We start from the raw sequence: 72,089 nt of genomic DNA on the forward strand, positions 1-72,089 counted from the left end.
CAACAAGCCCGTTGACACGCGGAGATTTACGTCATCTTTCGCGCTCCCAAGATCTGTCATACTGACATTTGAGTCACGCTGACGGGCGGAAATACCCGAGTGGTTATCTGTATAAACATTTTTTTGCTGTCTGTAAGACAAAAAGCCTGATAGCATGCAGAGACTAACGTCGTCTTCTGCACCCTTCGTCAATCGCGGCCCAACAAGCCCGTTGACACGCGGAGATTTACGTCATCTTCCGCGCTCACAAGATCTGTCATACTGACATTTGAGTTACGCTGACGGGCGGAAATACCCGAGTGGTTATCCGTATAAACATTCTTTTTCTATCTATAAGACAGAAAGCCTGATAGCATGCAGAGACTAACGTCGTCTTCTGCACCCTTCGTCAATCGCGGCCCAACAAGCTCGTTGACACGCAGAGATTTACGTCATCTTCCGCGCTCACAAGATCTGTCATACTGACATTTGAGTCACGCTGACAGGCGGAGATACCCGAGTGGTTGTCCGTATAAACTTTCTTTTGCTATCTCTAAGACTCAAAGCATGATAGCACGGAGAGACTAACTTCGTCTTCTGCACCCTTTGTCAATCGCAGCCAACAAGCCCGTTGACACACGGAGATTTACGTCATCTTCCGCGCAGACAAATTCTGTCATACTGACACTGGAGTCACGTTACAGGCGAAGATACCCGAGTGGTTATCCGTATTAACTTTCTATTGCAATCTCTAAGACTCAAAGCATGATGGCAAGCTGAGTGGGTAAACGCGCAGATACGTATTCTGCGCCCTTTATCATTCAGGAACAGACAAGCTGAGTGGGTAAATGCACAGATACATATTTTGTGCCCTTTATCATTCAGGAACAACAAGCTGAGTGGGTAAACGCGTAGAAATAGATTCTGCACCCTTTATCATTCAGATTTTGCAAGTTGGTGATAAACGCGCAGAGACAAATTCTGCGCCCTTTGCCATTCCGCACACCTTTTCGCCACCCAGAGGGTATCGTGTCTGGTGGCACATAGAGACAAATTATGGTCATTCTGTGTCTTGCCGCCCAGGCTCGATCGTGTCCAACAAAACGCAGAGACAAATTATGGTCATTCTACGTCTTGTATCAACCGAGAGGAACAAGTTCGACAGTATCGAGATGATGTGTTGGTACTGATCATTTTCAAATGTTTGTAGGTTTCGCTGGCAGGAAGGTTCACTGGCCGAAAGGTGTTTCGCTCGAACGAAATTAGTGTCTTATCTTTACTTTCCTTTTATCTCCAATAAAAGACAAGTATAGAGGGGCAACTGTCATACCCTAATTTCGTTCGGGGACCTTTGCTTGGTGGCATGCAACTTTCATTTGACCATTTTGAGGTACTTGGCACCCATCGTTAGACAATTCGTGAAGTTCCGTGACATGCCGGAACTCAAAAGGAAGCATCGTTGCACAATTCGTGAGGTTCCGTAACATTCCGTAAGTCAAAAAGAGGATGATTATGTAATCCGCAAGGTTCCATAACATTACGAAAAGAAAACAAGTATCGTTACGAAATTCGTAAGTTTCCGTAACTTTACGAAAAAAGAATCACCAAAAAAAAGTAGGGGTGTGTTCAGTAAAAATGGGGGTGCAAATAGCAACCCGGCCCACTTGGGCCCTCCAGAAGATTCCTCCAAAAGGCGGTTGCTTCTGGAGGAAGCCACCTTGCTTGCCTTGGCGAGCTGGGTGGCAAGCATCTCCCCCATTTTCCTATAAATAGGGGGAGAAGTGAAGGGGAATTTCGTTCAGCCCTCCGGGTAATTCAAGAATCACTTGAAATTAGTGAAAAAAATTGGTTCCGTGAAGAAAATCCGAGCCGAGGCGCTTCCGTAACGTTTCCGTGGGGATTTTCGCGAAGATTTTCAGCCGTTCTTCGACGTTCTTCGTTCGTTCTTCATCGTTCTTCGGTTTTCAACCGGTAAGTTCCCGAAACCGAACTTTTCAATTCATTCTATGTACCCTTAGTGGTCCTCATTTGTTTTTACGTACTTTTTATTTTCATTTCATTTACTTTCCGTACCCCCTTTTGACGTGCTTTAGTCATTTGCTTAAGTCATTTTCTCTCCTAAATCAAAAATAAAATAAATTTCCACCGATCGTTTGAATTGTAATATCCGTTAATTTCGTTTAAAATGAAATCCGACCATTCGGTCATGCCGTAACAACGTTGGAAACCAAAAAGAGGTAGAAATAATAATATAATAATAAAAAATATCTTTTAGTAAAATGAAACAAAAAAATCAATCGGACGTTTCTCTTTGGGATTTTCCTTTCTTAATCAAATCAACTAATAACCAAAGTGCAACTAAAGGCTAAAATCAATTCATAAACCAAACTTTTATCATTGCCTAAAAAAGGCCATTTTCAAAGGTCCAACTCCTTGAAATGGTCTTTTCCGCTTTTATTAGTTAAGTGTAGATTTCTAAAGGCCTAAAATCAACATGTAATTTTATTACCTCTTTCAAAAAATAAAAAGAACATTAAATGGTCCAATGCCTTAATGTCTTCTCTCTTTTCAAAAGAATCGAAAGTTTGTTTAACGGTCCAACGCCTTAAATAACCTTTCATTCAACAAAAACTAATCTTGCAAAAAGGATAAAAACAACTTAACCAAACATTTTGTTCACAAAGAACTACGTAGGTCTGATTTCCTTATCTCAATTAAGGAATACGTAGGAGCAAGGGAAATACCCTCGTCGACCGCAAAAAGATAAAAAAATATATAAGGGAATAAAGACGTAAAAGGGAACCTAAAAATTGAAGTCATGTTTGCACATTTAATTAAAGGTTGTCGTCTCTTGTGACGGACGCGTGGGGTGCTAATACCTTCGTCGTGCGTAAATACAACTCCCAAACCTTTCACTTAAAGTTCGTAGATCATGTCTTTTTCAGTTTTTCCGACGTTTTCCTCAAATAAACGTTGGTGGCGACTCCGCGTGTATTCCTTTCTTGGAACATGCCCCCGCGAGTCACGCGTCACCCTCCCGCCGAAGGGTAGGTTGCGACACTGTTGAATTTGAACTATAGGTGGTGCTTGAGGAGGAATATCAGTGTTGTCTTGTCCTTGAGTGATGTTAAAACTATTTCTTGAACAATGGTAAGTACAAAGACTTATCTATTGTCAATAACAGGTTATTCTTGAAAGACAACACTTTTACGTTTTTTGTAATGCTCCTGATTGTCGAATTTTTGGCAGCTTGCACTCTACAATACTTCACACGATGACACTTCACTCAACACTCTTGTTGGTCAGAACCCTCCACCGGCCAAAATCCTCTTTAAGTGGCCTTTTTTGAGACCTTGATAATTTGTTTTGACTTATTTTAGGATCAATGACTATCCCTACAAACTAACACAAGACTTTTCAACGTACTTTGTCCTCACTCACACACTTTTTGAGAAACTTGCCAAAAGGTCACCCATCCCATAACTACTCCAAGCCAAGCACGCTTAACTGTGGAGTTCTTAAGTGATAGGCTACTAAAAAGTAGATGAATCTTGTTGGTATAGGTATTACCAATTAATTCCTTTAAGTCATCCTCAACTACACATTCCCAACATAGGGGGTTTAGTCTTTCATGGCTAGGAGAGGCTAAACCCCCTATGTTGGGAGCCTAGCAGCCAACACCCGTGTAATGTAACTGCTCTTATTATCTATTAAATGCAATTTTTGTTTCTATTGTCTCTTTTTTGCTCTTCATCTTTATTGTATGGTCTGATCATCCATGCATTAGTTTTAGGGGTTATAGATTGGGAAATGGTAATTTCTAAAGAACCGGGAAATGACATCTAAACAATTTATTGCTAAGGATAGAGTGACTTTGTTTTGCCTCTGCACAAATTTTCATGCTTCATGCAATTTACTATTCAGTCTTTGCAAAGAGATTTGAAAAAGAGAATAGATAAATTAGGTTCTTCATCATGAGAGATCAGGGTTGAGTGTTGTTCGGTCGCGGCAAGTGCACCGGATCACGCAAGTAGTATAAAACGGTAAGAACCGAGTATCAAACTCTCAGGGAACTTGTGTTACTTGGTAAAGCTACTTTAGTGAATAGGTGTCTAGTATAAAAAGAGATGTGTTTACTATGAACAGGTGTGTAAACTAACTATTAAAAGGGAAAATCACGTGAGTAATGATGCGTAAAGACAAGTAGGTAACACGTTGGTCTTCCTAATAGGTGTCTGATGTTAAAAGGATATTCTCTACTTAACAATGCTCATGTGTTCTATGGTGTCTCCTGAAATGCTAAACCCCAATTCCTCATGATAGTCTAGCCTAATCCTAATTAGGCATCGTTTGCAGATTCCTTTTGTTGGACTAAACATGACCACAACCGCATTAAGACAAGCATACAACAACTAGGTTACCGTACCCCGATCCCTCGTGATAATATGATAAACTAGCCCCGTCCTATCAAGTTCTAAGAATCAGACCAGTTTCCACTGATGAATGATCCTAAAAACACATGCATCTACGTGATCAAGGCAAAAGCATGGTAGAATGAAGTTTTGATAGCACAGTGAACACACAAAACATCATTAAATAGATATACAGGTATTTACACCAAGTACCTACAAGGAAGAACCAACAAAGGATTTAGCTCTCCATAACTGGGAAACTTCCTTTACAACAAAGAGAAGAGAAACATGAAGGATTGAAGAAATACAAGTGGTAAGGATGTCTCCTCCACCTTTAGAACCTCACAATCACTCACAAACTCATCTCAAGCTCTCAGGACAGCTTCCTCTTCAAGCTCGGTTCTCTGCAGGTCTTCACACAGCAAAATCTTTCAAACTCTCTGGAACATGGACCTTTCTCTCTCTAGAAAACCCTAGACATGTAGAAGCTTCAAGAAAAGGCCCAAATTCCTGTCCAAAATCTGATTTCTGGCTTAAATAGGTGGCTTTGTTCGTGCTTGTGCGCTTAGCGCAACTTTGGACCGCCCAGCGCGCATTAGTGGATTTTGTCTTAGCACGTACTTTTCTCGCTCAGTGGATGGACTGAAGCGGTGCGTTTTGCTGGATGACCCTTCGCTTAGCACAAATGCACAACTCATCCTTCTTCCAGATTCTTCCTCACGCTCATCCGAGGAGTGTTGCGCTCAGCGGATGACTCGCTAAGCCAGAAGATTGGCTTAGCGAGAAGGTGAAAATCAACACTTCACAAACTTGCCTAATTAACCTAAAATTGAGAGAAAATGATTATTAAACACACAAAATGGGCATACTAAGTATTTATTACCTATCTTTAACAAAAAGTAATTACAATACTACAAAACAACCATAAATTGGAGGAGTTTGATACAATTTACACAAGTTTTATACACAAAAGTTAGTCATATTCATCGACTAACAACTCCCCTAAATTTACAGTTTTGCTTGTCCTCAAGAAAATATAGAACAAATCACTGGTCCCCAAGTGACAATAACATGCAGTGACTATGTACAAAGGTGTATGCACAAAAGTTATTGAATGCATGATAAGAGAATGAAGTTAGGTGCCCTCATCACTTGTCTTTCACAAAGCATGCAATTATTCAAAGAGAAGAATAAAATGTAACCTGTACAATTAGATGAAGTTAGGCATAAGACAAATATCAAGGAAAGTAGCTTAAACCACAGTCTCACGGCTTATGTTTCACTCAAGCACATGTGTTTAAGCTATTCATTAATAACAACTAGCAAGAGATCCAATCTTTGAATTTCATCTCATGTCATCAAGTCAGAAATGCATAAATAGAATCAGAAGGACTTTTATAGGCTTGTAGTAAGATTTGGCTACAAAAATAATTGGTTTTTCTAGGATTCAAAGGCTTAGATTCTAAGAGAGCACAAATCCTAGACTTATCCAAATATTTTTTCCAATACAATTAGCTTACTCACTAGCCTTTCACTTTAATTTTGCTTTTGACCTTATTACAACAACACACATTTTCTTTTATTGCTTTTTTTTTAACACAACTTATTTGTTATGTGTGTGTTGATGCTTTACCTTTTTCTTTAAATCCCACTCAGCTCCACTCCCCCGAATTTGGGGTAAGTTTGCCTTGAACCATATGCTCTCCTAGAATCTAAACAAGGTATCTGGAGGTACTCATTCAAGTTCAAGGTTCAATTTTGAAAATGTAATTTAGCTCACAAAGGGAGCAAAGGATACAATTATAATTCAAGGTAAGCTCTTTGGTCAATTGGCTTGTATATACAATTATGGCCTTCACCATGTCCTCATTCATACATTTCATTCTAGATTTCAGAGATTGATGAAAAGACCATTACTCAAAGCTAGTCATTCACTCGCAGTTTAAGGTCACACTCTCACCGGTTATGGTTCAAGCTTTTCTTTCTCAATCAATCTGTCTATTGACTAACCATTCTAATTGCAGACTTACATACTTGTTATTTCTTTGTCTAATATACCTACTGATGTGTCATTATTTTCTCCTATTTCTTAACCCTTTTTGCACCATTTTAAGCACTGATTAGTCTTAATTGTCAAATTAATTAGGCAGTTTTATTATTTGGATCCATTCAGTTAATTTGATGTTTTTAATCTAATTTCAGGAATTAATGAAGCATTGGGCTTGAATCCAGAATTGGGCATGGGCTTGAATCCAAAATTGGGCTTGGACTTGAAGAGGGCAAACTATTTTATTCTACAAAATTAAATCTTATCTTATCTTATCTAGATATTATTTAGATTTGATCTCATCTAGATATTATTTCATCTAGATCTTATCTTATCTTATCTAGATTTGATTTTATTTTATTTATTGGCTTGGATTTAAAATAGATTTGTAAGCTTTGGGGCTGGAAAAAAAACTATATAACAACACTAAGGTTCTAGTTTAGGCCCTCTCTCTCCTCTCTCTCTTTTATTTTTCATTTTTAGTTTTAGTCTCTCTTCTCTTTCTCTTTTATTTTCGTTTTTTACAATTCCAGTTCAAACTTTTAGTTTTATCAATAAAATTTTGTTCTCTATTTGATTAATGGAAGGCTAAGTCCACAGCGTTGGTTTCTCTTGAGGATCAAGCACAGTTCTCTTTGAGGTTCTATTATTACTGTTAAATTCTGTTCAGTTTTTCCTCTTCACTAATTACTCTGAATTTGTTGCTATTAATTCATGCATGCTTAGTGCTTGATTAATTGTCTCTGCGCTTAATTTACGTTCATGCTTAATGATCGTTTATGAGTAATTGGTGTGTGTGATGCTTAATCACATAATGAATGCTTTATGTTAAATTTCGCTTAGTAATTTAATTTAGGGTTGGATTAAGTGGTTGAACTGATAAAGGATAAATTCTCGCAACCTAGGATAAGAGACTTGCTTGTGAATCAAGGGGAAGCAACGTATTTTAATTCTGATAATTTCTAATTCAATTTTACTCGTTGTTCAATTTACAAAAGCAAACACCCCCCCCCCCAATTTGTTACTATTTCCTACTATTTGTTATGAACATTTGGTGTATCATTGCTCATTGGGAAACGACCTAGGATCACTTCCTAGTTACTACATTTTAATATTTATTTGATTCGAGTATGGCCTCGATCACCTACTTGCTCAAACTCATGAAAGGAAACACAAACTCCATCATAATCATGCATTCAAACCAAAATCAGTTCATACACCAATTTTCACAAAAGGATAAAAGTGTTTCACTGCATAATCATCAAAATCAAGTCAAACTGTTCTATATGCTTCAAAATAAGGATACCAACTAACCATAAATAAAACAGCAGCGTATATAAACATTACCCAAAATCATTAAAAACCAATATACTGAAACTATAATCAAAATAATAACAATCCAAAAAGCATCATCAGGAATTTAGAATTCCTGTGACTGGTCATGTGTGTCTTGTGTCTGAACATCCTCCTTATCTGTCAAATGAAGTACTGGAATAGCTGGAGGAGAAGTGTTCAGAGTCAGGACTGGAGTGGTTGGGTCCTCTGGTATCTCGAGTATAGGAGTGGAGGGGTCTGCTGCATGCTGAGGTGAAGATAGGTCCACCACTGGTGTGGGTGGATCTGATGTGACCTCTCGCAATCTGAGCCAGGATAGAAGAGAAGGTTGGGTCCCAGGCCAGGCTACCCTCTCTAGAAATTTCTCAATGGAATGAATAGATCCTGGAGGTGCCACCACCTGTAAACTCTCAAGTAAAATAATCTGTCATTGATGAATGCTCTGAAGCATGGCTTCAAAGCACTGAGAATCACTCTGAGCTGGGACTGAAGGGGCTGCTGAAGTGGATGCTGGAGTAGGAGTTGCAGATGTGGAAGGGAACTCAGCTGGCCTCGCCTTCACCCTCGTAGCCCTTCGGATAGAAACTGTTAGATCCTTAGGATTCCAACAGTTCTTCCTGATGTAGGCCAAGTTAATGACCGGGCTCAAGTGCTCAAAAGTAAGGCTGTTAGAGACAACCCCTCTAGCTCTACATAGGGCGATGATCAGAGCAGGAAACCCAAGTCTAGAAGTGTTAGACTAGGCTATAGAAGTTATCTGGCCAGAAATAAGAGCTCCTATGTTCATGTCCATGCGAGAGACTAGGCCAAAGATCAGCCTAGCTCTGTCCACTATCAGATTAGAGGTATGTGATGTGGGGGCCAGGTTGGAGTATGAGAGAACACTCCACACCTAGGCTAAAGTAGTCAAATATTTCTTAAGAATCCTCTCAGGATGGCCCTCAGCGTTCAAAATGAACCCTCGACCTGGTATGCATAAGGCAGCCTCAATCTCTCTGTAATCTGTGGGCAGCCTGCAGTATCTGGAGTATGTGGGTAAAGTCTCACCCTCTGCCAACACCACAGGTGTCTCTAAGAATGTGTTGAGGCTGTCAGCGCCGATCTTCACTAGGTGGCCTCTGACCCTGGCTTGCTTTGGTGAAGGACCATCAAAGCTGTGTAGGTTTACATAGAATTCCTTCACCAAAGCCAAATCTGCTCCCATCAACCAAATTGGTGAGGTGTTTATGGAAATTACGCCTCTCCAACTCAGTCTTAAAATCATCCAACTCGGTGTGGTAGAGCTCCACCTTCCTCTCAGGCGAGATGTTTCTCCCAGGACATTATCCGTGTACCGGTTCCAAGCATCTAAGGAGTGAAATCTCCTTGTATCATATTGTGTTGTGGGTCTTGAACCGATACTCTTACATTTCCTAGACGCCATCTGCAAATAAAAGGACCAAAAAATTAATCAGGACACAAGTTATTCAAATTGAAAAATTGAAAAATAAAATTGAAAAAGGCACTGGTGGCTTAGTGAGACATGGTCCACTTAGCTGGCCTTCACAAAATACACACTACCGCTTAGTGACATGTGGGGCCACTTAGTGGATGTTGCAGAATTTCAACTTCTGCATAATTGGCTTAGCCAGCAACTGCCCGCTAAGCCTAACTATTGCCGCAAGGATTTGTGCTAAGCTCCTCAAGGTTCACGCTTAGCGGCACCATACACCTCAGAAAATACACTAAGTATCGGATTTTCCGCAATGAAATGCGCTTAGCTCAAGTACACTTGGCTTAGCGCGCGGCTTCCAACAAAATATTTGACTAAGTTACCTGGGCTTAGCGATTCAACCTTGCTTAGCCACCTACATCTCAGCAAGAGGATGAGTGTTCATCCTTAAAAGATGAACTTACTTAGCAAGGTAGGCTCGCTTAACGAGTTCTTTCGGAAACGCATGTATTCAATGAGTACTGATGAACTCGCTTAGCGCAACATGCTCGCTTAGCGAGTTCATCGCATTTTCCAGAAAAAACGCAGAAAACACAAATCATTTTCTTGCACTTTTTTGAGCCTCTAAAAGGTATATCAAACATGCAAACCAACCAAAATGACTTATACAATACAAACATATATAAAGTCCTAATCTTTAACTACTTCTAAAAACATTCAAAGCTTAAGAATCTAAAGCCGAACTTAAGGTTTTCTAACCTAAGGTTTAACAGAATAAAAGAGAAAAAAGGAAATGGGAAACTTACTTGAATCTTTAACAGTAGTCGAAGATGCGTGAAGATGCAGAAAAAGCAAGAATGCACGAAGTTGGGTGTGAGAGAGAATTCAGACAATGTTTAGTAAATTTGGGCAAATGTGAGTGTAACTAACGTTACACTCCCTTAAGCAAATTTCGACCCTCTCGCTTAGCGGATTGCCTCGCTAAGCGAGCTAGAGAGACGTTTGGTTTTTTAAAGAGGCTCGCTTAGCGGATCTGCGTGCTTAGCGGATTTTCGCGCTTAGGCCACATTTGAAATTAAAAATTAATATTTTTTTTAACACAAAAAAAGATTGGCTTAGCGTGAAGATATGGCCGCTGAGAGAGTTCTGCAGAACAAAATACCTGCAACTCTCGCTAAGCCGGGCTCTAGGCCAGCTTAGCTAAAATGATGCATCTTGATTACATAGGGGTATGCACTTAGCGGATGATGGATCGCTTAGCGCTGACATTACTGCAAGGATTTGGGATTAGCTGGCATGAGTTTCGCTTAGCTCGATGAAACCTAGTTTAAGCCGCAAAGAATTGAGCTTAGCTACCATGAGTGACGCTTAGCCAAAATCAGATCGAGTTGAAATCGGCTTAGCTTAGCCTTGCCCAGCTTAGCGGATCAAATCAGCCTGAGATTCAAGGGTTGAGCGCTAAGTGCTAGAGACTCTTGGCTTAGTGCATGACCAAGGATGCGCTTAGCACGAGGCTTGCGCTTAGCGAAAGGACTGTTTTTCAAAAGAAAAAAAATTCTAAGTTATTTTTCAGTCCCTTCCTTAAGAAAATGAAACCCTTATATCTATCATTCAAAAACAAGCTGATATATCCCAATGTAATGAATATGAAGCTAGTTCCACATGATGCAATGCATAAAAAACACAAATAACAAAAATTAAAACTGGGTTACCTCCTAGGAAGCGCTTGTTTAACGACATTAGCTTAATGCTTTTACCTCAATGGGCGAAATCATGTTTTGGTTCTTACTTCCAGAACCTCCTTACCCACTTCCATTACCTGTAAGCAAACATTTTGTTCTGGAGCAGGCTTGTCTTCAACAAATAAATCAAAATCAATTTTCTGATCTTCAAAGCCCAGCTCCAGCTTTTTTCTTCCCATATCCACTATACAGCTTGCAGTTAGCATGAATGGCCTTCCTAATATTACAAGAATGTCATTATCTTTATAGATATCCATTACCACAAAGTCTGCCGGGAAGATAAAATGTTTTACTCTGACTAGCACATCTTCAATTACTCCATATGGTCTGGTAATGGAGCGGTCAACAAGTTGTAAAGTCATCCTAGTGAGCATGATCTCCAACTCTCCCAACCTTCTGCACACGGAGAGTGGCATTAAGTTAATACTGGCTCCCAGGTCAATAAAAGCCTTTCCCACAGTGACTTCTCCAATTGAACAAGGAATGGTTACACTCCCAGGGTCTTCATGCTTCGGTGGAAGGATCTTTTGAATCACAACACTACAATTTCCTTCCACAACAATCTTTTCCTGGTGAATATACTTGTGTTTCCTTGTCAGCATATCCTTCAAAAACTTGGAGAAGAGTGGCATCTACTGTAAAGCTTCTCCAAAGGGCATGGTTATTTCTAGTTTCCTAAAAATATCTAAAAATCTCACCAAATAACGGTCCTTCTCCTTCTTGGATGGTACCACAAGATATGGTACTTCCGCACCTTCATTCACAGCTTTTTCTCTCTTTTTCTCTCTAGCTTGTTCACTTCTACTCCTCTCTTCACTCTTATTTTTTTCATCTTTTTCATTTTTTTTCATTTTATTTTACTTTTTCTTGGTCATTTAATTTCTTTTTCTTGACCATTATTCGTTTTTCTTTTTCCTAATTTCCTTAACCTTTCACATCATCTTTCTTATCATCAGTACCTTTCTTTTCAGCAGCTTTCTTCTTGGGCACGACAACACTGTCCTCATCCTCCGCCTCCACAAACCTTTTACTCCTTGTCTTCACAGCTTTGCATTCCTCCTTGGGATTCTTTTCTATATTCGCCACAAAACTGTTGGATGACTTGTCAGCTATCTGCTTGGCCAGTTGTCCCACCTGGACCTCAAGGTTTTTCAGTGATGACTTAGTGCTTTTATGATTTGACATTGTTACCTACATAAACTGAGTCAAAGTCGCCTCCAGCTTAGTAGTCCTCTGAAAGATATTAGACCCTTGTTGGATTCGCCTGTTAGAAGGTCCACCCTGGTCATTGTTGAATTGATTGCCAGGGTGTGATATCCACTGTCCTTGTTGGTTATAAGGACCCTGCTAGAAGCCTGAAAATCCTCCTTGAGTATATCCTTGTCTCTGTTGATTTCCCATATAGTGAACTTCTTGAGTGTGTTCTTCACTGGGAATACATTTTCCTGTTTCATGACCTTCACCACAGATGGTACAACTTGCAACCTGCAACCTGCAAAACAGAAGAATGTGTAGGTTGACCAATAGACAGTTTTGTTGGCAACTTACCAAGTGTTTTTGTTAAGATCTCAAGTTGCTTAGAAAACAACTTATTCTATGCCAGTAAAGGATCATGTGATGATAGTTCTAACAAGCTTTTCTTTGTGGATTGATGAACTCTGTCGCGCAGAATGGCATGATCGTTGACTGACATATTCTCAATTAGCTCAGTTGCCTCTTCAGGGGTCTTCAACTTTATTTTTCCCCTTGCTAAAGCATCTAGTAGTTTCTTGGTTTGTGGTCTCAGCCCATCTATAAACATATTCTCAAGGACTCGTTAAGGAACTGGAAATGAAGAGATTGCAACTTTCCCTTCCGCAGTCTTTGACTCTGGGAAATATTTCTTTAGAAACATTTCAACAACTTCTTCCCAAGTTTTCAGACTGTTACCCTTAAATGAGTGGAGCCACCTTTTGGTTTCTCATGCCAAGGAAAATTAAAATATACTGAGTCTAATGGCTTCATCTGGCACACCTGTAATATTTACGGTGTTACAAATTTCAATGAATGTTGCCAAATGTGCATAGGGGTCCTCATTTGGTAATCCTTGGAATAAGTTCCCTTGTATTAAATGAATCATAGAATGAGGGTAGTTTATGTTGTGATCTTGCACTTCAGCATGTGCAATGCTAGTAAAGAATTGCGGCACTGAACTGCTTGAATAGTCATCAAGAGTAACCCTTTGCTAGTGCTCATCTGCCATGGAAACGACTTTTGGCAAATAGGTCACAAATTCCCCTGATGATGGTGAATCAGGTGATGAAGAATCAAAAAATTGAGTTTCTTCCTCAAGAATGGACGCTACTATCCTGTCTTGCAATAATGTTCTTCTCCTCTCGGCTCTGTTCCTTCTCAACATAGCTTCAATCTCCAAGTCCAGAGGAACTAAATTGCCTATGGGAGATCTATGCATATAAAACACTAACAGAGAAAACGGTTATCCAGTTCAAGAGGAAAACAAATATGAATCGAAAGTAAATATCCACAGTTTATCAAAGAATAAAGAATAGACACCTAGGACTAAACTAATTTTCCAAATAGAAAGAAGTTACCCAGCAACGGCGCCAAAAACTTGTTCGGTCGTGGCAAGTGCATCAGATCGCGCAAGTAGTGTAAAACGGTAAGAACCGAGTATCGAACTCTCGGGAAACTTGTGTTACTTGGTAAAGCTTCTTCAGTGACTAGGTGTCTAGTATAAAAAGAGATGTGTTTACTATGAACACGTGTGTAAACTAACTATTAAAAGGAAAATCACGTGAGTAATGACGCGTAAAGACAAGTTGGTAACACGTTGGTCTTCCTAATAGGTGCCTGATGTTAAAAGGATATTCTCTATTTAACAATGCTCATGTGTTCTATGGTGTCTCCTGAAATGCTAAACCCCGATTCCTCATGAAAGTCTAGCCTAATCCTGATTAGGCATCATCCGCAGATTCCTCTTGTTGGACTAAACTCGACCAGAACCTCATTGAGACAAACATACAACAACTAGGTTACCATACCCCAATCCCTCGTGATAATACGATAAACTAGCCCCATCCTATCAAGTTCTAAGAATTAGACCAGTTTCCACTGTTGAAGGATCCTAAAAACACATGCATCTATGTGATCAAGGGAAAAGCATGGTAGAATGAAGTTCTGATAGCACAGTGAACACACAAAACATCATTAAATAGATAAAAAAAAAGATATTTACATCAAGTACCTACAAGGAAGAACCAACAGAGGATTTAGCTCTCCATAACTGGGAAACTTCCTTTACAACAAATAGAAGAGAAAGATGAAGGATTGAAGAAATACAAGTGGTGAGGATTTCTCCTCCACCTCTAGAACCTCACAATCACTCACAAACTCATCTCAAGCTCTTAGGACGGCTTCCTCTTCAAGCTCGATTCTCTGCAGGTCTTCACACAACAAAATCTCTCAAACTCTTTGGAACTTGGACCTTTCTCTCTCTAGAAAACCCTAGACATGTAGAAGCTTCAAGAAAAGCCCCAAACTCCTCCCCAAACTCTTGTTTATTTTATTGCTCTTACCTTTTTAATTTTCAAATTCTTTCCTTCTTCTATCTATTGTAATTCCTTATCTCTTGCTTGCAAATTGGGTATACAGTGGATTCAACACTTGGACTTCTATTTTAACTTTACTACTTGTGACAAATTGGTACACTTGCCAACGGGTTAACATTCCTACATTACTATGACTTTCATAGAGTATAATAGTCATGTTAAGAGTTGCACTAATCCTATTAAGTTGATTCTTATCTCATTAGAAATATAAGAAAGTTATCTACAACTTCTATGTTAACCTAAAAGTCCCTTTCAATCATTTAGAAACCTAAGATTAGGAAATATACAATCTGACTGCATAATTATGACAGCTTAACCTTTACTCACTAAAATTGCAATATCTGGAGTTATATAAATCTTTTTCGAGTTAATCAAATCTCTTAGCTAGATAACATCGAGGGATACAACTATTATGATTAACACAAAGTTTAATTCTATCATTTAAGTACATGTTCGGGTGTTCTAAGTTAAAATTTTCGATCAGAAAATCCACACATGCCGTCCAACATCAATTATCAAATTCAATTTCAAGAATATCAAAATGTCAAAACATCAAAACATACGACAATCAAATTCACCCAAATCATAACAAAACAAAGTGATTTAGGGTATTCACAATACATCCAAGAAAATAAACTCGCTATAATCATAAACCTAAGATCACACAATGTACTTGTGGCTCATTACTACTCATACAACAAAAGAAAAAGAGAGAACCCACTCCCCCTAACCTTAAATGAAGCAATCCCTCAACAATAGAATGAAAGACAATCTCGTGACCACTCCCAAGAACGCATTGACCCAATTGCTTCGTCCACCGTGGTCTCCACAACAATTCTTATTATGGCAAAAACTTGGTTGTGATTTAAAACACAATCTTAAGCCGTCTAAATTCCCTGAGTTTGAAAACTTAAAGGGAGATATAAAAATATTAACTGAAGGTCTCTGCGCCTAATGCTAAGCCTGCTTAATTCTTTGGTTCCTATTAGGCTTGTTGGTCTCCTTTATATATAGGGGAAGAAAGGAGTTCATGATGTTATTTTACCCAATGTGGGACTTAGAGTATTTTTCATGATCAAGTGACCTACTATGAAGTTGATTTTCTCTAAGATAGAAGCTGATTTTTTATTTCTAAAGTGCATGCATGAATTGTAGCCTTTTCAGCAAGTTTTCTAATGACACAAAAAACACCTCAAACGAACAACTAAAACTCAAGATATGATGTGGTTTATCTAGGTTGTCATCATAAAACTAACACTAGACGTAGACAACTTTTCAAGAATTTTAACTACGACAAATTAATCTAATACTCTTCTAACACAAAATATAATATAATATAATAAAGACACAACAACAACAACAACAACAACAACGACAACAACAACATAATAATAATAATAATAATAATAATAATAATGTACACAAAATACACACGTGTATATGAACACACTATCACGACACAAGTACATGCTTAGGACAAAACCAATAATACAAAAATAATAATAGCAAATATTTACATAAAATATAACAGAAAGGTCCTAATAAGAGTTCTCCTTGTCGTATATTCCTAGTACTCAAAACTTGGGTATTACATTTCCTTTCCCTTCAAACTCAACTTTCTCAAAGAATCTTGCATTTTCGTCTCAAAGAAGAATCTTATAGTAGGATTGTAAAACTTACACTCGTGAGGGCATTCAATGTAACCAACAAAGTAGTAACTATACCTTTAAGTCTAGATTACCTTTATGTGGCCTATAAAGCCTTGCTTCAGTGGGGCATCCTCAAATGTGATGTGCCTAATGGGGGCTTCATCTTTTTCTTCAGAGTCATTATCGTCAGATTCTTCTTCTAAAGCATTATTAACAATAAGGGCTTTGGATGATAACTCTTTGGACGTAGAGTTATGTTTTGGTCTTTGAATCATAAGGACTAGTGACTTCCTTTTCTTTGTTCCTTCGTCGTGAGCAAGCTCTTTCTCATGGGTTTTATGAATCCCAACAAGCTCTTCAAGAGACATTGAATCAAGATTCTTGATGGCTCTTAACGCTATAACTTCTGGTCTCCACTTTCTAGATGTTGAATGCGCCTTTATAACATCGGTTTTGGCCAAAACCGATGTTGTAAAAACACTTTCTACATCGGTTTTAGACCAAACGATGTTAGATTTTGCAAAACAAAATTTAATATAATAATAATAATAATAATAATAATAATAATAATTTCAGTTGTTGATTGAAATCACTCTAGTTTCAAGTACTCTATAAATGATATTTTGGCTCTTTCAATAACTTAGCTTTTTAGTTTAAAGGAGAGCTAATCTTTCAATATTTATATCCAATCACAACATATATAACTTACAAGTGTAAAGTTTAACTTAATAATAACAGAAAGAAATGTATGAGGGGTAACTAAATGATACATTGCTACAAGGGAAAGAATGCTTCCCACTGAACTGAAGTAAGTGATGCTATGAAGAAATTTGATCTGCTTTCCCAAGTAAATGTGAATAATAATAATAATAAGGGAGAAACCAACTAAAGAGAAAGTAAGGGATATAGAATACCACCATAATTTCAGGTAGTATTTTATATGCTAATTTTGTAAGCAGATCAAATGCTCCCTAACTCTAAATTAAAAGATCATTTCTTATTAACAATAATCATTCTGTGGGGACACCACCATGCTGTTGCATAGAAACAACAGACTCACTGCACCTGGAACACCTAAATGATGGAGCAGCAGCACATCGTGTCCTACGACACTAGTAACAATATCTACCACAACAAATTGTCAACCATTGCTTAGTCCTTCTCTTTTAATGAGAAGCAACTAAATTTGAAGCATATATAAACATTCCGTAGGCTATAATCCCACTGAATTATAAAAAGAAGTTTAAAGTGGCAAAACAATAATGTGAGATGAGAGTGCATATCTAGAGAGATGTACCTGTGCTGACAAGGTAGAGCAACATAAGGAATTGTTGGATTAGCCTAACAATTTTCTTCAAGGCAAATGGGACATGCTGTGCCGGATGTTACTGTCTTCTTGAATAATTCTTACAGCATTGTCAAGCATCAGTTGCAAGTATTGACTTAATTCGAACAAAATGAAACATTAATTTTCCTGAAAGAACACAAAACAATGAATAAAAATATAATTTCCATTTTTCCCATGGGAATGTAACTTTCCCACCCCTTAGCAAGGGAATAAGAATGCACTAGAACATGATGATACTACTGACCAGTAAATAAACAATACCCTGGCCACTTGCTTGCTAGATATGCCAAATCAACCACTCTTTGGCTGCAATCCCCAACACAGTAACCATCAATAACGTGATCCATTATAACAAGTAACTTCAATTCAACCAATTGAATATTGAGATGTACAATAATGACTAATAAAAGGAGACATGATTATGAATGTTTTAAGACTTTAGTTTCTATCCAATGTTAGCATAATGAGAAATCGTCCTTAGTATAACTTCTAAAACAGTTACTATATAAGTTAATAAACTCACTGAATAACAATTTATGATTGACTAACAGTGTAAAAATCAAATTACAAATGTTCTTATGTAATTCTATTTAATGAGTATAATGTTTAAAACATGAGTCAGTGATGATAGTTTATTATACATTAAGAGTGAACTAACCTATAACCCCATTCATTGTCATACCAAGCAACCACTTTAACCATATCATCTCCCATGACCATATAGTCAAGGAGGAATCAATAGTAGAAGAAACATCAGAGCAGCGGAAGTCGATAGACACAAGTGGAACATCACACGCGTCCAATACACCTTTGAGCCGCCCCTCAGCTACCTTTTTGAATGTTGCATTTACCTCTTCAACAGTAAGACCCTTCTTCTCAACATTCACAACAAGGTCAACGACTGAAACATTGGGTGTAGGCACACGGAGGGCAATTCCATTGAGCTTGAACTTAAGTTGTGGCAACACTAGAGACATGGCCTTGGCAGCTCCAGTGTTGGTTAGGACAATGTTAAGTGCTACAGCCCTGGATCTTCTCAAGTCACAGTGTGAAGCTTTCAAAAGCCCATGCAAAAACACATGCACTATTCTTGCTTAGCAGTATATAACTAGTTATCCATTCTCAGTTGCAATATGACTTGGTAGAAATTATTATAACGAGTGAGAATATTATTTTATAAAAAAAGAGAAATGTAAATATGGGCCATATAACTAAAAATAGTGGTGTGACTTTTTAAAAACTCAAGATGACATGTGTATTTTAATCTTGATTATTTATGATAAGATCTAAAGACTAATATTTATTCTTCTCATGCTCACATCAAAAAACATTCTCACTAGATACATCCACTTTGAACACATATATTGTAAGTAAGGTAAGGTTGGATTCAACAAAGTTGTGGTTGATAAATATTGTGCCTGGTCTCCTGTGTAGGAATGTGTGGTTGTCATGGTTCCTTTCACAATTCCTGGAAACATAGACCAAAGGGAAATGACTTTGAGTTTGGATTATCTCTCTTAAATAATAGCTGCCAGTGAGATGTTGGTGAGTGTTTGCTTACCAAACTCTTCATCCAAGATCTTCACAAAGGGAGCAAGACAGCTTGTGGTGCAGGAAGCGCTGTTGCATGTTGAAGAAACATTGTATAAGAAAAAGAAAATATAACCGCTTAATAGGAATGGAATAAGAATAATCAATCAATTGGCACAAAAACAATGTTTCGTTCAGACACACACACACAGAGCAATGCTTTGATTGTCACAGACATGGTTATCAAACTCTTGAGTTAACTCGTTAACTCTTACGAGTTTACGAGTCCACTTGTTCTCTGCAAGTTGACTGTTGAGTAAACTCTTTTTTTAGTAGACTCTCGGTAAACTCTATAAACTCTAAGTAAACTCGGTAGACTCTCGAGTTTACGACAGAATTAACAAGTTAGCAAGTTAAAAAAATTAGACCAAAATGTAAGTCATTTTTATTGTTTTTTATTTATTTAGCATTCAAGATACTTTCATTTAGCGTGTTATTCTCAAATACAAAATTCTCACCTTTAATAATATCAAACATTTGTTCTCTAATAACATCAAAGCCTTGATGACAATGACTTACCTCTACTACAACCTCTACAAGTTATTGTCTAGTAGTGATGTATTATTACTAGACTTGATTATTTAAATATTCTAAACTTTATGATTTACTATTTTGCTTTATTATGTTGTTGAAATATTTAATTAGTATGTTAATTATAGATATTTTGTTATTATTTTTATATGAAGTAGACTCTTACGAGTCTACAAGTCAAGTCTATGAAACTCTCACGAGTCTGTGTAAACTCTTGAGTTGGTCACAGACTTTATAATGCTAGAGATCTCATGAGTATAGTCCCCTTCATTTACTTCAACAACATACATTAGAATATCAGCACCCTTTGCAGGAGCAGTGATGATAACCTTCTTAGAACTTGCTTGGATGTGTTTGCTAGCCCTAGGGTCATCCACAAACACTCACGTTCCCTAAACAAAAGTTCACTCAATGATCATTTTAGTAGCTCTATTCGACACTGCATCAGCTTGTTCCAACTTTACATTCCACACTATTTCATTTGTTTTCCTCCAAATGCTCCACAGTCCACATAGACATGACATAACCATAGTTTGAAACCGGTCCTTCGATTAAGAGTCCATGTAGTTTGAAAAACAGATCCTTAAATGATTTATAGATCAACAATAATAAATCAATATGAGGCCACAATCCACTTTGTTGCCAGACTCCATACTGATTCCCTATTGGAAAACAGAACCACACATTTACTAAATCATTCAAATTGGGATTTCAAAAGACTAAAAGAGGCAACTTGAATATAATCAGGAAAAGAGGGAAAATTGAAAATTAGAATTACCAGGACCAGGTGGGGCATTTGGCAACGAGATTATCACCGATGGTGACGAGCTTAGAGACATTGAGAACTCCTTTTTCTTTGACGCCGAAAATGGTTCGGGGCCAGTGATCTTCTCGACAGTGCCTTTGAAAGCGTTGTGAAGCTTCTGAGTCAGAATCATCTCTTCCTCCCACTAAGGATTTTGAGAAATTATGAGTTTGATAAATTTATATCCACAGTTCAAATGAAGCACCACTTCCTTAATCATCAACAACACTTCACCATACACTGAGTATGAAAAATCACCCTACTGGAACCCAACACTCTCTCACTCCATAATCAAGCTCACACCCTAGAACCCTAACAATGATTTAAGGAAGAAATAAGAAACTGAAAATAGCAAAATAATATAATATTTGAATCTGAAATCGATGACGGCGGCAACAAAAGGCAAGGACCGACATTGAAATGAGGGGCGAGGGCTCCAAACTAGTTTGACAAACACAAAGAGAGGTAGTGACAAGCAACGCCTTCGACGGGTACAACGATGACAAAACAACATTGGTTCTAAACAAAACTGATATTGATGCTTGACACATGACATCATCTTGAGTTTAATACTTAACATTGGTTTTATTAGAATTGATGCTAATAATATTCACTAATTTATTATAATGTCACCGTCTATTTGTTAATATTATTTTTTATATAAACCAATGTTATCTGAGTGATGTAATATGTATATTTTCTAGTAGTGATTTGATCATCAAATCCATTACTATAAAAAAAATTTATTGAAAGAGATAATTTTTTAAATAAAGTTCAGAAGAGAGTAATGTTAGAAAATACTTCATGTTTGATAAAAAAAAAACATAGCATTGTTCAATTGTTGGTTTAGTCGAAAAAGAATGAATAAAGATATGACAAAAAAATAAAAATAAAATATAAAAACTGTGAGAAATTAAAACTTAGAACATGAGAAATTCCCATTCCCTGAAGAGGGGGATTGCATTGCATGGTCAATGGGGTGGTGGTAAGTGACCAGTGATTAAGATAGTAGAGATACGAAATGTTTGAGTCTCTCAAGTCAGATAATACGCGTGGGAGCTCCGGCATTCACTAGGAATGGTTAATGGCCCACAATGTGCGTTGTAAAGCCAAAATTATGAAAGAGAAACAAAGAGAACAGAAAAGGCTGGTTATGCTATGGCTAATGTCTTAGGCTCAATGCACACACAAAGGTGAGTCCCAACTCTGAACTATGTGTGATATCCGATGGTACTTTCTGGCTTGTACTACATCACGAATTGGCATAATGAAGGTTACATAAGAATAACAGTTTCCTTCAAGGGTAATGGTGAAAAACAATCTAATGTCTTTAGTCTTTGTTAGGAAGTGTAATATTTAATTATACAAATATATTTCTTTAAACAAACATTAAACAAGTCTAAGTAAAATTTAACTCAATTTTTAAAATAACATATTGAGTGAGATTCTTCTAAATGAAGAAAATGATTAAATGAAACGAATTCTTTTATAAGTGATGAGTCATATTTTCCAAGAGATATTAATCATTAACAAATTTAATAAATATTTCATATTTATAATGGGAAAAAACATCCTATCCAATATTGAAGTTTTCCGATGGTGGTGAGCCCCCACAGATACCATAAGTCTTTTCTCTCCTACTAAAGAAAATTCTAATAAGTAATAACTAGAGAGTCAAACTTCTTTTATATAAAAAATTCTAATAAGTAATAACAAGGGTAAAAAATTTCTATTTATAGAAAGAACCTTCTTTTATAATATAATTATATCTACTGTTATAAACGTATTTTTATAATAATCTTACATAAAAACTCTAAACGTATTATAAATGTATTTCTATTGTGATTTTTGATAGAAGTCTTCTTCTTTTTTTTTTATTCTTTTAAGTACTGTACTTAGGCTAGTTGATTAAAAAACCGTAAGAAAAGTTGTCAAATTCATTTAAAAAGTATTTTTTAAAATAAATATAGCCGTTGTGGCTGAAACTCAATTTAGATACCATATTGCAGGCTTTTGAGAGATAGGGTGTTGCCATGTCGTTTGTGAGCGTGATGCAGTGAGGATTTGAGGGTCATTTTCTTCGTTCTTTCTCTTATTACATTGCATGACGTAGTCTCCTCGTCCAATTTGATGCTAATGGTTCGATGATGTTAATTTGTCGTAGCTGGTTGGACTTTTGCCTATAAAACGCCATGTTGATAGGAAAACAAAAAAGAACTCCGCTTAGCTAGCTGAACAATGGCAAGGAGTATGATAACGAAGATGCCCATTAATAAATACATATAAGTACAATTCTCATTTATCTCCTAAACCAAATAAAAAATATCTCATTTACTTTTTTTTCTTAAATATGTTTTTATTCCTCTAAAATTCTTATTTTAATTTTGATCTTTATTATTTTGTTTCAATCCTTTTAATACATTTCTTTTTTTTTAGTCTCTATAATGTTGTACATCATTTGCTTTTAGTCTCTATCAAGAATTTTTTAAAGGGACTATTTTAAAGTGAACAAAACATTATAAGGCACTAAAAATGAAAAAAAAAAGTCAAGTAAAATATTCTTGGGAACAAAAAGTAAATATAAATATATTTCATGGATAAAAATTATATTTAAACTTTTCTTTTATATTCATTGATTGTTCATCGAGATTAATATTTTTTGAAAAATTTGAAGGCATATAGAGGTGAGATTAGGCGTGGCAGCGGAACCCGACCCCACGGGAACCGAATCGAACCCGCCCCGACTTTGACGAATAAAAACCGTGTTGATCGGGTTCGGGGTCGGGTTCGGGTTTTTCTCGATAACTCAAAACGGGGCGGGGGCGTGCATGGGATTACAGATATCCACCCCAACCCCGACCCGCCCCAAATGTTATAATTTGAAAAACCTAATTCCTAAAGCTTATTTTGCGCTGCTACAGCCTACAACTCTCAGTCCTCACTCCTCACATTGCTAAACCTCTTGCTGGGAAGAAGCTTTGCAAGCGAACCCTAAAACTTGTTCATAGAGGTTAGCTTTATCATCCATTCACATTCTCTCAATTTGTCTGTGTTTTTTTTTATTTGCTGCTTGGTGTTAGTTAAGTATATATATTGTGTTGTTTCAGCTGCCGAACACAAATGCTTGAAAAGAGGAGTGAAGGAGGTCGTTAAAAGTATAAGGAGAGGTCATAAAGGGTTTGCCTGCTTTCTTTCTAACTTTTTCTTTCTCACAAAAACATTAGAAATGCTTACCCTAATTTTCTTGTATTGTGAATGCATATTGTGTGTGATTGCTGGGAACATATCACCAATTGATGTCATCACTCATGTTCCCATTCTTTGTGAAGAGTCAGACATTCCTTATATTTATGTCTCATCTAAAGAAGTACGCAACCAACTCCGCATTCCATATCTTGATTATGTTTATGTTTCATATGTCTTTTTGCTATTATTGTAGACCTCTTGCTTTACCTCTTTCAAGTTCCAATTTATTTTCATTATTGTTTTCCCCTCCCTCATAAGAAATATTGAAGCACCAAACATGAGTGAGATGATGCATCTACTGGAGGAAATTGAATGCATGTTTTTAGTTGTTCATCTAACACTTATAGCAACGCTAATGTAATTATCATAATGAACTAGACACAATTTTTTTTGTTTTAATTTAATACATACCCATCCTACAGTGAATTGAATTGAATATCTCTAGTATCTATTCTTAAATAAACTAATATTTAAACTATAAGAATATTCACCTACTGTCCAGCCTAGAGAACTGCATAATAAGAAGAAACCAAAATACTTTTAGCTCAGTTTATGAAACAAAGGATCTTGTTATTCCCCCCTACAACTCTCTTTGTCTCTCACTAATTCACTAATTTGGGATTTGGAGTTGCCGATTTGGAGTTGCCACTCCTATACTCCAATCTCGATTCTGTCATAGACGAGGACACGAAGGTATCTCTCTCTCTCTCTTAACCAACTGAGAATTTGAGATGCTATCCACTTTTCATATTACTTCATTCCTTTTTATTGATTGATTATTTATCTTCTTTTAACTTGGTATTTATTTATGTTTGGAAGACACATTGATCTCCCCAATTTTATTTTAAATGTCGAGAATACACAAGAGAGATCAAAATCCTCTAAAAGTAGTAGGAGGTCATTAACCAGCAAGAAAACCCCAGAAGGTCATTAAGGCTTTTACTAAATTGTTAAGAGAATGATGAGTAGAAGAGAAACTTAACAGAAAGTAAAGGCGGAAATTAAATGCACAGCGGAAAGTAAAAGAGTAGGGAAGAAGGAAACAAACACACAAGAGTTTTTATACTGGTTCGGCAACAACCCGTGCCTACATCCAATCCCCAAGCGACCTGCGGTCCTTGAGATTTCTTTCAACCTTGTAAAAATCCTTTTACAAGCAAAGATTCACAAGGGATGTACCCTTCCTTGTTCTCTTTGAACCTAGTGGATGTACCCTCCACTAGAACTGATCCACAAGAGATGTACCCTCTCTTGTTCTCAGTCAAACCCAAGTAGATGTACCCTCTACTTGTACCACAAAGGATGTACCCTCTAATGTGTTGAGACAAAGATCTCAGGCTGTTAAGCCTTTGATACTTTGTGAATGGGGATACAAAAGAATTCTCAGGCGGTTAGTCCTTTGAACACTTTTGTATTAGGGAAAGGGAAGAATCAAAAGAATTCTCAGACTGTGTCATTTTGAATTCTTTGACAAGGGAGAAGGGAGACACAAAATAATTCAGACGGTTAGTCCTTTGTTCTTTTGGAAAAGGGAGAAGAGAGACACAAAAAGAATTCAGACGGTTAGTCCTTGGCGAATTCTTTTTGGAAAAGGGAGAAGAGAATGAAAAGAAGAATAGCACAAGTTTTCAAGGTTTGGAAAACCAGAAAACTTCAGAAAGCTTTTGGTACAAAGAAGAAGAAGAAGTTCAAAGAGATTCAAGGCTTGTAAAAGATTGTATGAATATGTGTTCAAGATTATTGAAATGCAAAACAAAGCCTTGCTTTTATAGACTCTTCATGTCTGGTCAAAAAGACCATTTAGAAGAGTTATAACTTTTAGAAAAACTTAAAACCAATTTGAAAAAATCAAAAACCTTTTGAAAAGTTACATCTTTTGATTTTTTTTAGAAAGTCACTGGTAATCGATTACCAAATAAGTGTAATCGATTACACAAAGCTTTTGAGTGGAAAGATGTGACTCTTCACATTTAAATTTGAATTTCAACGTTCAAGGGCACTGGTAATCGATTACCAAAACATTGTAATCGATTACAACCTTTTGAAAATAATTGGAACGTTGTAAAATCAATTTGAAAAATTTTTCAAACACATTTTGCTACTGGTAATCGATTACCAGAGAGTAAAAACTCTCTGGTAAAGGTTTTGTCAAAAACTCATGTGCTATTCAAAGTTTTGAAAAAACTTTTTAATACTTATCTTGATTGAGTCTTTTCTTCATTCTTGAATCTTGAGTCTTAAATCTTGATCTTGATTCTTGAGATCTTGAATCTTGAATCTTGATTCTTGATTCTAGGCTTTCTTCTTGAGTCTTGAATTCTTCTTGATTCTTGAACTCTTGACTTGTTCTTGATTCACTTGAGATGTTCTTTTTTCTTTGAGCTTTTTGTTCATCTCCTTTGTCATCATCTTTTGTTGTCATCATTGTTATCATCAAAACACGTTTGAATCACATTCATCATGAAACCTTGCTTCTACATGTCTTAACAAGACAATACAAAAAGAAAGGTATAACATAAAAAACTCTCCCATCTCCCTCGATGGAAAATCCAAACTTCGCCTTAGCATCAATAACTTGGTTTGCTTCTCTATAAATATGACCCCATGAAAAAGAACCTCATTTCGTGCCATATTCCCGAATAGCCTCTTCCAACGGGTAAGCAATATTTAAGAAAAAAAAAAGTAATCACTTGTTTAAAGGACTGAACTCATTAAGCAACACTCAAATTAATCACTTGTTTGTACAAAGATAAAAAAGAAAAAAAAAGTCTTATTTACCTGTACTGATTAACGTTATCTTTTCGTACTATTCTATTCATTATTCTACAGTTTAAAACTCTGCAATCATTTTTACCCCTTTCTCTTACCAGACATTAAGGAAGCAAGTGGAGAAGTATTTGATACCGGTACGGCCATTAATAAGGGTGAGCAAACAGCTTTAAACGAGTAACCGTTTGGTACCTTCAGGCTTCATCCCATATGTGGAAAAGAAAATCCAACAAGTGCATACAAATCCCGCCATTGCTGTGGAATTTGTTCTTCAATTGGTTGCAAATTTTCCTTAAAGCCCATGTGCTTGGCTTTGTAAATAAATAAAATAGAACCCATTTAATATTAATATGCACGATATACCTTCCTGCGTCTCTTACATGTACTTCTTTTGGACCACAGCAATTATTGCCTTCTAAAGCCTGTACGTTGCTTTCTACGTTCGTATTGATAAGACTTTATAGAGAGAAAAGAGATGCGTGTAACGATAACCGTACATGTACATGCTTAGCCACTTGTGAACAAAGAATCCTAAAAAGAAAAGTACACCCATTACTGATTTAAAGCCCATGTTTGGGAGATGTTATTTCAAGATAACTATATGCGTATTTTTAAAAGTGATATTGACTGGGCCTAAGCCTAATTACTTTATATCTTTGGAAATATCAAATCCTATATTTAGAAACTAATTGAAGATAACAACAAGTAATAATGATGTACGGACAGATGCTACAGCAAAGGGATAACTCTACCTAGAGAGCCATGGGGCTCATGACAATAATTTCTACCCAAGTCCGACCCTTACATATACTCCTAACATCATTATTACACGTACACACTTTATTACAATATTAAGAATGAAACATTTATTGTTAAATAACTGGTCTCAATAACTTAAGAGGAGATGAATTAAGTTTAAAAAAATTTTCCTACCAAATTTTAATTCTCTCTTTAAAAAGGAATATGCAGGCTTAATAGAAAAGAAGTAAAGAACAATTTACTTGAAACTTCTTTAAATATGCAAAGTAAAATTAAAATGCAATAAATTAAAAGAGTTTAGGAAAAAGAGAATTGCAAACTCAGTTTTATACTGGTTCGGTCACGTCCTGTGCCTATGTCCAGTCCTCAAGTAATCCACTTAAGATTTCTACTAACTTTGTAAATCACTTTACAACTTCTGAACCAACCTGGGATATCCTTCCATTGTGTTCAGAGAACTTTACAAATCAAGAGATTCAATGTCTCTTGATTAACAATAGTTTGCTTTGAAGTACTGAAGAATATTTCTCTCTCTTTTAGAGAAGAATGATACTAGTTGAAGAACTTATAAGAATCCTTAATGATTTTACAAGTGTTTGGCCAAAAGTTTTATTGTGAGAGGATAGGACAATGAATGTTCTGAAAAACTCTAAAGAATTTTGAATACAAGCCACATATTTATAGGCATTTGGTGACCTTTCAAAAAACTTGTGAAGAGTTGTGTCTTTTCGGAGTTATTTTCAAAATTTCCTCATTAGTAATCGATTACAGATATGTAGTAATCGATTACACAGTTATTTTGAGAAGTTATAACTCTTCAGTTTGAATTTCAAAACTTTTCGTGACTGGTAATCGATTATAGATTTTAAAATTCAAATTCAAATCTTTCTGAAATATATTTAAAAACTATTCTTGCTTCTGGTAATCGATAACAACCTCTGGTAATCGATTGCCAGAGAGAAAAACATATTTTTCAAAATGAAGTACTTACTTAAAAAACTTTGTAAGATATTTTGAAAGCTTAACTTTTAAGGCCAAACCTTTGCAACCTCTTTAAGAGATTCTTTTAACATATAAAGGACGTATTGTTAATCGTTTCTCTTTATTTCTTGATCTTGACTTGAATCAATGTTGAATAGCTTTAATCTTTTAGCATCATCAAAATCTTCATACAACATATGGATCTACAATCTTCCCCTTTTTGATGATGACAACAATCTAAAAACAAGATAATGATATACGATTTGCAATCACTACTACAAAACATTAATTTAACATCGCAAGGTTAACATTGGTTTTTTGAAAAACCGATGTTAAGAAAAGCGCGGTGGCATTTTGGTAAATAAGTTGATTTAATTAATATCAATTTTGAAAAAATCGATGTTAACTAGTTGATGGTAACATCGGTTTTTTCAAAAACCGATGTTAACTTTATAATGTTAACATTAGTTTTGGAAAAACCGATGTTAACATCAACTAGTTAACATCCGTTTTTTCAAAACCGATGTTAACTTTATTCAATTAACATCGGTTTTTTAAAAAACTGATGTTAACATTATAAAGTTAACATTGGTTTTGTTTAAGAAACCGATGTTGTCTCATTCATAAGTTAAAACCCTAAAATCTATTTTCCCCCCGCGTGATCAGTTACGTACGAAAACTCTTTCTTCCTTTATTCCTCATCCCTCAGATACTATGTTCTCCTCACTCAAGCTGCCATTGAGGTTCATGTTTGGGTTCGCACAGGCTCCACAAGTTCCCGTTCATGACTGGCTTGATTTAGGTACGTGGGCAAACCTTGATTTTGCTTTAACATTTATCCCTATAGAATGTTAACTTCGGGTTGGTGAGTTCGTTGTTTCGTAGGTTTTTGACATAGTCTTGGCTCCTGGTTGGTGGGTTCGTGAGTTAGTGGGTTCACGGGTTGGTGAGTTCGTTGTTTAAACCAATGTGTTTCACTTTTGTTGTTTAACATGCACCTTCCTGGTAGCTAGTGTTTCTGTTTTAGTTTGTGAGTAATTAATAGGTGTTCAACTTTCTTTGTTTGGTTTTCTTTGCTTCAATCTATTAGTAAGGAGTGGTTCATGTGGCAGTTACAATGAGGTTAGTTAGGTTTTGGAATGTAGAAATCAAAACTAAAATTACATTTCTCCTGTATTAAGCATATATATTGTAATGGGCAGTCAGCAGCTTACCTACTTTTTTTCTTTCTTAAGTTGATCTGGTCATGAACAATTTCCTTCCTTTTAATGTTGAGGTATTTTATTCCCTTTGCGACTTTGTTTTCTATTTTTTGGGTAATTAAGAATCCTGAATCGTGTCTTATAGTCAAATAAATACAACAGTACAAATAGCTTGTCAGTAGTCATCCATGTAAACATTCTACATGCATTCATTCGCAATATTGGCTGAACACCTCAACATTGTCCTGTTTTTATACTTTCTAGCAACTTACTTTCAGTTAACCAAAGTTAAAATATTGCAGTTAGGAAGCGATTGGACCTGAAAAATGTTGGATGAAATGCAATTAGTGTACAAGTAATTTCCAATAGCTAGTGTCTAAGATGATAAAATGCAATTAGTCCGCATCAAGGATGAAGAACAACTAGGTTGATAACTTCCTGTTTTTCTAGAAAGGCACCACATTATTTTCTGCTATGTAGTCCTATAGTCACAATTCACCAATCATTAAGTCCATAACAATGGAACCGAAGTCCACTAAGCAAGCTCTTGCTGACCCTGCATGGTTAACAGCTGTGAAGGTAGAATATGATTCCTTAATCAAGAATGATACTTTCACTCTTGATACTTTCACTCATGATTTAATAAACAAGCTAAGCTCCTAGACTTCATTCTCCTTGAAGTGGTGAGTTACGAAGCATAATTGTGTAGTATTACATGGATTTAGTACATGGGCATAACTGCATGGATGCTATAACTCTATTCAGAAAATACTTTAGATATAATGTTTATGTATATCGATGCTCTAATATTTATCCCATGCATAACTCTATATCACCTTGTCAGTTACAGAGGTGGAAAATATCAATACATTAAGCATTATCTACATGTCCACTTTGTTATCCATGCATGTTCATGTTCATACTACATTGCCTAGAAATTTCGAAACCAATAGCTCTGCTCTTTGATGAAAATGAGTTCAATTTTTTTTATTTCAAGCTGCCATAAACAACTGACCATACTAGCTGCTGCTAAATCTGTAATATGTCCTGTAGTATTTGTTCATACTGCATTGCAACAAAAAGTAAGAGTAGTATCTAATATTTGTACTAACAAAATTCAGATGCTATTCAATTTAATATTTGTTCAATTTAATAGTAAGATTAGAGTCTCAATACCCTTGTAGAGGCATTGTTGCTCTGTTTTAGGGCTAAAGATACAATAGAAAACAAAGCATTGGAAGAGATTGAAGACACCCAATTGTTTATGCTTGACCAAGAGGGCTTGAGTCTATTTTCAAGCAGCAGGTGGGCTTTATGATGCAATCCTACTCCGTAAGGGCATTGGGTAGAAGACTCCAAGTAGATTGGGCTAGAGATCCAAGGGAAGGCCCTAGGGTTCTCATGAGCCTTAGGGTAGATTTCGAGTCCATGGGATAAGTATGAGCCCGCTTATCTTTGTAAATATTAGAATAGGTTTTTCCTTCGTCTGGGCCTTGTATTTTGGCCATTCTAGTAGTATAGGGTTTTAGCCTTGTATTTCGGGGCATTTTGAGTAGTCTTTGTAGTAAGGACTTTTTTTTTGTATTTTCATGTTTTTTTGTCATGGGGGTGAGCTTAGCTATTATAGGGTGTCTATAGCTAAGCTCTTGTTTCTCATCTCAAGGAGGTGAGCTTAGCTATTAGAGAGGTATGTGTAGCTAAGCTCTAGCTTCTTTAGGAATCTTCTTAAGGAAGTTTCTCAAGGAGGTGAGCTTAGTTATGAGAGGGGTGTGTGTAGCTAAGCTCTAGCTTCTCAAGGAAGTTTTCTCAAAGAAGCTTCTCAAGGAAGTTTTCTCAAGAAAGCTTCTCAAGGAAGCTACCTAGTCTATAAATAGAAGCATGTGTAACACTTGTTGTAACTTTGATGAATGAGAGTCTTGTGAGACACAACTCAAAGTTCAACTTCACTCCCTTTTTCTTCCTTCAATTTCGTGCTCCCCCCTCTCTCTTTCTCTCCCTCTTTCTTTTCCTCCATTGAAACATCCTCTCCAAGCTTCTTATCCAAGGCTCATCTTGGTGGCGAAGCTCCTTCTTCCATGGCTTATTCCCTAGTGGATGGCGCCGCCTCTTACCTTTTCTCCTTTGTCTTCCGCTGCATCTCCATGGTGGAAAATCACCATTAAAGGACCTCATTGAAGCTCAAAGATCCAGTCTCCATAGAAGCTCCACAAGCAAGCTTCCATCAAGTGGTATCAGAGCACAAGAGCTTCAAGTAGGTGCTCCTTAAACCTCCATTAATTTTTTTTTCTTTACCTTCTCTTCCATTGTTGTTTCTTCATTTTTCTCCATGTATCTCCTCACTTGTCTTGTTCTAAATGTTGTTAACATGATTCTTTAGAGTTTCCACCGATTAAACTTGCTATAGAAACTAATTTGATTTTCTATGGTTCAAATTTCTTGTTCTTGTTCTTGAACCATGAATTGTGTTGAGTTTAGGTTCCTTTGAGTTTTGTCTTGTTATTTTTTGTGGCTGAAACCTAAACCATAAAATTCTTACAAAAATATTAAAGTAGAAAAAAACCTCAAATATCTAGAGTGACTTGTTCACCTATTGTAGTTTTGTCATAGAAGTCATGTCTAGTCATGAAACTTGTCACATAAGATTTCTTATGTTGTGCTGAATTTTATTTTCTTGTTTCCTTGTCTAACTCATTTGTTCATGAGTGTATGAAATTCTTTTAGCCTATTATTTGATTTGAGTCAAATCTTTCATGTTAATTAGTCCTTAACATGTTCATGTAAAATTCTTAGAGAGTCTTTGATTGTGAACCTTTTCTTGAACTTTTAGGTTTCCTTATGATTGTGTCTATTGTGAATTTGAGTTTTGGTGATTGAATTGCTGGCTGAAATGTTGATCCTAAGTGAATATTGAGCTCCTAAAACTGTGGTAAACAATCCTAGTGAGTTCAACATACATAGGAAGGTTGAAAGTAAGCCCAAGGCAATCAATATACCATGCTTAAAGAAACAAATCGCTGGTGCTGGCAGCTTGGACATACAAACTTGTAAAAATTACTGAGAGTTGGTTACTTCGAATTTTGAGCTGAAATTTTTAATGAATTTTCTAGACATCTGGAAAAAATTTATAAAAAAAGAAACAAGTGATTTGGATAAAAGGAAAAAATACGAAAAATCACACAAGTTGGCAGGAAAATCAGTATCCAGAAAAAAAAGGTGAAAGGGAAGTGTGCTTGTTGTTTTGGCTCAAAATTTATTCTATAATTGGAAATTTATATTGAAAATTAGTGTGAAGACAAGTGCCAAAGCTAGAGGTTTGTTGAGTCTTTTTTTTCAGTTTTTTTACTCTACTCTAGAGCCATTCTAATTTTCTCTTTGAGTCCTAGCTTGCTTCTATGTCCTTTTCATTGCTTTAATTGTTGAATAATCCTTGAAAAATTGTCTTGTTAAAACTCCATTGGTTTAGCTTTCATTTCATTTTTTTTGGTCTTTGGTTATTGCTTGTCTCTTTGTTTCCTTCTTTGTGGGTTGCCATATAGGGAATTGGAAGGATGATTGGTGCCATCCCTTGAAGAATTTGAGTCCAGAAGCAAGGGGCCAACCACCTTAAGAGCTATTGGACTAAGAAGCACTCCAAATTGAGTGAATCACCAAAGAGAGAACAACCACCAAAATTGAGGACCGTTTTGTAATTTTGTAATTTGCAATTTACTTACCTTCATTGCTTTCAAGTTTTGTAACAAAAAGGCCTTTCATTGGAAGTGTGTTGGGAGCCTCCAATAGGTTACCAAACTTCCATTTGTGTGTAATAATTTTAGGCAATTTTTCCTTAGGATAGTGAGTGTTTTGTTGGGAACCTTGAATGTGGTAATCCAAACACTCTTAGGATTCGCCTAGTTTACATTTCTTGCTTACTTTCATAGCTTATTTCCTTTACCTTCCATTGTCAAACCGCCTAGATAGCTTTCCTTTTACCAATTAGTTTTTTACCTTATCTTTCACACCTCTTTTAGTGTTTATTTGGCTAGTTTCAACCATAGTTTCTTTTACCTTTTGTTTTCAAACCTCCAACAAGAAAGAACCACAACTTAGGAACCAACATGAGTCATCATTCATCTAGTGTTAATGGCAAGGGTACTAGTCATAAAGACCCTTTATCTAGAATCTTAGATGAGTTGAGTTCCCTCAAGTTAGGGAAAGAAAAACAAGAGAGAAAAGAAAAAGTAAAAAAAAAGAGTGGAAGAAATAAGTCAAGATGAAAGAAAGAAAATAAGAGAGGAAGAAAGAAGAAAAATAATGAAAGAAATGAAAAGAGAAAAACATGCCTCCTATAGTAGTCATAACTCTTGCAAAAGCCTAAGTGAAGAACTTTGTGACTATTATGAAGGAAGGCATAGGTCACATCTTAGACCTCACTCCCATAGAAGAGAAAAGGAAAGAAAGCCTCAAGAGGCTAACATTAAACTCTCATACTTCCATGGGAAGGACAATGTAGAGGCTAACTTAGATTGGGAAATAAGGGTAGAGCAACAACTTAAAAAGAAGTCTACTTCAAAATCTTATGGCTCTCACTCTTATCCAAAGAAAGACAAAGGTCAAGGAATCTTAGGGGTGACACCTTCTAAGCCCAAAAATGATAAGGGAAAGACAATAGAAAAGCAAGCCCTAAGGCTAGTATGCAAGAGAAAACTAGCTCTATAAAGTGCTTTAAATGTCTTGGAAGAGGACACATTACTTCTCAATGCCCCACCACAAAAACCATGATTATGAGGGGCCAAGACATTTATAGTAGCCAAGATGAGGCTACTACTTCACCTTCCTCTAGTGAAAGTGAAAAAGCAAAAGGGGAAGAATCTAGTGAAGAAACCTACCCCCAAGAAGAAGGACAACAATTAGTGGTTAAAGAGAAGTGTAAGGAGGTAAGTGTCTCCTCCAAGAGTTTAGCTAAGAAGGAAACTCATTTTACAATAAAGACAAACAATAAAGAAACTTTCCCTCTTAGACAACCTCCACATTTTCTCTTTTGTAAAAAGGCACTTGCTAGCATTGCCACACCTCTTGGGCTTGAGTTTATTCCTCAAGTAAAGAAGTTGTTGGATGAGGGTTTGGTTCGCATGAGCTTAAATCCTTGTGCTTTGTTGGTGCCCAAAATAGGTATTATTAGGCACCAAGTCCCTAAAATAGGTGGTATGATGAATGTTTTGAGTGGTGCAACCCTCTTTTGTAAAATCACTCGTACACCTAACATCTTCATGGTGTGTGTACATAGGGACCCATTAGGTAGGTTCTTATTTTTAGTTTCAATACAAACTTAGGTACTCATATGGGACACCTTAGGTTTGTCATACTTTTTGGTAGAAATAATCAATATGAAAATACAGAAAAAGGTATGTTTTATTGCGTTACTTTTCTCAATTTTTCAAATAGTGATCAAGGGGTTCCCATGAACCCTAAGAGAATAAAGGTCATTCCTGAGTGGCCCATTCCACCAAGTATAAGAAAAATTTGGGGCTTCCATGACTTAACAAACCTTTACAAAAGGTTTCTCCCATATTTTTCTATACTTGTAGCACCACTCATTGAGTTGGTGAGAAACCATGTTCTTTCATGGGAAGATGCCCAGGAAATGGGTTTTCAGACCTTACCTTACTTCAACATACCAAACACCACTAATACATATGTTTTTGTTCTTTTTACAGGTGTTGAAGGAAAGAGCCCAGAGTATGAAGAACCTCGGGATTTGAGGTCAAATCCTTTCCAAGGTGGAGGGAATGATGCAATCCTACTCCGTAAGGGCATTGGGTAGAAGACTCCAAGTAGATTGGGCTAGAGATCCAAGGGAAGGCCCTAGGGTTCTCATGAGCCTTAGGGTAGATTTCGAGTCCATGGGCTAAGTATGAGCCCGCTTATCTTTGTAAATATTAGAATAGGTTTTTCCTTCGTCTGGGCCTTGTATTTTGGCCATTCTAGTAGTATAGGGTTTTAGCCTTGTATTTCGGGGCATTTTGAGTAGTCTTTGTAGTAAGGACTTTTTTTTGTATTTTCATGTTTTTTTGTCATGGGGGTGAGCTTAGCTATTATAGGGTGTCTATAGCTAAGCTCTTGCTTCTCATCTCAAGGAGGTGAGTTTAGCTATTAGAGAGGTATGTGTAACTAAGCTATAGCTTCATTAGGAATATTCTTAAGGAAGTTTCTCAAGGAGGTGAGCTTAGTTATGAGAGGGGTGTGTGTAGCTAACCTCTAGCTTCTCAAGAAAGTTTTCTCAAAGAAGCTTCTCAAGGAAGTTTTCTCAAGAAAGCTTCTCAAGGAAGCTACCTAGTCTATAAATAGAAGCATGTGTAACACTTGTTGTAGCTTTGATGAATGAGAGTCTTGTGAGACACAACTCAAAGTTCAACTTCACTCCCTTTTTCTTCCTTCAATTTCGTGCTCCCCCCTCTCTCTTTCTCTCCCTCTTTCTTTTCCTCCATTGAAGCATCCTCTCCAAGCTTCTTATCCAAGGCTCATCTTGGTGGCGAAGCTCCTTCTTCCATGTCTTATTCCCTAGTGGATGGCGCCGCCTCTTACCTTTTCTCCTTTGTCTTCCGCTGCATCTCCATGGTGGAAAATCACCACTAAAGGACCTCATTAAAGCTCAAAGATCCAGCCTCCATAGAATCTCCACAAGCAAGCTTCCATCACTTTATATCAGCTGCCAAAAGTTGTTCGACTTGGGAACAAGGTGAATGTTTATAGGGGAGTATTGTTAGATAATCCATTGGAATAACTAATTAGTTAGTTATTTTAGAAAGAAAGGAAATAGGTTTGCAGAGGTAATTGGCCTTTTATGGTTGGGTTTCGATTATAAACTATAGATCAATAAACGTTTTAGGAGGACTTATCTTTGATAAGAACCTAGAGAGAACCACAACCATGCTACAAAAAGTAAGAGGAGTATCCAATATTTGTACTAACAGAATTAAGATGCTATTCAATTTAATAGTAAGAGTAGTATCTAATATTTGTTCATACTGCTGACTTCTTTACATATTTATACTAATGCATTGTAATAGAATTGAATTTGTTATCATAGAATTATCTAATATTCTACTCAAGAACTACCTAGTGGAAATTGCCCGTAACTGCTTGTGAGAAGTGGATTACTACAACCAGCTTTGGTGGTTCTTGCCTTGGCGCCTTAAACATATTTTTGCAGGTAAGTGGGCTTCTTAGTAACTCTCACAAATTGATGTAAGACCTGGAAGGTGAAGAAAATAGTTGATTGTTGAATGAGAGTTGTAAGATAGGATTTATTTTATTAGTAGAATCTTAATTCTACAACAATGGTATTCCTTTGTATCAATTAGCTATCATAAATTCAGATGTTGTGTATTTACTTATCTGCAGTTTGCATACTTGTCAGCTTTGTTTATAATCAAAGGACACTGATTTTGTTACCCAGTAGTGGTACTGGAGCAGTGGTATATGGTGCTGGCCAAACTTGATCACAAGTTCAGATGTAAGCTCCATTGGAGCTTGTAGGCCTAGGATCTTCTTCATCAATGAATTCCTTTTCTTCTTGGAAGATGAATGGCAGTGGAATGGAGAAGGAAGAGAGAGAAAGGATACGCCACTTCAAGGAGAAGATAAGTCTAGAAGAAGATCACCACCATAGGAGGCCATGGATAAGAGCTCAGAGGAAGAAGGAGATGAATGAAGGGAGAGGAAGAGAAGAGCACAAAATTTTGTGCTCTAAAAGAGCTCTGAAATCTGAAGTTTAATTTTCAAATCATCAAAGTTGAAAAAAATGCACACACAATGCCTCTATTTATAGCCTAAGTGTCACACAAAATTGGAGGGAAATTTGAATTTCTATTCAAATTTCACTTGAATTTGTGAAGCCAAAATTTCACTAATTATGATTAGTGAATTTTAGCTATGGTTCAGCCCACTAATTCAAGATCAAGTCCAAGATTCTCCAATAAGTATGCTTAGGTGGCATGAGGCATGTAAAGCATGAAGAACATGCACAAAGTGTGACTATATGATGTGACAATGGGGTGTAGCAAGAAAATGCTCACCTCCCCTTCTAAAATTTAATTGGATTGGGATTCTCCCAATTCAATTAAATTTATTTTCCAACACACACATCAAATATTCACTTAATGCATGTGAAATTACAAAACTACCCATAATATAAAACTAGTCTAGGTGCCCTAAAATACAAGGGCTGAAAAATCCTACATTTCTAGGGTACCTTACCTACATTATGAAGCCCTAAATACAAGGCCCAAAAATATTGAAACCTTAATCTAATATGTACAAAGATAAGTGGACTCATACTTAGCCCATAGGTCCGAAATCTGCCCTAAGGCTCATGAGAACCTTAGGGCCTTTTCTTGCATCTCTAGCCCAATCTACTTGGAGTCTTCTATCCAATGCCCTTGCGGGGTAGGATTGCATCAAGTTCACTGGAATTAACTAAAATATAATGATGTTAATCTATCCATGGAGGAGTAGATAAATGTCTTTTATCCATGTCTCAACTTGTCCTCAGTATTGAAAAGATAATCTTCTTTCTAAATCCCAATAGCTAATCCTGCAACATAGGTTGCTCCAACTGTTGTTGTGTCTATATTAGCAGCTCTAATTGCTGGACATCCCACCAAATAAAGAGAAGTCCAAGTCCAACCATTATGATGATGGGTGTGGGGATAGATCAATCTATGTTGCACACCAAGTTATGCAATAATGAAGGGCCTATACTAACCCCCCCCCCCCCAACACACACATACACAATCAGACTCAAAAGCTTTTATAGGTAAATTGAATTGAGTTTTAACTAAAGTGTGAAACTATTTGAACAAATTATGAGTCTCAGATTTACTTTTTAACAAATAAAGCCAACTAAACCAATGCAACAGTGAGAGAAAAAATCAGAACATGTTTCATTTATAATGGGTATATTACACAACTTGGATACAAGTTTCATAGTATCACCACTAGGGTGACCTAATCTGGAATGCCAAGTGGCAAAAGAAAGATCACTATTAGAAAGAGTATTGACATGTGACACATTAGGACTGATTCTATTTACACTAGTTGAAACAAAATATGGAGAATAAGCACTTGGCACAGGTTCTGAGCCAGCAGAAGAAATGGTATTGATAGTGAAAGAGGGATTGAGTTGTTGTTTAGCTTACTAAAGCAAATCAAGGAATTTATAGAGGCCATCAAAACCTACCATCCCTTTAAGAAGAACCTCTTTAGAGACCTAAGATTAGACCAAATAGAATTCAGACAGCTATGTCTGATAGTAATTAGGGTTCTGACTCTGACTTTGGTACTATTTTGATTGGGATTAGCAGAGGTCTGAGACTGATTTTGATTAGGATACTGGCTGGTATGATCAATAGGCTGAGTAGGAACATAGCCATCATTGTGTCTATGATGACAATAAAAAGCCTCATGAACTATAGTAGTACAACTAACTCTGTCAATTGACTCTAGTTAGTTAACTATACTAGTACAATTAACTGTAGTTAATCTTATACATAGAAGCTAAGAAAGGAAAAAAAATCTATCAAACAAATATACTCCTATAAAGTAAAATATAAGGAAGTAGAGGTTTACCTCTCCAAGATCAGAATCAGGAGGCCTTTCCTGAAATTGGACACTAGGAGCATGCTGCAGCTTGGAAAGATTTTCACGTACTTTAGATCTAATTTCTTCAAGTAAATGATGGGAATTCTTGTTTTCCATGTTACTTGGGGAAACATGAAGGGTATAATCTGGACCAAAATATTCATAACACTCGTGCTGTGACATTTTGTCATCAACTTCTATTCCAAGAGCAACTCCTATCTGCCTTAACATATAAGTTATAACATGTATAATTTTCTGTATTTGGACTAAATTCTTTACAAAACAATTACTCAAGTAATACATAACTAAACATGAAAGCTGAGAAGTGAGAAACAATAGCTACATGGTAAGCCCCATTGAATACTAAGAAGCTTTAGGATATCTAATTTATATTTTATAGTTCCAGACTAGCAAAATGACTACTGCCACTGAACAAGTTACTTCATGTTTAGAATTCTGCATTTTATATAATCAACATATGAAAGATGGATAAAATATTGTAATTTCCTGACATTAACCCCACTTGTGGGTTGTAGCACCTTGACTAAGATATGGTAGTCCTATGAATTAGGCTACCTTATATTTAGTGATATTACAATAAATAAATGGCAGAAAACAAGCAGCTAACTGTATATCACCATGCTCTAACATATATTGAAGCTACCTTATTATCGCTACCTTATATCCTATGCATAACTCTATATCACCATGCTCTAACATATATCGATGCTATAACATTTATCTTATGCTATAACTCAAGCAGAAGCTACCCATATTACGGGATGCAAATGTGAAGGGAAAACAAACATATATGCCAATAATAAATCAAAGTGCAGCCCCAGTCACATAAGATAGAGAAAAACTAGCTAGATTCTTTTTGCATGGAATCAAATTGGGCTCTTTGAGGGCCAATCTATATCATAGCTCCTAATCACTAACTAGTTATCCCAGTCAAGTACAATTCAAGCCATTTGTATCATAGCTCCTAATCATACTGCTCCAAGAAACACTAGATTTAGTAGATTAGAGGATAGTAACACTTGGTATTTAGTCAATTTGTATAGCTTACTCATTGTCACATATTTATATCTATTTTTCAGAATGATGATTGATTTAGGTGGTGATTGAGTTATTTATTGGATTCTTGCTTTCATTTTGGACCGTGTTGCTCATCATCACAGGTACAAATGTTTGTTACCAATTAATGTTTTTATTACTTGTTCACTACCATTAAAGACAAATGATATATGATATACAAATTGTGTTCATGATGAGAGAACCTTAGATTCCCGTTTGAGACTGAATGCAATGATTCTTGTGGACATTTTGCATTAATCATTGTATTCAATCTTGAATTATCCATTTGGATAGTTTGGGAAGATTGATATTTTTATGGTAGATTCATGTGTTAAGGTTAACATTATTTTGTTTAATTTGATTAAATTTCGGTACAATGCATTTCTAGTTGTTCTCTGAGTGCATACTTGATTATCGGGAAATTAATTTCACCGATGTCATGTCGCGTTCTTGGAGACCAATGCGAAATGCTGCCGAAATTTTGTCAAATTAAACAAAATAGAATTAACCCTGACGTATGAAGCTACCATAAAAGACAGTCTTCCTTAATGGGATAGGGCCACACCTATAATAAAAAAGTGAGATTTTCATGCATCGAATAACTTGTGAGTATCATAGAGTTATTACTTAGATGGATCGAAGTCGGATGAATGAAAGTCGCATCAGCACAGAATATGAGGAAGGCGTCGAGCAATTCTTGCAATTTGCTTCAGAAAGAAGTCGACCGGATGAAGATGGAAAATATTATTGTCCTTGCATCAATTGTTTGAACGGAAGACGACAAATACTAGATGACATACGAGAGCATTTATTGTGTGATGGGATTAAGAATAATTACACAACATGGATATGACATGGTGAATTGATAGACATGTAGAGTGGGTCCCAATCTGAACCGCTTGATGTAGAAATTGGAGATCACATGGAGGATATGATTCGTGACCTTGGACAAGAGTATTTTCAACAAGCACACGCCTCTATGTAAGAAGGATTACATAGTGATTCAAAGAAGCCTTTGTATACGGGGTGCAAGAATTCCTTGACGTTGTTGTCGGCGGTGTTAAGTCTGGTTAATATCAAGGCCATATATGGGTGGAGTGACAAAAGCTTTAGTTCACTACTTCAAGTAGTGCACGATCTGCTTCTAGAGGAAAACACGTTGCCTAAAAGTTACTATCAGGCCAAGAAGATACTGTGCCCGATGGGTATGGAGTATCAGAAGATTCATGCTTGCCCTAATGATTGCATACAATACATGCATGAATTTAAAGAAATGTCCAAATGCCTTAGGTGTGGGGTATCACGGTAGAAAGTGAAGGATGATGAGGACTGCAGTTCTAATGAAAACTCAAAGAAGGGCCCTCCAGAGAAGGTGTTCTGGTATCTTCCAATCATTCCAAGGTGTAAGTGTCTTTTTGCTAATGCAGATGATGCAAAAGACCTTACCTGACATGCAAATGGGAGAAACTCTGATGGAATGGTCCATCATCCGACTGACTGCTCCCAGTGGAAGAAGATTGATCGTTTGTATCTGGATTTCGGCAAAGAGGCAAGAAATCTTAGGCTTGGACTAGCCAGTGATGGAATGAATCCATATGGCAATTTAAGCAGTCAACACAGTTCATGGCCAGTTCTACTAGTAATTTACAATTTGCCTCCTTGGTTGTACATGAAGCAAAAATACATGATGTTGTCTATGATGATATTGGGCCCAAGACAGCAAGGAAATGACATTGATGTTTATCTAAGTCTGTTGATTGAAGACCTGACAAAGTTGTGGGATGAGGGGGTTTTATTGTTTGATGGGTTTCACAAGGAGACTTTTCAAATGCGTGCAATGCTTTTTTGTACCATTAATGATTTTCCAGCATATGGGAATCTAAGCGGTTACAGTGTTAAGGGTCATCATGCATCATCTGTGAAGAAGACACTTGCTACATACAACTGAAACATGGTAGAAAAACAATCTACACTAGGCATCGGCATTTTCTAAAACCTCATCACCCTTACAAGCGATTGAAAAAAGCATTTAATGGAAGTCAAGAGCATGAAACTGCACCGATACTATTGACTGGTGAGCAAGTCTTCCAGCGGGTTCAACACCTGAATACTGTATTTGGAAAGACCAAAAAGAAGGATAAAAGTAAGACTTGCATATGGAAGAATAGGTCCATTTTCTTTGATCTTCCGTATTGGTTTGATCTAGATGTTAGACACTGTATTGATGTTATGCATGTGGAGAAAAATGTATGTGACAATGCCATTGGGACACTCCTTAACATTCAAGGCAAGACGAAAGATGGTCTGAAGACCCGTCAAGATCTAGCTGACATGGGTATACGATCGCAGTTGTATCCAAGGTCTGATGGCAAAAAAATATACTTGCCTCTAGCTTGTCATACTTTGTCCAGAAAGGAGAAGATAAGTTTTTGTCAGTGTCTGCGCTGGGTCAAAGTCCCACAAGGATATTGTTCAAATATTAAGAGTCTTGTGCAGTTGAAGGAGCTTAAGGTGGTAGAGTTAAAGTCTCACGATTGTCACGTGTTGATGCAACAATTGTTAGTCGTGGCCATACGAGACATTGTGCCTAACAAAGTCAGGTTAGCCATAACTCGCCTGTTCTTTTCTTCAATGTAATATGTAGCAAAGTCCTTGATCCTGTCAAGTTTGATGACCTGGAAAATGAGGCTGCAATTATACTGTGCCAGTTGGAGATGTATTTTCCTCCTACTTTCTTTGACATCATGATTCACTTAATTGTTCATCTGGTCAGAGAAATCAAATATTGTGGTCCTGCTTATTAGCGGTTGATGTACCCGGTTGAGTGATACATAAAGATCTTAAAAGGGTATACCAAGAATCTGCATCGTTAAGAAGTATTTATTGTTGAAAGGTATATTGCAGAATAAGCCATTGAATTTTGTTCAGAGTACATTGAAAAGGATAAACTTGTCGGCCTTCCTGAGTCTCGCCATGACGACAGAATGGGTGGTAAGGGTTCAAGAGGACTGCATGTTATCACTCCAAGTGTAGAAGATTTGTTACAAGCTCACCTGTATGGGTTAAACAACAGTAATAAAGTTTTTCCATACATACTTCAGCATGAAGCTTTAGTCAAACAAAATAATCCAAAAATGTCAATGAATTGGGTCTTGAAAAAGCATAACAAGACTTTCTCTGATTGGTTTAAAGATACAATCTTTGCTGATGAAAATGCTTCAGAAACATTAAGAAAGCTAGCAGATTGGCCTAAAAAAATGTTATAACTTGGCAAGGATACGACATAAACAACTATTCCTTTTACACAAAAGCACAAGACGACAAAAGTACAATGCAAAACAGCAGGGTCACCGTAAGGGCTAAATCTCAACATTTTGCAAGTATGCATGATGACAATCCCTGTGCAGCTTCCATCCCTTACTTTGGGTTCATTGATGAAATTTGGGAGCTTAACTATGTCAAATTTACTGTATGTGTTTTCAAATGTAAATGGGTTGATAGCAACACCGGTGTGCAGACCGATGATGTAGGATTTACGTTGGTAGACCTAAAGAAACTAGCTTACCACAATGACCCTTTCATCATGGCAAAACAAGCTAAACAGGTACTTTATGTGCAAGACCCTTGTGATGAAAGGTGGTGCGTGGTTCTACACGGGAAAACTATTGGTGTTAATGTAGAAGATGATGATTCATACATGGACACTTATGTTAGTCCTTTGTCCACACAAATGACTCCTAACATCGTCGGAGAAGAAGAAGTTGACGACGTTCATGCTAATCGTAATGATCACGATGAAGGAGAATTAATTAACACCATCTAATGTAATTTTCTAATTATGTATTTGATTTTGGTAAATTGATTTACATATATGATTCAATTTTTTGATAATATTAACTAACTCAAGTGTTTCTCTTTACAGAACCATGGCTACTCCACCTGCCTCGCCTCTTCCTCCTCCTCCTCCTCCTGCAGTAGCATTAGAGTCTCCGTCTACCTTGAAGCGGACACACAAAGCCACACGGCTATGATCCTTGGCCACTAGACCACATGGGGCAGAGAGACCAGTGGTCCTCGTCGATCTTGTGATCGGCAAGGCCGATGGTCCCCTTAAGAAGAAATTAAGAACATATTTGGGGATTGTCGCTCGTGATAAGGTCGACGTGACATACGACACTTGGAAGGAAGTCCCTGTTGCTCAGAAGGATTTGATATGGGAGGATATTCAAGTATTTTAGTTTTCTTCTTTGATTTTCTTTATTAGCCAAAATTTATAATTTACTAACAATAAAACATAATTTATTGTTTGTCAGGCGAAATTTGAAATCCTTGAAGCTTTTGACAGTAGGACAAAGAAGAAAGTTCTTAAGACTGTCGATGAGTGGTAGAGGCAGTTTAAATCTGATTTGATGAGGAAATAGGCACTTGTAGCCGACAAGGACGGTGTGGACGACATTGTCTGTGAAAAATAAAGCATTAGCAAGGAGAAATGGGCCTAGTTTTGTCTGACCCGCAGAGACCCCTCGTGGGAGGTATGTTCTTTGTCATTTTAATTGTTTTCCACAAAAAATTCACTTCTTATAATTCATTGTAGTAATGATTTTCATTAATGTTCGATTTTTGCAGGATGTGCGGAAAAAGGCACAGGCCATCTAGAAGCAAAACATTGCCTTACACGTGTTGTCTCGTGGGGGTTATGAATATTTAGAACATAAGCTCATGGATGAGAATACAAAGAAAAGACCGGAGGAAGCTACTCAGACTGGAAGCACTATGGGCATCATTGACCCTCCATCTCCCATCAGACGACACGTGAAGTGGAAGATGGCCCGCACCAAGAAAACTGGGCAGATGACGTATGAGGCAGCAAAGGAAATCATTGACAAGATTGTAAGTCATTTTCAATTAAAAATTGTAATTATCTTTGTTTATTCTGTGAATGCCTTGGACAAATATATGTGTTCTATACAGAATTCTTTGGAGGAACAGGCATCATAGGGTTCGTTTGTCACCCATGGATGTCAGGATCTCCTGACTACTTCCATTGGGCGACCAGAACACCCTGGGTGTGTGCGTGTTGCTGGAGCCAATGTCACCATCAAGCAATACTTCGGATCGGCTCCATGAAGCTCCTGCAGTTCCTCCTCCATGCCTCCCGAAGAACTGGAGCAACTGACTCAACAAATCAGGGACCAGCTGGAGGAGTCGATCACAAAAAAAGTGACTCAGCAGTTGATGTTATCCTTCAACCAGATGCAGTCCCAGTTGCAATCACAGATCCAATCACATGGACTTGCACGGCCTTTGGAGCCTGAGGTTGGTCCCTCAACTGCTCGTGTTAGCACAAAGGGGAGTTGTGTTGATCCCTCACCGACCGATCCAGAGACGGGTGACTCAGACAAATGCCGGTTGTACATCGAAGACAATCCTTCTCGCTTGGTTGCCCTAGGAAGAGTTTATGAGGGATCCACAATGGTTCACACATCCCTTTGTTGCATGGCCAAGTCAAGGTAGGTGTTGAGGAGGTTAAAGATGCAGAGGCTCCCATTCCTATACCCACTGACGAGGTTATTTTAGTGGGGCAGACACTTAACACCTTCCTTGCTTGGCCAACACATCTCATGAAGCATGTATCAGAACATGTATTTTACTCTCATTATATGCTTCTTTTTTGTCAATTGAATTGTTCCTTGTAATTAAATTATGTTAATTAACTATGTTTTATAAACAGGTAGTTGTGTCTCCAGCAAAACCACCAGATAGGACGGATCATGAGGTCGATGATCCCCTATATCTAATGACATTGACCATCCCACAACTTTTCTTGAAGCCTCTCCAGGTTATGTGGGATGTTACTGTGTTCGGGGTGTTTAATCAAGACTTCCTGTTGTACATCAAGCATGAAGATCTCTCTGAAATTGCACACGGTGGTCAATGTCTCAGCATATCTGTTATACAGTTGTGGATTTTGTAAGTCAATTTACATTATTGTTAATTACCTAAGTTATTGTTTTAAATTCATATATAATTAACTTTCTCTTAATGACAACAGGCATCTGACTGAGACAAGTATGTGATCAGGGAATTCCGATGTGTATGGATTCCTCGAGCCACAGTCCATTCAGAGATCTGGGCAATCACAATTTGAATCGAAAAGTTACATGAAGAGTTAGATACAGAGTTCAAAACGCAATGTCTACCTTGGAGCCTACCTGAATGGGTAAGTCAAACTGAACAACTGAATTTAAATAATGTATAATACTACAATAACCCATATTCGTCTCCACTGCAGCGGACACTGGCAAATGGTCGTCATTTTGCCTAAGAAAAACCTTGTTGTCTAGTTTTGTTTCTTGCATAACAGGCCAGACAACTACCATAAAGGAATAATTAACATGTCCATGTTGTTTTTCAATACATTTGCATTAGCATAACTGAACAACATCAATATTTTAATTTTCCTTGTATTCAATAGTGCTTTGAAAGGACTTGATGATACTCCACAACCTAAATCCAAGGCTGGTGCTAGGTGGATTGTTGTTAAGGTACGAGATTTAAATAAAACTTCTACTTATATATACTGCTTATGTGTGTGTACACTAATTGTACTTAACATTTAATATCCAAATTTCATTATGTATTTAGTGTAATAGACAAAAAAGAACCACTGAGTGTGGCTATTACGTCATGCACTGGATGTCCACGATAATCTTAGGAACTTTCAGGAATAATTGGGAAACGGTAATTGTGTATTTCAAACAAAGTTGATTTTCTTATCATTGGTATTTCATTATTAACTTACCTTTTATTTCATCATGCAGTATTTTAATGATGTTAGACCATTGGAAGTAGAGAGATTAAAGGCGCTTCGCATCCAGTGGGCGCAGTACTATCTCAAAGTTAGAAATCAAACTTAGGATGTTAGGGAACTATGTAACTTTAGGTTACTTAATTAGTTTACTATAGCTTGCATTACATTTTTTACAATTGTTGTTTCATTTTAACATTGAATAATCTTTGTTGATAGTTATTAATAAATATCAATTGATGTTTTACGATTGATGGTTTACTAGCTAGCTTTCTGCTAAAACCTGTTTGAAAGCAGAATGCAAATGATATATAATGAGTTGTGTGGTCTAATTTTATATTTACAGGTGAAATTTTGGGTTTTTCGTAAAAACAAACATATTATTTAAAAAAAATCCTAAAAACAACATCGATTTTTTTTAAAAATCGATGTTAATATCAAAAATGTTAACATCGATTTAAGTAAAAAACCCATGTTAACTTATACGTCAACATCGGTTTTTTACTTAAACTGATGTTAACATTTGGAAGTTAACATCAGTTTTCTATAAGAACCGATGTTAACATATACGTTAACATCGGTTTTCTATGAAAACCGATGTCAACTGTATACATTCATACATTTTTTTGGGTGTAATGCTTATCATATAACATCGGTTATTTAAATAATCGATGTTGTTAATTTTTCGTTAACTTTGATTTTAAAAACTGATGTTAACGATAATACTTTTAACATCGGTTAAAAACCGATGTAGAAAGTCATAAATAACCGATGTAAAAAGCATATTTTCTAACAGTGAATGCGTGCACTCATCCTTACTCCCCCTTAAATTTGCAGTTTATTGCCTAGTTTTTAGATAAGATCTACCCCTTAGTTTCTCTCCCCCTTTGGAAACATCAAAAAGCCAAAAAGACCAGAGAAAAATATCAAATCCACAAAAATATCTAGAGTAATTAGCACAACTCATCCAAAAACGTAATCAGAGCAAGATCAACCAAAGGCTAGATAACCAAAGCAAATCATAAGCCAAGCAAAGGCTAAATATCCAAAGCAAATTAAATCACAAACTAAATATCCAAAGCAAAGAGCAACCAAATGCAAAACATCAAAATTAAAACACAAAATTAACCAAAGTACTAAATAACTAAAGCCAAATACAAGGCAAAATAGTAAAAATGTCTAGAGAATCAAGGACTTAGAATACTAGAAACATCTAAGAATCGACAGATGGATCAAAGCAACGTCGGATGAAACTCATATCGTCTTTGTCGCAACGTGCCCTTCGCGGGCGAGCGAGGGCGAGACTCACGGGTGCGCTTTCCAAAGGAGGAAAGATGCGCGGAGTCGCCACCAAAGTTTATTTGTGGAAAACGTCAGGAAAACCGAAGGAAACCGGTCAAAATAAAAATTCTAAGTTCGGGAGTTATATTTACGCTTGAGGAAGGTATTAGCACCTCTCACGTTTGTCTCAAAGGACAACAACCTATTTTTTTAGATTTGTGGAAATTATGTTACCTTAACTTTTATTTCTTTTTATTTTTTGAGGTCGACAAAAGCGGGGATTTTGTTCCTACGTACCCTCCTTTGGAGAGAAAATCAGACCTACGTAGTTCTTTCTTAAGCGTGAATCAAGCGATTCTTTTTACTTGAGAGGTGATCATTTTAAGGCGTTGGACCTTAAAAATGATCCATTTTACTTGGTAAGAAACTGAAATGATAAACTTTCAAAAACCTATTTTTGTGGACGAGCTTGACTAGGCGAGTTTGATTTTAGCCTTAGTTTCACTATAGTTATTAGTCAATTCAATTAAGAATGAGAAATCCCAAAGAGAAAACGTCCGATTGATTTTTCGCTTTACTTTACTAAAAGGTATTTTTTTATTATTATATTATTATTTTGCCTCTTTTTTGATTTACAACGTGGTTACGGCACGACCGAACGGTCGAAATTCATTTTAACCGAAATTAACGGATGATACAAATTAAACGATCGGTGGAAATTTATTTTATTTTTAGATTAGGCGAGAAATGACTTAAATAAATGGCTTAAGCACGTCAAAAGGGGGTGTAAAAAGCAAATGAAAACGAGAATAAAAATACATGAAACAAAGTGTGGACCACCACGGGTACATAGAATGAATTGAAAAGCTCGGTTTGAGGTACTTACCCGTTGAAGACTGAAGAAAACGAAGAACGAACGATGAATGTTGAAGAACGGTCGAGAATCTTCGCATAATTACTCACAGAAACGTTACGGAAACGCTACGGAAGCGCCTCGGCTTGGATTTTCTTCACGGAAATAATTTTCCTCAGTAATTTCGAGAGAGGGAGAAGTGCCAAGAAGGCTGAACCCTTTTCTTCTTCACTCCTCCCTCTATTTATAGCAAAATAGGGGAGGAGCTTGCCACCCAGCTCGCCCAGGCAAGCTCAGCTCGTCCAGGTGAGCAAGGTTGCTTCCTCCAGAAGCAACAACCTTCTTGAGGAAGGATCTGGAAGGCCCAAGTGGGCCAGATTGCTATTTGTACCCCCCTTTTTACTAAATGCACCCCTTCTATTTTTTTGGTAATTCTTTTTCCGTAACGTTACGAAACTTCACGAATATCGTAACGATACTTATTTTTCTTCCGCAAGGTTACGAATCCTTACGGATTATGTATTTACTCTTTTTTAGCTTTCGAAGAAGTTACGGAAACTTACGGATTGCGCAAAAACACCTTTTTTCGATTTCCGCCACATTACGAAATTTCACGGATTGCGCAAGCCTGCTTCCTTTTGATTTCTGACACGTCTCGGGACTTCATTCATTGTGCAAAAAAGGACGCCAAGTGTCTCGAAGCGGCCAATCAAAGGTTGTATATCATCAAATAATAATCCCCGGACGAAATTAGGGTATGATAGTCTTCAAGATGCGTGATACAGGAGTCCATTGCATCAAAGAGATCACTGACAAAAGCTCTAAGATCCCGTAGCTTAGTGAGGACTTCAATTAATAAGAAGGAAGAAGTATCCCATTGTGGTGGTGGAGACGGTGTACTTTCATCAGGAATGGGTGGTGGCAGGTCTTGCTTACGCACCCATTGGCCATCCATATCTTTTCGGTATCCGAAAGATGTAAGAGCGCTAGCACCAATAGCAAAAGATTTGTTAACCTTAACAAAAGGTTCATCTTCTAAAGGAACATTGAAATGGTGAAGAAACAAAGTAACAAGATGAGGATACGGAAGAGGTGCATTGGCCCGTAATGCCTTATTTATTCGATACCTAACAAGATGAGCCCAGTCAATTTGACGACTAGTTTGAAGAGCCCATAACAAGATTAAACCCTCCTTAGAGGCCTAAGAAAGATTGGTGGACCTAGGAAGCCAAATTCGACAAAGAATATAGTGCATGATGCGACACTCAAAGGTAAATGACCCAGCCAGCAATCTGTCGGTCATATCAGCATGGTTAGTGCAAACCATTTTATGAGCATCATGACTAGAATAAACATGTTTCCAGTCATCAACTAGAGTGCCCTCAAAAGGAACACCCTGACTGCTCAGTTTAGTTAGAGAATAAAATAGGAATTGATCAATAATAATAGGGATTTGATGCACCTCAGACAAATGACTCCATCCTGAATTTGTAGATTATTGTAAAAGACTCTAACTAATTAAGGATAATATGGCAATTTCAGAGACATAAATTGAACTAATTTAGAATTTTGAAACACTTGGTAGCAATCAAATGTTTCACCATCAAAGAATTCAACATCTAAATACTTAGGGTCAAGAATAACACAATTGGAGAATTGGGAATAATACCTTTGATGCTAGTCATCGGAAGAAAACAGAGTTAATGACCTGGGAGATGAAAAGGAAGAAGGATTTGGTGCTGGTGGGTCACCGGATGTGTCGTGGCGGTGTTGGCCTACAGCGATGGTGGTGGAGGAGGATCCCTTTCTCTTCTTCGAGGATTATGCCATTTGAGCTTGTTTCAACAAATTTTGATCGGTGGGCTTTGAAGAGAATTTAAAAAGTAGAAAATTGAGCTTTGTTTGGAGTGATTTGGCAAAGAAACGAGAAAGTTATGAGGATTTGAAGTTTGGAGAGGGTTGGGCACCGTCAAAGAGAAGGAGGAGGAAAGGAACTTTTATAGGCAGGGACGAGCTGTAATCGATTACAGCTCATGGTAATCGATTACAGGCTTATCCTATAACTACCGACAAGCCTCTAGTAATCGATTACAAAGCCTATGCTATGGTAATCGATTACAGGGAGTGGTAATCGATTACCAGACCCTAAAATAATAGATTTTGGCTTAAAAACTAACTATTTTTCTCTCACAAAACCTACTTACTCAATATAACATTCATCAACAACAATCACCAATCAAAGTATACAATCAAAACACACATCGAAGCTCTTAAACACATTTATCAAAAGGCAATAAAAAATTGGCAAGAACAATTTATCAACAATAATAAGCAATCAATACTTATCAAAAGATAGTCATCAAAGACAATCAAAACTCAAGCAAAGACAATCATTAAACCACAATCAACAATAATCATCAAAAGCAAGTTCAATTATGAAGGACAATAAAAAATTAACAATCATAAGAAAAGAAAATAATAATCACGCAAATTAACTACTTATCTAAGTCATTGATTTCTAGGAGTCCTAATTCTCTTCTAATAGTAAAGAAGGTTTCTTTGGGGAGAGGTTTTGTAAAGATATCGGCTAACTGATTCTTTGTGTCAACGAATTCTAGTACACAATCCCTTTTCTGAACATGATCTCTCAAGAAATGATGCCTAATCTCAATATGCTTGGTTCTTGAGTGCAGAACAGGATTTTTAGATAGGTTTATTGCACTTATGTTATCACATCGAATGGGAATATGATAAATAATTATTCCATAGTCAAAAAGTTGTTGTTTCATCCAAAGTATCTGTGTACAACAATTGCCAGCAGAAATATATTCTGCCTCAGCAGTGGATAAAACAACATTATTTTGTTTCTTACTATGCCATGAAACTAGAGTAGAGCCAATGAAATGACAGGTTCCACTAATGCTCTTTCTATCAGTTTTGCAACCAGCAAAATCAGAATCAGAGTATCCTTTTAGATTGCAAGTGGAATTTTTAGAATACCATAATCCTAGATTAATAGTGCCTAATGGATCCAATCATACCATATAAATAAAGAAGAGATCCAATCATACCTCGATATTTCTTAATGTTTATTGACTGACTGATTTCATCCTTATCCAAATAGCAAGCAATACTCATTGAAGTAGCCATTTGTATAACATTTTCCATCCCAAATCTGTGAATCAGGTCTTTGCAATATTTTGATTGATTGATAAATATTCCATTCTTTGTTTGCTTGATTTGGAGCCCAAGAAAAAAATTTAACTCACCCATCATTGACATTTCAAATTCATTTTCCATATCTTCACAAAATTCTTTGCAAAGAGAATCATTAGTGGACCCAAAAATGATATCATCAACATAGATCTGTACTAACAATATATCATTCAACTTTCTTTTAATAAAAAGGGTAGTATCAACCTTATCTCTTGAAAAAACCTTTTCTAAAAGGAATTTACTCAGACGTTCATACCTTGCCCTAGGAGCTTGTTTTAAGCCATATAAAGCCTTTTTCAGTTTAAAGACATGATTAGGCTTTTCTGAGTTTTCAAAGCCAGGGGGTTGATCTACATATACTTCTTCTTGGATAAAGCCATTCAAAAAGGCACTCTTCACATCCATTTGGTAAAGATTAAAATTCATTATGGAAGCAAAGGCTAATAACATTCTAATCTGGCTACTAGAGCATATGTTTCCTCATAATCTATGCCTTCTTCCTGATTGTATCCTATGGTTACTAGTCTAGCCTTATTTCTAATTACTATTCCATGTTCATCTAATTTGTTTCTAAATACCTATTTTGTTCCTATAACTGGATGATCATCAGCCTTCTCAACTAATTCCCAAACTTTATTTCTTTCAAATTGATTTAACTCTTCTTGCATAGCTATAATCCAGTGTTCATCAATTATGGATTCTTTTAAATTTTTAGGTTCTATCAAAGAAACAAAAGCCATATTATTGCAAATATCTTTCAGAGAGTGCCTAGTTGTTACCCTTTTTGATATATCACGGATGATGTTGTCAAGAGGATGGTATCTAGAAGTTCTCCACTCTCTTGGAAGATCTGCACTTGTTTTTGTTACATCAATTTGAAGGTCTTCATCATTTCCTTTTCCTTTGCCTTGGTGCTCTTCACCATGAATATGCATTCCTTCTAAAGAATCTGAAATATCATCTAGAGGATCCTTTCTTGGAAAAATTGGGTTAGTTTCATCAAAAGCAACATGGATAGATTCTTCAATGATCAAGCAACATGGATAGATTCTTCAATGATCATAGTTCTTTTGTTATAAATTCTAAATGCTTTACTGTGTGTTCATGATGCGTCGGCAAGTGTATCGATTTGCTCAAGTAGTAAATAAAATAGTAAGAATCGAGTATCGTATCCACAGAGAATTTGTTTCACTCAGAAAATTGTATATCCAGTGAACAAACATTTGTTTGTATAAACTGAAAGCAAGTGAATAACAAGTTGGGTTTTTGTATGAAAATCTAGTTAACTGTAAACTAAATATCTACGGTTTCAGAAGTAAAAATAGTCAAGTAAAAAGCGTTGGGTTGTTCTACTGAATCTACCTTGATGTTGCTAAAGGCTTTTCTCTATTTAATGCTATCCTAGTGTTCTTATGCTGAGAAATTATCCAAACCAAAATCCCTCGAGTGAATGGGCCTAACTCTCTTTAAACCTCGTCCTTGATCCCTCAACAAACTTAGCCTAAAAGAGTTGCATTAAGTTTACAGCATAAGATGGACTAGATCGCTGCACTCCATTCCTAGACATACAGTTTTCTAGCTTGCTCTATCAAGTTCTAAGGCTTTAAAGTACTTCCCAGTACTAAAAATCCTAACTATACATACAAATAGGTGATCAAGCCACAAGCATGCAAAAATAAGCATTGACAGAAGCAATGAACACATAAAAACAACATTAAATAGATAGTAAGAGAATTTTACATCAAAGGTTCAGCAGAACTCCCTAACCAAGAGGTTTAGCCTTCCATTACAAGTAATGAGCTTTCAATATAAAGGTTAGATTTTGAAGGAAGAAAATGGCTAATGAGGGTTGAGGATGTCTCCTTCAACCTCTAGAACCCTAATCTCACTCCTTTAACCTAGACTCTCTTGGTGGCTTCATTTCTGTCGCTTTAGCTTCTCCCTTGGCTCTATTTTTTCAACTCTTCCCTTATAGTTTCCGCCAACTTCAGTGTTTTAAAGGCTCCTTGACGTTTCAGATCCTGAAGGCTCGCTTAGCAAGATTGGCTCGCTAAGCAAGAGTAAGTGAATTTTGGCTTAGCGAGCTGGGCGCCCTGAGCGCGAGAAGAGACAAACGACCCGCTTGGCGAGCTTGCGGTGCGCTGGGCGAGCACATGTCTGACTGATCCTCTTCTAGGGTTTCCCAACACACTAAGCAAGCTGCATGCCTTGCTTAGCGGATGTTACTCGCTAAGCGCATAAAACCTAAAAGACCCATAAATTGAAGTGGTTTCAACATTAATTCACAAAATGGGTGTATCTATTGTATAAAATCAAACTAAACATGAAAATATGTACAATTCCTACAAAAAGACCTATAAATTGGGGGAAAAGGCTAGTTTCATGTAACTATTCAATACAAAAGTTAGTCTAAATGATGACTAACTAACTCCCCTAAATTTACATTTTTGCTTGTCCTCAAGCAAAGGAATAACAATTTACTTGTCCTTAAGTGACAAAATTCACAGTGGTTACTCAAAAGAAATGTGTTTGTTCTAAAGCATTCAATCACATAACACAAGTGACAAGCAATACTTCAACCAATAGCCCTTCATAAAGATATGCAGAATTTTAAAGATATGAACATGATCATTAAGCAGCATAAGGGGAATAAGCTAGCAAGCAAGACATGTATCAAGGAAGGTTCATCAAGCCTAATCCTCGCGGTCACAGTTTCTCTCATAAACACAAGTGTTTAAGGTAATTCTTCAAATCAACAACCAACACAAGTCTCAACTTTTGCATTTCATCTCATGCCATACAATCACAAATACACAAATTGAATCTGAAGGACTTTCTTAGCTTGTAATGAGGCTGGGCTACAAACAATTCATGGATTTTCTAGGATGCAAAATTTAGGTTCTAATAGAGCATTCATCCTAAGATCAACTCTTTTCCTTTCATTCCCAGCTTCTATTGAAATGCCACAATCATAAGGCACTTAGCTTAAGCAACAACACACAAACTTGCTTATTCTCAAAACTTTTTTTTTTTTTATTTTAGCAATTTTTACTTATTGCTTCTTTACATAATTTTCTTGTGTGGCTGTTACTTGTCTTACCACAATTATCATCACCCAATATCTTCCCCCAAATTTGGGACGAATTTGCTTTGAACCACGATACTCTCCTACAACCTAAAGAAAGGTAGATGGAGATTATAATTCAACTAGCTTAGGGTTCAACTCAATCAATCATATCTAAGCTCAACATGGGTGCAAAAAAAGTCATCATTCATGAACATGGTAAGCTATTTGGCTAAGTGGTTTATTCAATCAATCACGACCTTCACAAACATGGTAAGCTATTTGGCTAAGTGGTTAATTCAATCAATCAAGACCTTCATAATTTTCAAAATCATGCATTCATTCAGTATTCAGAGATTCATGCAAAAATCGGTACTCAATGTTAGTCATTCTCTCACAATTAAGGTTCACACAACTCACTAGGTTATGGCTAATGATTACCTTCACAATTTACCTGTCAAACAAACTAACATTTTCACTCACGCCCCTAATTCATGTTCTTTCTCTTCTAATTACTGCATACTTATTCAAAGCACGTGATTTAATATTGTGATTCACTCAAGTCATGCAATCGATCAAATTCAAAACCAATCACAAACACCAAAATTTCAAACCAACACAATCCATTGTGCACATAAATGTAAACTATTCAAAAAGCTATAAATTTTGTTAAATAAATAAATAACTAGACTAAAACTGGAATGTAAAAATTGAATCTAAATGACGGAAAAATAAATAAGTCCTGTCTTCAGCTCTCTTGTGCCTGTGTGGGCTCGTCATGAGGTTAGGAGGAAGCATCCTGGACTGGCTAAGATATGTCTTGTGCTGGAGTGGGCCAGGGGTCCTAGGAGCTTTGTACTACCGCCACATCAGCTACATAATTTGTGTCCTCGGTGGGTGTGGCAGCAGGAGTGTCCTCTGGTGTCTCCTCAGCCTTTGCCTTGGCCTATGGTGACGCCTCTGGCTCTGGCTGCAGCTCCTGGGCTATAGGAGCCTCACCTCCCCCCAAAGGAGAAGGCTGGACTCTTGGCTAGGCCACCTGAGCCATGAAATCCTCCATGCTCATAATGGGTTGATGCTGATCCAGGTCATGAATGCTCTGCATCACCAGGCATAAGCCATGGTGAAGGCTCTGCAGCATCAGCACTAAAATCTCTGTGCTCTGAGCAGAGGGGCTGGAAGGTGCTGGTGCGGGAGCTGGTGGAGCTGGAGCAGAAGTATCTGAGGGTCCCCGAGCCCTAGTCATGTGGGTCCCCAGAAAAGTGATCATGGGATCATCCGAGTTCCAACAATTCTTCCTGATGTATGCCAAATTAATGGCAGGGCTAAGAGACTCGAAAGTAAGAGAATTTGGAACAACTCCCTGTACGATGCATAAGGCAATGATAAGCGCCAGAAATCCGAGTCTGGAGGAGTTGGACTGGGCCATCTGCGAGATCTGACCTGAAATGAACGAGCCCACATCCATGTCCATCTTCGTCATAAGTCCATAAACCAACCTCGCCCTGTCCATATTAAGATCGGACGTATAAGAGGTGGGGGTGAGGTTAGTGTAGGACAAGATGCTCTAGGTCTAAGCCAGAGTAGTCAAATCCTTCCTCAAGAGCTTCAAGGGTGCTTCCCTAGCATTTAAAACAAAACCATGCCTTGGGATACAGAGCTTAAAAGCAAGCTCCTAAGGATCTGGGTGTGTATGGCAGAACCTGGAAAAGGCTGAGTAGTGCTCCCTTGGCTCCATAACCACTGGGGTCTCCAAAAAGGCATTAAGCGTCTCCCCATCAAACTTAATCAATTTACCCCAGACTCTGACTTGCCTCAAGGACTTATCTTCTGGGTCATAAAGGTTGGCATAAAATTCCTTGACTAGGGCCATATCAATGCGACCATCAGGCTGTCTGGTAAAGCCTTTATGCCACCGCCTCCTCTCAAGCTCTCGACGGAACTCGTCGTACTCAGTGACATATAAAGTGAGGTTCCTCTCTAGAAGGATGTTCCGGGAGTGAACGTTCTGCTCGTATCTCTCCCAGGCACCCTCAGAAATGAATCTGGTGGTATCATAGGGCTCTTGGGGTCGAGAGGTTGTTGCCTTTCTCTTTCTAGAGGCTATCTGCATCAAAAGAATCATAGGAAATAAAGTTAGACAGGTTTTATTCAAAACTAAAAGCAAAAAAATAAAATAGAAAAGCAGACTAGGCAAACAAACACAAAAACATTTATATATTTCTCAATGAATCCTAAAGAATGAAAGAATGGGCAACATCCAACACATAAAGAGTTAAAGAATCAAGACAGTCATGAAAATCATCCAAGCATCTCAAACATGGCAAGGTAGTCAATTAGCTCAAGAATTGAATGAAAAGTGATAAAGCCTTACAAGATATGCACTCTATCTCTCAAGTGTCAAGGCTACTGTTTACTCTCAGAGCACCCATGAAAAACAAACACCACATAGACTTGGCAAGACTCTAAAATTGACAACCAAACATCACAAACACATGCACATGAGGATCAAAAGGTCTTTTAAGGTTGTAATGGGGCCAGGGACAAGGTAGAGGAAAGTATGGGATAAGTAGCTAAAACCTAAAGGAATAGAGGAGCAATGGGAAATAAGTGGAAATTAAGCAAAAGTAGTAAACCCAAAACCTCCAATATCAACAAAATCAACCAAGTCTTCAAACTAGTACAAGTCCTCAAAACAAGACCTCATTTATTCAACTTCTCTCTTTTTCTGTTTTTCTCTTCTATTTTTTTTCGATTTTTTTAGAACAGAAAACGAAAATTTAAAAGCATTTTGAATATTTGAAAAATAAAGCAACAATTAGGCAATATATGTATATACATCAAGCATGGCCAAAATACATCATCAAGCATGGCCAACAAAAACATATCATCCAATGAAACATACCCTCCCACACTTATTCCCAAAACAATTCCAAAGCTCCAAAATTTCTTAAGGGTAGGGTGAGATCATGGTTTTTCACTTAAGGCTTGTAATGAGCTTCAAAACAAAGAAAGGGGAACATAGGCTCAAAGGGGCTATCAAAGGAATTAATTCAAGATAGGCTCATTTGGCTAGAGGCTTATAAGAACAAAATGCCTAAATCATCTCCCAACATGCATGTGAAGCAAGAAGTATCAACAAGAGTCAAGCCAAGGCTATTGTGCAAGCAATCAATGGGGCAAAACACATCGAATAAAATAGATGATGATGGCTCAAAATCTCACCAAGGGTAAATCTATCACTTTCAATTCGACCTTTCAAAACTAACTTGACATGTAGCGAAAAACAAGGATTTCAATTCACAAAATGCCAAGAAACTCCTATTTCAAAAACAATTACCCATTACCTGTACATAACCTAGAATTCAAAGAGAAACATGCAATGTTGTACACAAAAACATAAAACCAAAATAACAAAATTAACCTAGAAAACCCTAAACAAAGAACAATCTCCCCCCCCCCTCAACACTTAAACAACACATTGTCCTCAATGTAACATAGTCATAAGATCAAGAGCAATTAGAACAATCAATAAATTTGGACAAGTGCAATAAAAGTAAAGAAGGAGACAGAAAAAGAAAACTCCCTAAGTCATGGCGGAAGAGAAGTAGGGTGAAGTAAGGAGGTCTCCTCCACCACTACATCCACTAAGGAGGGATTTGTGAGGAATGGTTTCAGCCGGTGTCCATTGACCTTGAAGCTCTTATCTGTGGATTCACTTTTGATCTCAATTTTACCATAAGGAAAAAAATTAGGCACCACAAAAGGACCAATCCACTTTGACCTCAACTTACCACTCATGAGCCCGAGCCTAGAGTTATACAATAAAACTTTTTGTCCAACCACAAAGTCCTTCTTAGCTATCAAGCTGTCATGGAACTTCTTGGTCTTCTCCTTGTAGAATTTGGAATTCTGATAGGCTTCTAAACGGATGTCATCTAGCTCACTTAGTTGCCACTTCCTTTCCTCTCCAGCCTGATCAATAGAGAAGTTGTAGGTCTTTACAACCCAATAGGCTTTGTGCTCTATCTCTACAGGAAGATAACATGCCTTGCCAAAGACAACCCGATAAAGAGACATTCCTATGGGTGCTTTGTTGGTAGTCCTATGTGCCCAAAGAGCATCATCCAATCCTTTTGTTCGGCTGCACAATCTTCTCCAAGATCTTTTTTATCTCCCTGTTTGAAATCTCAGTTTGCCTATTAGTTTGTGGGTGGTAAGGTGTGGAAATTCTGTGCACGACCCCATACATTTTGAGCAAGGCATACATAGATCTGTTACAAAAATGGGTGCCTTGATCACTAACGATGGCTCTAGGGACTCCAAACCTGCAAAACAGATTAGATCTAACAAAATCCACAACAACCTTAGCATCATTAGTTCTGGTCGCTTTGGCTTCCACCCATTTTGAAACATAATCAACAGCAAGGAGAATATAAACAAAACCAAAAGACACAGGGAAAGGCCCCATAAAGTCTATACCCCAGACATCAAACACCTCACAGAACTGTGGAAGTAAAGCTTCATGATGAATCAACAATGATTCAAAGGTGCTTTGATGATAACAATGATGACAACAAAAGATGATGACAAAAGTGATGAACAAAAAGCTCAAGAGAATCAAAGAAGATCTATCTCAAGAAAATCTAGAACAAGCCAAAGAGTGCAAGACTCAAGAAGAAAGCCTACAAACAAGAATCAAGATTCAAGATTCAAGATCTCAAGAATCAAGATCAAGATTCAAGACTCAAATGATTCAAGATCTCAAGAATCAAGATCAAGATTCAAGAATGAAGAAAAGACTCAATCAAGATAAGTATTAAAAAGTTTTTCAAAACTTTGAATAGCACATGAGTTTTTGACAAAACCTTTACCAAAGAGTTTTTACTCTCTGGTAATCGATTACCATATTGTAGCAAAATGAGTTTGAAAATGTTTTCAAACTGAATTTACAACGTTCCAAATATTTTCAAAAGGCTGTAATCGATTACAATGTTTTGGTAATCGATTACCAGTGCCCTTGAACGTTGAAATTCAAATTTAAATGTGAAGAGTCACATTGTTTCATTCAAAAGCTTTGTGTAATCGATTACACATATTTGGTAATCGATTACCAGTGTTTGTTTCTGAAAAATCTAAAGATGTAACTCTTCAAAAAGGTTTTGACTCTTTCAAATGGGTTTTAAGCTTTTCTAAAAGATATAACTCTTCTGAATGGCTTTCTTGACCAGACATGAAGAGTCTATAAAAGCAAGGCTTTGTTTTGAATTTTGAATCAATTATTCCAAGTCTTTCTAACAATCTCTTACAATCCTTTACTAGCCTTGAATCTCTTTAAACTTCTTCTTCTTCCTTGTACCAAAAGTTTTCTGAAGTTTTCTGGTTTTCTAAACCTTGAAAACTTGTGCTATTCATCCTTTTCATTCTCTTCTCCCTTTGCCAAAAAGAATTCACCAAGGACTAATCGCCTGAATTCTTTTTGTGTCTCTCTTCTCCCTTTTCCAAAAGAAGGAAGGACTAACTGCCTGAATTCTTTTGTGTCTCCCTTCTCCCTTGCCAAAGAATTCAAAACGACACAGTCTGAGAATTCTTTTGATTCTTCCCATTCCCTAATACAAAAGTGTTCAAAGGTTTAACCGCCTGAGAATTCTTTTGTATCCCCATTCACAAAGTATCAAAGGTGTAACAGCCTGAGATCTTTGTCTTAACACATTGGAGGGTACATCCTTTGTGGTACAAGTAGAGGGTACATCTACTTGGGTTTGACTGAGAACAAGAGAGGGTACATCTCTTGTGGATCAGTTGTAGTGGAGGGTACATCCACTAGGTTCAAAGAGAACAAGGAAGGGTACATCCCTTGTGGATCTTTGCTTGTAAAAGTATTTTTACAAGGTTGAAAGAAATCCCAAGGACCGCAGGTTGCTTGGGGACTGGAGGTAGGCACGGGTTTGTGCTGAACCAGTATAAAAATCCTTGTGTGTTTGTTTCCTTCTTCCCTACTCTTTTACTTTCCGCTTTTACTTTCTGTTAAGTTTCTCTTATACTACTCTTTCTCTTAACAATTTAGTAAAAGCCTTAAAAGAGTTATTTTTAATTAGTAAAGGTTTAGGAATAATTAATTCAACCCCCCCTTCTTAATTATTCTGAGGCCACTCGATCCAACAAGAACAACATGGGTTGTTGAGGCATTTGTTGTCTCCATGAAAGTGAGCCGCCTGCTCTTTGACAAGGCTCACAAGTGCTATAGATTCTCCACGCATCCTTGAAGATGGTGGGCCAATAGAAACAGCAGTCAAGCACCTTGCAAGCTGTCCTCTGTATGCCAAGATGGCCACCTGGTGTGGAAGAATGACAGAATTGCAGGACCGAGTCAATCTCATGGTCTGGAATGCATCTCCTAATAACCTGGTCACTACACAACTTCTACAAATAGGGGTCATCCCAAATATAATTCTTAGCATCACTCTTAATTTTATCAGTTTGAGCTTTAGATGCTAAGGGCAGAAAAACAAAAGAAACCAAATAATTCACAATATTAGCAAACCAAGGAGTGGGGAAGGAATCATAAATCTTATACTAAATGTACAAATGGTCATTCGGAAAATCATCCCGAATGGGTGAGTCCTCAGACGCATGCTCAATCCTACTCAAGTGGTCAGCCACGAGGTTCTATGCACCGCTCCAATCACGGATCTCCAAATCAAACTCTTGGAGCCAAAGCATCAACCTGATCAATCTAGGCTTTGATTCAGCCTTCTTCAATAGGTACTTTAGAGCTGCATGGTCAGTATAAACAATTACACGAGTACCAAGCAAATATGAACGAAATTTCTCAAGAGCAAAAACTATCTCTAATAGCTCATTCTCTGTGGTAGTCTAATTTGCTTGGGCAGCATCCAAAGTTCTGGAAGCGTAGTAGATCACCTGAGGCAGCTTATCAATCTTTTGAGCAAGGACAGCCCCCAATGCATAATTGGATGCAATGCACATAAGCTCAAATGGGGCTGTCCAATTAGGTGCCTGAATGATAGGGGTGGTAGTCACCGCACGCTTGAGGAAATCAAAAGCCTCTTTGCATCGGTCATGAAAATCAAACTCCACCTCCTTTTGCAGAAGATTGGATAGTGGAAGGGCCACTTTGCTAAAATCCTTGATAAAGCGCCTATAAAACCCTGCATGGACAAGAAAAGAACGAACCTCTCGCACGCAAGAGGGGTAAGGAAATTGTGAAATAACAGCTATCTTTGCAGGGTCTACCTCTATGCCCCTACTGGAAATTATATGCCCTAAAACTATACCGTGTTCTACCATGAAGTGACATTTTTCAAAATTCAGCACAAGGTTAGTTTCAATTCATCTATTAAGAACTCTATTCAAACTATCCAAACATGCATCAAAAGAGGATCCATAAATAGTAAAATCATCCATAAACATCTCTATGCAACTCTCTAAAAAGTCACTAAAAATGCTAAGCATACACCGCTGGAAGGTACCAGGGGCGTTGCATAGGCCAAATAGCATTCGCCTATAGGCAAAAGTGCCAAAGGGATAGGTGAATGTGGTCTTTTCTTGATCCTCGGGAGCCATATGAATTTGTAAATAACCAGAAAAACCATCAAGAAAACAGTAATGAGACTTACATGCCAAGCGCTCAAGCATTTGATCAATGAATGGCAGGGGAAAATGATCTTTTCTGGTTGCCTGGTTTAGCCTACTATAATCAATGCAGACTCGCCAGCTGTTCTGCACTCTTGTGGGGATAAGCTCATCCCTCTCATTCTTGATCACTGTGAGGCCTGTCTTCTTAGGACTTGGACTGGACTCACCCACTGGCTGTCAGAAATGGCATAGATGATTCCAGCTTGTAAGAGCTTGGTCACCTCCTTTTTCACCATATCTAGAATGACGGGGTTAAGTCGCCACTGTGGCTGCCTCACTGGCTTAGCTCCATCCTCTAAAAGTATCCTATGCATGCAGGTAGATAGGCTAATACCAGGAATGTCTGCTAAAGTTCATCCGATGGCTTTCTTGTGCTTCTTGAGCACTAGCAACAACTTCTCCTCTTGCTCAACAGCAAGGGAGGCAGAGATGATCACTGGAAATTTTTCATTGTCCTCTAAGTAAGCATACTTGAGGTTTGCTGGTAAGGGCTTCAACTCTGGTGTGGGTGGTGGCTGAATAGTGGAAGGAACCAGGGTAGGAGAAGAAGAAGAGGGTTCCTCAGCCTGTACCTCATAAAGCAAGTCAAAAGTATATGTACTTCCTGCAACATGGTTACTGCATTCTGACTCTAAAAAATCAACATCAAGAGGTACAACACCTAGAAAATCAGAACCAAACTCAAATTCAGCATAAAAATCAGATACATGATCAAGTTCAAACTCAGATTCAGATTCATTGCATGAGGAATGACAAGTATGCAGAGAAGAAAAAAATGGGTGTTTCCTACCATGAAGAGAATCAAAACCAAACATATAATCATCAACAATATGATCAAGTATCTTTGCATGAAAAACAGAATGATCCTCAAATGGATGTTTCATGGCATCAAGAATGTTAAAATGAACAACAATATCACCAAATTCCATAGACAATGTCCCAGCATAAACATCTATCTAGGTTCGGCCAGTTTTCATAAATGGCCTACCTAAAATAATTGGAACTGAACCACGGGAGAATCCCTCTTCCATATCAAGAACATAAAAATCAGCAGGAAAAATAAGTTCACCAACCCAAACCAACACATCCTCTATGAAACCTGCGGGGTAAGCAACACTTTTATTTGCCAAATGAATCACCACATATGTAGATTGCAAAGGTCCAAGAGATAAAGAATTGAAAATGGACAAAGGCATGACACAAACTGATGCTCCTAGAGATAATTCATTCAAGCACATGGTCAACTTTTTGGCTAAGTGGCTATCACAATCAAACATGGCCTTCATCATCCATAATTTCATGCATTCAGTCCATACTTCAAAGATTCACACAAAATCAGTACTAAATGATAGTCATTTCTATCAAAATTTAAGGATCACACTCTGATCGGGATACATTTAATGCATTCCTTCACAATCAATCTGACAAACTGACTAACATTTTTAGTCATGCTTCCAATCACATGCTCATTCTCTACTAATGGCTACAACTTGATCATAACAATGATCTAATCATTCCAATCCACTCAAATGATATAATTGCTCATTCAAATCATTCTCAAACACTCATTTCATATCAAACAATCCACTGCATATCATTTTCAATCAATTCACTGTTCAAACACGCTTTTGGTACAAGCAAACAACTCAAAGTGCTGAAATCTAAATAACTGAAATTTAAAAGAACTGAAATATAAAAACTGAAATTAAAATGACTGAACATAAATCATAAAATAACAGAAAAAAAACTAAAATATTCAAGATGCACAAATTTAAATGTCCTGCTCATCCTGTGGCTGATCTTCATTAAGATCTAGTGCTGGAGCTGCTGATGAATCCTGGATAGGCTGCTCTGGCTCCCTGACTGGTGTACATGGCTGGGTCTCCTTAGGAACAGGTGCAGGAGATGGCTCAGGTATCTGATATGTGGAAGTCCCATCCTCCTGAGCCATGAGTGCATCCGCATCAAAATAAAAGGGCTTAGGAGGGGTGAGTTCATCCTCTCCCTCTGCTGTCGCTGCTGCATCCTCAGAAGCAGGCTCCTGGGCTGCGGAGGCCCCACCCCCTCCAGAAAGAGAAGGTTGGGATCCTGGCCAGGCCACCTGTGCATCAAACTCATCCATGCTCATAATGGATGGCAAGCCCAAGCCCTGCAGGCTTTGCATGATGATGGACTGCCCCCTGTGTATGCTCTGGAGCATGGAATGAAGCATCTGAGGTGTAAATATAAAGTCTGATGGTCTTGTAGATATAGGAGCTGGAAGTGGTATCTGTGTAGATGTAGGAGGAATAACTGGAGCTGAGGAAGGTACTGGAGCTGTGGAAGAAGAAGGAGCTGGTGTCTCAGGTGGTGCCTAAAGTAGTGGGGACCTCTGATCTCTTATCCCTTGCCTTCCTTGGCCCCCTAAATGTCACTATTGGATCATCAAGATTCCAATAGTTCTTCTTAATATATGCCAAGTTAATGGCAGAGCTCAAGTTCTCCAGGGATCTAGAATCTAACTGGACTCCTCTGGCCTTGCATAGAGCTGTGATCAAGGTAGGGAATCCAAGTCTGGATGTAACATTGTTCGGCTTCCGGCAAGTGCACCGGATCGCACAAGTAGTATAAAACTGTAAGAACCGAGTATCGAACACTCGGGGAACTTGTGTTATTTGGTAGGCTATTTCAGCAAATTGGTGTCTGGTGTGTAGTGGTAAGTGTGAATATGAACAGGTGTATAAATTATCTATGCAAAAAGAAAGAAAATCAGGCAAGAGAAATGATGTGTAAAAACAAGTAGAAAACATGTTGGCCTTCCTAATAGGTGCATGATGCTAAAAAGATATTCTCTATCTAACAATGCTCATGTGTTCTTATGGTGTCTTTTTAGATACTAAACCCCAATTCCTCATGATAGTTTAGCCTAATCCTGATCAAGTATTGTCTGAAGATTCCTCTTGTAAGACTAAACTCAACCAGGACTGCATTAAGACACTCACACACAACTAAGTTATCGCACCCCGATTCCTCATGATAGTACGACAACTTAATCTTGTACTATCAAGGACTTTAGAGTCAGACCAGTTTCCACTGTTGAATGACCCTAACAAAGCATGCATCTACGTGATCAAGGTAAAGGCATATTGGAATGTAAAGCAGATAGCACAGAGAATACACAAAACATCATTAAATAGATAGAAATATATTTACATCAGGTACCTACAGGGAAGATCCAATAGAGGATTTAGCTTTCCATACCAAGAAGCCTTCTTTACAATAAAGAGAAGAACAAGATGAAAGATTGCAAAAATACAAGTGGTGAGGATGTATCCTTCACCTCTAGGATTTCACAATCACTCACAAACTCATCTCAAGCTTTCAAACCAGCTCTTGCTTCAAGCTCAAGTCTCTGCAGATCTTCACACAACAAAATCTCTCAAAACTCTCTGGAACTTGGACCTTTCTCTCTCTAGAAACCCAAGACATGCAAAGCTTTGAATCCTAGTCCAAACTCCCTTCACAAAATCTGATTTCAGGCTTAAATAGGTGGCCTTGTTCGTGCTCGTGCCCTTAGCGCACTTATGGACTGCTTAGTGCACATTAGTGAATTCTGGCTTAGCACGTGCCTTTCTCGCTTAGTGGATGAACTGAAGCGGTGCGCTTAGTGAGATGAAGCGGTGCGCTTAGCGAACTGTACAACTCATCTTCTTCCAGAGTCTTCCTCATGCTTAGCCCAGGAGTGTTGCGCTTAGCAGACACTCACTAAGCCAGCAGATTGGCTTAGCGAGAAGGTGAAAAACAACACTTTCCAAAGCATGCCTAATTAACCTGAAATTGAGAGCAAATGATTATTAAACACACAAAATGAAAATACTAAGTATTTATTACCTGTACTTAATAGAAAATACTTATAACACTACTAAATAACCATAAATTGGGAGAGTTTGATACAATTTATACAAGTTTTATACACAAAAGTTAGTCGTTTTCACCGACTAACAGCTCCCCCAAATTTACAGTTTTGCTTGTCCTCAAGCAAAAAGAGAACAACTCACTTGTCCTCAAGTGACAATGACATGCAGTGACTATGTACAAAGGTGTATGCAAGAGTTCAAGGAAAGTAGCTTAAACCACAGTCTCACGGCTACTGTTTCACTCAAGCACAAGTTTTTAAGCTATTCATTAATAACAACTAGAAAGAGGTCCAATCTTTGAATTTCACCTCATGCCATAAAGACAGAAATGTATAAACAGAATCAGAAGGACTTTCTCAGGCTTGTAGTGAGGCTTGGCTACAAAAATTCATTGATTTTTCTAGGATTCAAAGGTTTAGATTCTAAGAGAGCACAATTCCCAGACTTATCCCAATGGTCTTTTTCACGTGCTTAGCTTGCTCACTAGCTTTTCACTTTCATTTGCTTTTGACCTTGTTACATCAGCACACTTTATTCTTTTATTTTCTCCTTTTTTTTAACATACAACTTATGTGTTATGTGTGCTGATGCTTTCTCTCTTTCTTTGCATCCCAATTAGTTCCACTCCCCCAAATTTGGGGTAAATTTTCCTTGAACTATATGCTCTCCTAGAATCTAAGCAAGGTATCAGGAGATACTTATTTAAGTTCAGAGTTCAAATTTTTGACAATATCTTTCAGCTCAAAAAGGGTGCAAAGGATATAATTATCATTCAAGGTAAGCTTTTTGATCAAAAGGCTTCTGTATGTACAATCATGGCCTTCATCATGTTCTCATTTATACATTTCATTCTAAAATTCAGAGATTCAGGCAAAGATTATTACTCACAGCTAGTCGTTCACTCACAGTTTAAGTTCACACTTTCACCGATTTTGGTTCAAGCTTTTCTTTCTTAATCAATTTGGCTACTGACTAACAATTCTAATTTCAAGTTCACATTCTTGTTCTTTCTTTGTCTAACATACACATTTTCTCAATCTTATGAAAAGAAACACAAACTCCATCAAAATCATGCACTCAATTTAAAATAAAAGCATACAACCATTTTCATAAGTCAATAAAAGTGCTTCATTGCTATATCATTAAAAACCAAGTTAAACTATTCAAAATGCTTTAGAATAAGCAAACCAACGATTCATAAATAAAACTAAAAAAAAGGAATTACTGTACTAAAACCATAATTAAAATAATAATAAATCAAAAAGCAAAAAGTATCATCGGGAATCAAAATTTTTGTGACTAGTCCTAGGTGTCCTGTGTCTGATCATCCTCCTCATCTGTCAGCTGAAGCACTGGAGTAGTTGGAGGAGAAGTGTCCACAGCTAGGACTGGTGTAGTCGGGTCCTCTGGCATCTGTAGAAGAGGAGTGGAGGGGTCTGCTGCAGGCTGAGGTGAAGGTAGGTTTACCACTGGTGTAGAAGGCTCTGAAGTAGCCTCAATGGATCGCTCAGGAGTGGCAGCAGGTACCTATCTCACCTGTGTCTCCTCTGCCTCTTCTCCTATATCAAATGGCTCTGGGATGGTGGCCTCAGATGACTCATCCTCCACATGCTGAGGTACCTGGGCTGTGGGACCTTTGTCTTCCCTATGAAGAGAAGGTTGGTTCCCGGGCCAGGCTACCATCTCATTAAACTGCTCTACTAAAAGAATAGAGTCTGGAGGTGCCATCATCTGTAAGCTTTTTAGTAAAATGATCTATCCTTGATTAATGCTCTGAAGCATGGCTTCAAAGCACTGAGAATTTGTCTGAGCTGGGACAGAAGGGTCTGCTGAAGTGGATGCTGGAGTTGGAGCTGCAAAAGAAGAAGGAAGCTCAGTTGGCCTTGCCCTTGCCCTCCAAGCCCCTCGGATAGAAACTGTTAGATCATCGAGATTCCAACAGTTCTTCCTGATGTAGGCCAAGTTAATGACCAGGCTCAGGCGCTCGAAGGTAAGGCTGTTAGAGACAACCCCTCTGGCCCTACATAATGCGGTGATCAGACCAGGGAACCCAAGTCTAAAAGTGTTAGATTAGGCTATAGAGGTCATCTGGCCAAAGATTAGTGCTCCTATGTTCATATCCAGGTGAGAGACTAGGCCAAAGATCAGCCTAGCTGTGTCCACTGTCAAATCAGAGGTATGTGATATGGGGGCCAAGTTGAAGTGTGAGAGGACACTCCACACCTGAGCTAGTGTAGTCAAATCCTTCCTGTGAATCTTCCCAGGATGGCCCTTAGAGTTCAAGATGAACCCTCGGCCAGGTATGCATAAGGCAGCCTCTATCTCTCTGAAGTCTATAGGCAACCTGTAGTATCTGGAGTATGTGGGTAGAGTCTCTCCCTCAGCTAATACCACAGGTGTCTCCAGGAATGTGTTGAGACTGTCAACATCAATCTTCACCAAATGACCTCTGACTCTGGACTGCTTTGGTGGACACTCCTTAGAACTGTATAAATTTGCATAGAACTCTTTCACCAAAGCCAGGTCTATGCTTCCATCGACTAAATTCGTGAGGCGTTTATGGAAATTACGCCTCTCCAATTCAGCCTTAAAGTCATCTAGCTCAGTGTGATAGAACTCTACCTTCCTCTCAGGTAACATGTTTCTCCCCATAACATTATTTGTGCATCTGGTCTAACAATCTAAGGGAAAGAATCTCCTTGTGTCATACTGTGATGTGGGCCTTGTACCAATGCCCTTTCTCTTTCTGTAAGCCATCTGCAGACAAAGGAACCAAACAATTAATCAGGACACAAGTTATTCAAATTTCAAAAACTGAAAATGACACTGGCCGCTTAGCGAGACATGGTCCACTTAGCTGGCCTTTGTAAAAAAAAACACTACCGCTTAGTGACATGTGGAGCCGCTTAGCGGAAGTTGCAGAAATTTAGATTCTGCAGAATTGGTTTAGCGGGACAGCGCCCGCTAAACTTATTATCTGCCACAAGGATATGCGCTAAGCTCCTTGAAGGCTGCGCTTAGCGACACCAACTTCTTCACAAATTCCACTAAGTATTGAGAGCTTAGCGAGCGAAGCTCGCTTAGCTCAGCGGATGCCGCAACAAATCACGCCTAGCCCAGGAAAGCTTGGCTTAGCGCACGGCTATCAACAAAAAAAGTGTCTAAGTTACCTGGGCTTAGAGATTCAGCCTCGCTTAGCCATAGGTAGTTCAGCAAGAGGATGAGTGTTCATCCTCAAAGGATGAACTCGCTTAGCTCGGTAAGTGCGCTTAGCGAGTTCTTCAGAGAATGCTTACATACTATGAGTATGCATGAACTCACTTAGCGCAGCATGCTCGCGTAGCTAGTTCATTGCGTTTTCCAGAAAACACAAAAAATGCAGTTCGTTTTCTTGCACTATTCAAGCCTCTAAAAGGCATATCAGACATGCAATGTGTGTGTCACACTCAATATAGTATACAAGCGTATATAGCCCTAATCTTAAACTAAATCTAACAAAACATAAAAACCCTAAAAATCTAAAACTACAGTTGAAGTCTTCTACCCTAAAGTTAAGACAAGAAAAAGAGAAAAATAATCAAGGAACTTTCTTGGATTGTTAATGCTTTAGGATTGGAAGTAGACAACGCGAAGAAAAAGCACAAATGCAAAATGTGTAAATTTTTGGAGAAAGAGAGAGTGTAGAGAAAGGGTAGGCAAAATCTGGCAATTGTTACTGTAACTGCCGTTACACTCACTTAAGCATGTTTCAACACTTTCGCTTAGCGGAAAGCTGCGCTAAGCGAGCCAGAAAGACGTATGGTTTCTCAACAAGGCTCGCTTAACGGATACGCGCGCTTAGCCGATGTATCAAATTCAAAATCAGTTTTTTTTTTAACACAGGCTTGGCTTAGTGTGAGGATCAGACCGCTTAGCAAGGTTTACAAATCCAAAAGGCTGCAACTCTCGCTAAGCCAGACTCTGGCTGGCTTAGCTAAAATGATGCATCTTAAGTACAGAGGAGCATGCGCTTAGCTGATAAGGACTCGCTTAGCACTCACATTGCTGCAATGAATCTCGCTTAGTTGCCATGACTGGCGCTTAGCTTCATGGACCTCAGTTATGGTCGTAAGGAATTGTGCTTGGTGACAATAGGTCACGCTTAGCCAAGGATAAGTTGTAGATTAGCGATCAGGCTGAAGCTTAGCCGAATTTAGATCGAATTGAAGTTAGCTTAGCTCAACCTTGGCCAGCTTAGCGGACCAAATCAGCCTCAGATGCAAGGGTTGGGCACTAAGCGCTTGAGACTCGTGGCTTAGCGCATGAACAGAGATGCACTTAGCGCGAGGCTTGTGCTTAGTGAAAGGACTATTTTTCAGAAAAATGTTTTCTGAGTTATTTTTCAATCCTTTTTCCAAGAAATTAAAACCCTTATGTTAATATTTAAAGATAGGCTGATATACTCCTATGTACAGATCATACAGCAACTTCCAAATAATTGAATGCATGAAAAACAAACTAAGATAACAAAAATTAAAACTGAGTTGCCTCCCAGGAAGCACTTCTTTAACATCAATAGCTTAACGCTTTTACCTCACTGGGTGATCTTATGTTTTGGTTCTTACTTTCAGAACCTCTTGACCTTCTTCCATTACCTGTAAGCAAACATTGTGTTATGGAGCATGCTTGTCTTCAACAAACAAATCAAAATCAATTTTTTTATCTTCAAAACCTAGCTCCAGCTTCCTCTTCCCCATATCAACTATGCAGCTTGCGGTCAACATGAATGGCCTTCCTAATATTACAAGGATGTTAGTATCTTCAGAGATATCCATTACCACAAAGTCTGCTGGCAAGATAAAATGTTTTACTCTGACCAACATCTTCAATTACTCCATATGGCCTGGTGATGGAGCGGTAAGCTAATTGTAAAGTCATTCGAATGGGCATTATTTCCAACTCTCCCAATCTTCTACACATGGAGAGTGGCATCAAATTGATACTAGCTCCCAGGTCAGTAAGAGCTTTTCCCACATTGACTTCTCCAATTGAACAAGGAATAGTTACACTCCCAGGATCTTTATGCTTGGGTGGAAGGATCTTTTGGATCACAACACTGTAGTTTCCTTCCACTATGATGTTTTCCTGATGAATATATTTATGCTTCCTTGTTAACATATCTTTCAAAAATTTAGAGTAG

General features: G+C 37.5%; 1 protein-coding gene and 1 pseudogene across 1 annotated transcript; both read right to left on the reverse strand.

Moving 5' to 3' along the window:
* Positions 1-7,605: 7,605 nt before the first annotated feature.
* Positions 7,606-16,684, reverse strand: LOC102665463 (uncharacterized). The gene is made up of 2 exons (XM_014764969.3): positions 16,297-16,684; positions 7,606-9,196 (listed from the first exon to the last, which is right to left on the reverse strand). Exons 1-2 carry the CDS (start codon positions 16,570-16,572, stop codon positions 8,666-8,668), a joined length of 807 nt encoding a protein of 268 aa, XP_014620455.1. The 5' UTR covers positions 16,573-16,684; the 3' UTR covers positions 7,606-8,665.
* Positions 15,942-45,283, reverse strand: LOC102665318 (uncharacterized; annotated as a pseudogene).
* Between the last annotated feature and the right edge of the window lie 26,806 nt (positions 45,284-72,089).

This window comes from Glycine max, chromosome 12, assembly GCF_000004515.6.
Source record: "Glycine max cultivar Williams 82 chromosome 12, Glycine_max_v4.0, whole genome shotgun sequence".
In the NCBI taxonomy this organism is placed as follows: domain Eukaryota; kingdom Viridiplantae; phylum Streptophyta; class Magnoliopsida; order Fabales; family Fabaceae; genus Glycine; species Glycine max.

Excerpts from the sequence above, each read along its gene's own strand:
- LOC102665463 (XM_014764969.3), bottom strand. The coding sequence starts at position 16,572 with ATGTCTCTTGAAGAGCTTGTTGGGATTCATAAAACCCATGAGAAAGAG. Across the intron at positions 9,197-16,296 it reads GCTTTATAGGCCACATAAAG|ATGGCGTCTAGGAAATGTAA; the intron begins GTAATCTAGACT and ends TTTTATTTGCAG.